Source organism: Glycine max, chromosome 5, assembly GCF_000004515.6.
Source record: "Glycine max cultivar Williams 82 chromosome 5, Glycine_max_v4.0, whole genome shotgun sequence".
NCBI lineage: Eukaryota > Viridiplantae > Streptophyta > Magnoliopsida > Fabales > Fabaceae > Glycine > Glycine max.
Window position 1 is genome coordinate 19,863,898 of NC_038241.2, and position 70,931 is coordinate 19,934,828.

The 70,931-nt window shown below is 36.4% G+C and overlaps 8 protein-coding genes across 11 annotated transcripts; 5 read left to right on the forward strand and 3 right to left on the reverse strand.

The window, feature by feature from the left end:
- Window positions 1-9,707: 9,707 nt before the first annotated feature.
- LOC121174934 (uncharacterized) lies at window positions 9,708-10,285 on the reverse strand. Its single transcript, XM_041015825.1, has 2 exons — window positions 9,997-10,285; window positions 9,708-9,920 (listed from the first exon to the last, which is right to left on the reverse strand). The coding sequence occupies exons 1-2, from the start codon at window positions 10,279-10,281 to the stop codon at window positions 9,720-9,722; spliced, it is 486 nt and encodes a 161-aa protein (XP_040871759.1). The 5' UTR covers window positions 10,282-10,285; the 3' UTR covers window positions 9,708-9,719.
- A 1,292-nt stretch (window positions 10,286-11,577) lies between these two features.
- On the reverse strand, window positions 11,578-15,741 carry LOC100786526 (probable inactive receptor kinase At5g67200). Of its 2 annotated transcripts, XM_014775548.3 has the most exons (4): window positions 14,793-15,689; window positions 14,232-14,348; window positions 13,635-14,120; window positions 11,578-12,377 (listed from the first exon to the last, which is right to left on the reverse strand). In XM_014775548.3, the coding sequence occupies exons 1-4, from the start codon at window positions 15,460-15,462 to the stop codon at window positions 11,827-11,829; spliced, it is 1,824 nt and encodes a 607-aa protein (XP_014631034.1). In that variant the 5' UTR covers window positions 15,463-15,689; the 3' UTR covers window positions 11,578-11,826. The 2 variants fall into 2 exon arrangements, with proteins under 2 accessions (XP_014631034.1, XP_003525765.2); XM_003525717.5 differs by having other exon boundaries at window positions 13,635-14,348; window positions 14,793-15,741.
- Window positions 15,742-22,714: 6,973 nt separating this feature from the next.
- LOC100786008 (uncharacterized) lies at window positions 22,715-23,716 on the forward strand. Its single transcript, XM_006580678.1, has 2 exons — window positions 22,715-23,158; window positions 23,393-23,716. The coding sequence occupies exons 1-2, from the start codon at window positions 22,715-22,717 to the stop codon at window positions 23,714-23,716; spliced, it is 768 nt and encodes a 255-aa protein (XP_006580741.1).
- Window positions 23,717-26,403: 2,687 nt separating this feature from the next.
- Window positions 26,404-27,005, forward strand: LOC102670198 (uncharacterized). Its single transcript, XM_006580677.1, has 2 exons — window positions 26,404-26,441; window positions 26,612-27,005. The coding sequence occupies exons 1-2, from the start codon at window positions 26,404-26,406 to the stop codon at window positions 27,003-27,005; spliced, it is 432 nt and encodes a 143-aa protein (XP_006580740.1).
- A 24,996-nt stretch (window positions 27,006-52,001) lies between these two features.
- On the reverse strand, window positions 52,002-55,103 carry LOC100785833 (cell division cycle protein 48 homolog). Of its 3 annotated transcripts, none has more exons than XR_005891444.1 (5): window positions 54,541-54,679; window positions 53,133-53,347; window positions 52,805-53,026; window positions 52,618-52,691; window positions 52,002-52,538 (listed from the first exon to the last, which is right to left on the reverse strand). XR_005891444.1 is itself a non-coding variant. In XM_041015355.1 (5 exons), exons 2-5 carry the CDS (start codon window positions 53,148-53,150, stop codon window positions 52,511-52,513), a joined length of 342 nt encoding a protein of 113 aa, XP_040871289.1. In that variant the 5' UTR covers window positions 53,151-53,347; window positions 54,410-55,091; the 3' UTR covers window positions 52,002-52,510. The 3 variants fall into 3 exon arrangements, 2 of the variants coding, with proteins under 2 accessions (XP_040871289.1, XP_040871288.1); XM_041015355.1 differs by having other exon boundaries at window positions 54,410-55,091; XM_041015354.1 differs by lacking the exons at window positions 52,002-52,538; window positions 52,618-52,691; window positions 52,805-53,026 and having other exon boundaries at window positions 53,127-53,347; window positions 54,410-55,103.
- Window positions 55,104-58,883: 3,780 nt separating this feature from the next.
- LOC121174843 (uncharacterized) lies at window positions 58,884-60,326 on the forward strand. The gene has a single exon (XM_041015269.1). It carries the CDS (start codon window positions 58,884-58,886, stop codon window positions 60,324-60,326), a length of 1,443 nt encoding a protein of 480 aa, XP_040871203.1.
- A 354-nt stretch (window positions 60,327-60,680) lies between these two features.
- LOC121174844 (uncharacterized) lies at window positions 60,681-62,419 on the forward strand. Its single transcript, XM_041015270.1, has one exon. The coding sequence runs from the start codon at window positions 60,681-60,683 to the stop codon at window positions 62,400-62,402; it is 1,722 nt and encodes a 573-aa protein (XP_040871204.1). The 3' UTR covers window positions 62,403-62,419.
- Window positions 62,420-62,429: 10 nt separating this feature from the next.
- On the forward strand, window positions 62,430-67,793 carry LOC121174845 (uncharacterized). The gene is made up of 2 exons (XM_041015271.1): window positions 62,430-63,979; window positions 64,268-67,793. Exons 1-2 carry the CDS (start codon window positions 62,430-62,432, stop codon window positions 67,731-67,733), a joined length of 5,016 nt encoding a protein of 1,671 aa, XP_040871205.1. The 3' UTR covers window positions 67,734-67,793.
- Window positions 67,794-70,931: the final 3,138 nt, after the last annotated feature.

Here is a 70,931-nt window from a genome sequence, read left to right on the forward strand (position 1 = left end):
CTTTCTCTCCCTCTTTCTTTTCCTCCATTGAAGCATCCTCTCCAAGCTTCTTATCCAAGGCTCATCTTGGTGGTGAAGCTCCTTCTTCCATGGCTTATTCCCTAGTGGATGGCGCCTCCTCTCACCTCTTCTCCTTTGTCTTCCGCTGCATCTCCATAGTGGAAAATCACCATTAAAGGAACTCATTGAAGCTCAAAGATCGAGTCTCCATAGAAGCCCCACAAGCAAGCTTCCTCAAGTGGTAATCAGAGCACAAGAGCTTCAAGTAGGTGTTCCTTAAACCTCCATATATTTTCTGCTTTACCTTCTCTTCTATTGTTGTTTCTTCATTTTTCTCCATGTATCTCCTCACATGTATTGTGCTAAATGTTTTTAACATGATTCTTTAGAGTTTCCACTGATTAAACTTGCTATAGAAGCTAGATTTGATTTTCTATGGTTCAAATTTCTTGTTCTTGTTCTTGAACCATGAATTGTGTTGAGTTTAGGTTCCTTTGAGTTTTGTCTTGTTATTTTTTGTGGCTGAAACCTAAACCATAAAATTCTTACAAAAATATTAAAGTAGAAGAAAACCTCAAAAATCTAGACTGACTTGTTCACCTATTGTAGTTTTGTCATAGAAGTCATGTCTAGTCATGAAACTTGTCACATAAGATTTCTTATGTTGTGCTGAATTTTATTTTCTTGTTTCTTTGTCTAACTCATTTGTTCATGAGTGTATGAAATTATTTTTTCCTATTATTTGATTTGAGTCAAATCTTTCATGTTAATTAGTCCTTAACATGTTCATGCAAAATTCTTAGAGAGTCTTTGATTGTGAACCTTTTCTTGAACTTTTAGGTTTCCTTATGATTGTGTCTATTGTGAATTTGAGTTTTGGTGATTGAATTTCTGGCTGAAATGTTGATCCTAAGTGAATATTGAACTCCTAAAACTTTGGTAAACAATCCTAGTGAGTTCAACATACATAGGAAGGTTGAAAGTAAGCCCAAGGCAATCAATATACCATGCTTAAAAAAAATTCGCTGGTGCTGGCAGCTTGGACATACAAACTTGTAAAAATTACTGAGAATTGGTTACTTCGAATTTTGAGCTGAACGTTTTACTGAAGTTTTTAGACATCTAGAAAAAAGTTATACAAAAAGAACCAAGTGATTTGGATAAAAGGAAAAAATACTAAAAATCACACAAGTTGGCAGAAAAATCAGTATCCAGGAAAAAAAGTGAAAGGGAAGTGTGCTTGTTCTTTTGGCTCAAAAGTGAAATTTCAATTGAAAACTACTGTGAAAACAAGTGCCAAAGCTAGAGGTTTGTTGAGTCTTTTTTTTATAGTTTTTTTTACTCTACTCTAGAGCCATTCTAAGTTTCTCTTTGAGTCCTAGCTTTCTTCTATGTCCTTTTCATTGCTTTAATTGTTGAGTAATCCTTGAAAAATTGTCTTGCTAAAACTCCATTGGTTTAGCTTTCATTTCATTTTTTTTTGTCTTTGATTATTGTTTGTCTCTTTGTTTCCTTGTTTGTGGGTTGCCATATAGGGAATTGGAAGGAGGATTGGTGCCATCCCTTGAAGAATTTGAGTTAAGAAGAAAGGGGTCAACCACCTTAAGAGCTATTGGACAAAGAAACACTCCAAATTGAGTGAATCACCAAAGAGAGAACAACCACCAAAATTGAGGACCGTTTTGTAATTTTGTAATTTGCAATTTACTTACCTTCATTGCTTTCAAGTTTTGCAACAAAAAGGCCTTTCATTGGAAGTGTGTTGGGAGCCTCCAATAGGTTACCAAACTTCCATTTGTGTGTAATAATTTTAGATAATTTTTCCTTAGGATAGTGAGTGTTTTGTTGGGAACCTTGAATGTGGTCATCCAAAAACTCTTAGGATTCGCCTAGCTTACATTTTTTGCTTACTTTCATAGCTTATTTCCTTTACCTTCCATTGTCAAACCGCCTAGATAGCTTTCCTTTTACCAATTAGTTTTTTCCCTTATCTTTCACACCTCTTTTAGTGTTTATTTTGGCTAGTTTCAACCATAGTTTCTTTTACCTTTTGTTTTCAAACCTCCAACAAGAAAGAACCACAACTTAGGAACCAACATGAGTCATCATTCATCTAGTGTTAATGGCGAGGGTACTAGTCATAAAGACCCTTTATCTAGAATCTTAGATGAGTTGAGTTCCCTCAAGTTATGGAAAGAAAAACAAGAGAGAAAAGAAAAAGGAAAAAAAAGAGTGGAAGAAATAAGTCAAGATGAAAGAAAGAAAATAAGAGAGGAAGAAAGAAGAAAAATAATGAAAGAAATGAAAAGAGAAAAACATGACTCCTATAGTAGTCATAATTCTTGCAAGAGCCTAAGTGAAGAACTTCGTGACTATTACGAAGGAAGGCATAGGTCACATCTTAGACCTCACTCTCATAGAAGAGAAAAGGAAAGAATGCCTCAAGAGGCTAACATTAACCTCCCATACTTCCATGGGAAGGACAATGTAGAGGCTAACTTAGTTTGGGAAATAAGGGTAGAGCAACAACTTAAAAAGAAGTCTACATCAAAATCTTATGGCTCTCACTGTTATCCAAAGAAAGACCAAGGTCGAGGCATCTTAGGGGTGACACCTTCTAAGCCCAAAGATGATAAGGGGGAGACAATAGAAAAGCAAGCCCCTAAGGCTAGTATGCAAGAGAAAACTAGCTCTATAAAGTGCTTTAAATGTCTTGGAAGAGGACACATTACTTCTCAATGCCCCACAACAAAAACCATGATTATGAGGGGCCAAGACATTTATAGTAGCCAAGATGAGGCTACTACTTCACCTTCCTCTAGTGAAAGTGAAGAAGCAAAAGGGGAAGAATCTAGTGAAGAAATCTACCCCCAAGAAGAAGGACAACCATTAGTGGTTAAAGAGAAGTGTAAGGAGGTAAGTGTCTCCTCCAAGAGTTTAGCTAAGAAGGAAACTCATTTTACAATAAAGACAAACATTAAAGAAACTTTCCCTCTTAGACAACCTCCACATTTTCTCTTTTGTAAAAAGACACTTGCTAGCATTGCCACACCTCTTGGGCTTGAGTTTATTCCTCAAGTAAAGAAGTTGTTGGATGAGGGTTTGGTTCGCAAAAACTTAAATTCTTGTGCTTTGTTGGAGCCCAAAATAGGTATTATTAGGCACCAAGTCCCTAAAATAGGTGGTATGATGAATGTTTTGAGTGGTGCAACCCTCTTTTGTAAAATCATTCGTACACCTAACATCTTCATGGTGTGTGTACATAGGGACCCATTAGGTAGGTTTGTTCTTATTTTTAGTTTCAATACAAACTTAGGTACTCATATGGGACACCTTAGGTTTGTCATACTTTTTGGTAGGAATAATCAATATGAAAATACAGAAAAAGGTATGTTTTATTGCGTTACTTTTCTTAATTTTTCAAATAGTGATCAAGAGGTTCCCATGAACCCTAAGAGAATAAAGGTCATTCCTGAGTGGCCCACTCCACCAAGTATAAGAAAAATTTGGGGCTTCCATGACTTAACAAAATTTTACAAAAGGTTTGTCCCATATTTTTCTATACTTGTAGCACCACTCATTGAGTTGGTGACGAACCATGTTCCTTCATGGGAAGATGCCCAGGAAATGGGTTTTCAGACCTTACCTTACTTCAACATACCAAACACTACTAATACATATGTTTTTTTTCTTTTTACAGGTGTCGAGGGAAGGAGCCCGAAGTATGAAGAACCTCGGGATTTGAGGTCAAATCCTTTCCAAGGTGGAGGGAATGATGCAATCCTACCCCGCAAGGTCATTGGATAGAAGACTCCAAGTAAATTGTGTCAAAGATCCAAGGGAAGGCCCTAGGGTTCTCATGAGCCTTAGGGTAGATTTCGAGCCCATGGGCTAAGTAGGAGCCCGCTTATCTTTGTAAATATTAGAATAGATTTTTCCTTCATCTGGGACTTGTATTTTGGTCATTCTAGTAGTATAGGGTTTTAGCCTTGTATTTCGAGGCATTTTGAGTAGTATTTTTAGTAGGGATTTTTTTTTTGTATTTTCATGTATTTTTTCATGGGGGTGACCTTAGCTATTATAGGGGTGTGTAGCTAAGCTCTAGCTTCTCATCTCAAGGAGGTGAGCTTAGCTATTAGAGAGGTGTGTGTAGCTCAGCTCTAGCTTCTTTAGGAATCTTCTTAAGGAAGCTTCTCAAGGAGGTGAGCTTAGTTATGAGAGGGGTGTGTGTAGCTAAGCTCTAGCTTCTCAAGGAAGTTTTCTCAAAGAAGCTTCTCAAGGAAGTTTTCTCAAGAAATCTTCTCAAAGAAGCTACCTAGTCTATAAATAGAAGCATGTGTAACACTTGTTGTAACTTTGATGAATGAGAGTCTTGTGAGACACAACTCAAAGTTCAACTTCTCTCCCTTTTTTTCCTTCAATTTCGTGCTCCCCCCTCTCTCTTTCTCTCCCTCTTTCTTTTCCTCCATTGAAGCATCCTCTCCAAGCTTCTTATCCAAGGCTCATCTTGGTGGTGAAGCTCCTTCTTCCATGGCTTATTCCCTAGTGGATGGCGCCTCTTCTCACCTCTTCTCCTTTGTCTTCCGCTGCATCTCCATGGTGGAAAATCACCATTAAAGGACCTCATTGAAGCTCAAAGATCCAGCCTCCATAGAAGCCCCACAAGCAAGCTTCCATCATGAGATATGATGTAGAACCACTCCATGTAGTCCAATACACACTGTCCAGGAGCAATACAAATCTGACCCACCGGTGCAAGGTATTTAGAAAACTAAATCTATCTATCATCAATATCCTCTATAGATAAAGATGGAGCAACAAGGTGTGGAGGAATGGTCTGCACATAACCAAATTGTCACAACCCTCTTTAGCAGTGTCGTCTCGAACATCTTCGGGGCCCGAAGCAAAAACTAAAAAAGGGACCCCTAAACAACGGAAACGTATTTCATAAATAATTCATTGACAAAAAATTTCATGAATTTATAAATTCAACCAACAAAAAATAAACACAAAACTCTTGTATATTAAAAAGTTCACCAAAATAAAGTTAATAATTTTTTTCCAGATTTTTTAAAAGTTGTAAAGCCCCTCAAAATAAGGGCCCTGAGTCGTCGATCACCTTGCGCATGTGTCCGAGACGGCACGGCTCTTTGATCGGTGTCTGACAATAGATGGACACCATCCGATATATCCAGAAAATAATGAGATCAACTCAACCATAAGAAATCTAGCACACAACTATCAAACGCCAATTTATCCAACCGTTAACGATATGTCGACACTGGTAATGCCTTCCCAGACTTCCAATGGCATACACGTGGTTTCCTCTCATGATAATCCTCATCAGCAATATAGGAAGCAAAAGTAAGGAAATGCTCGTAGGTCCAACACTACAGATATTTAAAAAACAAATCAAATTAAAAAAAAATACTCAATATAAACTACAAAACTAAAAATAAAATTTAAAATAAATTATAAATAATTGTAAAAGTGAGATATATCCTGCAAGTTCGCCGGGCGGTTCTCTTTGACGCATAATTCAAATTCTCATACATATGGACTAGTATAGTAACTCCCCATGAGTAGTTTCCAATTTGGCTGAGGTCACAAAATGCATCCAAGAATACCATATGCACGTGTGTGGCACTCTTGTTAGCAAAGAGTGTGCTGTTAGACAAATGGCCTCAGTTATCTTAAGAAGGGGTAAATTAATTTCTCACTAACAAACTTTTAACCCTCTTCTAAATGATAGGCTCAGAATGCAAAAGTAGAAGTAGCAATCAATTTAATAATGTTCTTTAAACATGAAAGACAAAATTGATTGCAATAATATAAATGAGATAAGGGAATAGAGAAATGCAAACTCAATTTATACTGGTTCGTGTAACATTCCATTTTCGTAAGTCAATTTAAAAAGAATTTTTATTTTTTAAATAAATAAAGTTTTAGAAAAATGATCAGGTTTTTATAAATAAATAAATAATGAGAAATAATGATTTGAAGAGAAAAAAAAAGACATTTGATTTATTCATTTGATAGAATAAAATAGAGTTCTTTTTTATAAAATATTAAAAACAAATAAATAGAGTAATAATAAGTTATGTGTATCCTAGGTATAAATAGCGATGTTAGGTCAGTTTTCAGATGGACGATGCCTCATTTTCCCCTCACTTTCGTTTTTCTCTCTTCTTCTCTCAAAACCCTCTCTTTTTCCCGCAGGCCACCAAACCTGTCTCATAAAAATGACGATCTCAGACTCATTCACCGTTGGATCGTCGCGAAATTTAAAAAACATGTTTGCAACCCAATTCCAAGAATTCTAACCGTTGGAAATTTTGGTATCATGTCTGAGCTAAGATAAATACCCTTTGCATTGTAGCCTTTTCCTTTCCCGTAGAAACCCAAAGCTGTCTCGGTAAAACTATGATCCCGGTTTTGTTAACCGTTGGATTGTCGTGAAATTTTGATATGGTGTTCAAAATTTAACTGCGCACGCCTTCACCGTTGGGATTTGCGAAAGAATATTCGTGAAGGGAGAAAAAGGAATCGCACCAAGACAGTACAAGTGGAGGCTTCAATCCCTTCTCTGTCTCTCTGACGTTTGGGAACTCTATCGGAGCAGTTAGAGGAAAAACTGGAGGAATCTCAGGAAATTGTTAGAGATGCTGCTATTGTTGTCTGAAGACACGTGAGCCCGCTTAGAGGTAAGTGATGAGTTATTCACAATTGGGAATTAGTGAGAACATGTGTAGGGATCCTTAGATATATCAATTGGAATGAGTTTTGGTGTGTTTTTGAAATTTTCATTTTATCCTTATAATTATTACAGTGAATTATATTTGTTTGATGAATCAGTTAATGTCCCAATGAGAAATTGCTATGAAATTGATGTGTTTTTGTGTTGAGTGTGAACCCCTTAGAAAAATTAAGCTCTTTTTATTAACGTAAATTATATTTTAAATAATATTTTTAAATGACTTATTTTATACAAATTATTATCTTGTTCTAATTTTTCTACGACGATGATCAACATGTTTTGTGTATATAATTATTATAATACTAGAATAATAAATTAAAGAAAATTGTAAGGTTGATGCCTAGTGGCAATTTCTTTTGATGTAATACTAAATTATTTGTTATAGAAATTCTTTGATTAAAAACAATGTAGTTTAATTTACTATATACATATACGTATATATGTTTTGTATCATGCAAATATTATTATTGTGTGATGTGTATATGAGTTATAAGGTGTAATAAGTTATTATAATGGTATTATAATATTATTGTGAAGATTGAGTAGTACAAAGTTAAATGTGTGAATTTGTGAGATACATGTAAAAATGATATGGTTGATGTGATATTATGAGATGTTAAATTGTGGGCATGATATTTGATTGTGAATAAGTGTGTGTGTGTTTGACACTTGATGTGACAATAATTATATTGTGAGCTATGAATTATACAGCAACCCGACCAGTGTTATCTTGAGAAAAGTGTAAATGCGTAGTGTTAAAGAGAAAGTGTAGGTTTCCTGTTTAGGAACCAGTGTTAAAGAGAAAGCGTAGGTTTCCTATTTAGGAACCAGTGTTAAATTGTAGCGCAATATGTTGTACGTGTTTAAAACACGAGTGTGAGGTCGTGGGTATTGTATAATTCACGAGCAGTGTCTGTGTGCTAAAATGATTTTAGGGGTTGGACCTGAATCAGGAGGGAGAGGCCCTGACGAACTCTTCGGAGTGTAGGCCTTGGGAGTCACCGAGTTTGAGTGCTCCTTTAAGCCTATGTTGATCTCATATGGTTGGAGCATTCTCGCAAAACATCGTGACCCTGACTGGTCTCCCTATGATCTTACTTAGTGAGAGTGACCTGACAAATCCATTGTGTGGTGTGTCTTGTTATGTACTCCTAAGCGCCCCAGGGTGGTTTTTCACTGACATGATACCACATTGCATATAGGCTTGAGTCTTAGCATAACTGTCTCATGCGCTTGCTAATTGTTTATTATGAAATCGATGTGTTAGTATGTTTTGATCAGAGCGTGTGATTCTTGTGTAATGTGATTGATGATTGAAAAATGTGATTGATGGATGAAAAGTGAACTTTGAATGACAAAGTGGTGGAATTACATGTAAGTTTTATTTGGTTATATATGATATGTATATCTAGTTGTCTTTTCTCTATTAGTTAGGAATGTGATAACTCACTCCCCGTGTGTTGTTTGTGTTTGGATCATGTAATGATCTTGAACTTTGTGTTCGGGGGAGCAGATGACTAGGTGAATTGCTTTAAGGAACCTTGTGCTGGACGTCGAGACACAATGTTCTGATAGGATGTGGCATTGGGGTATAGGGTTTTATATTAATTGTATAAAGTCTTAGACGATTTTGTTTGAACTGAGATGACTTTATTATTTATTTGGACAAGTTTGAATATGATGTAGAAGAAAGTGAATGTGAGCATTTTATCCCTTTGAAAGGCTTGTATTTTAAAAATGTAAAAAAAATACTTTTAATTAATACTTTTAAAGGGTGTCACAGTTCGGCCACTTCCCGTGCCTACATCCAGTCCTCAAGCAACCCGCTTGAGATTTTTCATTCTCTTTGTAAAATCCTTTTACAAAGTCTGAACCACACAGGGACAACCCATCCCTTGTGTTCAGGAATCCTTACAACTTAAGAGACTCTCGGTCCCTTAATCAATCTCTTTGATTTAGAAGAAGAAGAAGAAGAATTCTCTCTTTAAGAGAAGGATATTACAATTGAAGTTCCATGAACTCTTAATAGATTTGCAAGTGTTTGCCCAAGAGTTTTTGAGAGAGCATTTGGCAATGAAGTTCTCTTGGAAAATCTCTCTCTTGCTTTTTGAAGTCAGACACACACATATATATAGGCCCTTTGTGCCTTTTCAAAATGGTTTGAAGAGATGAGTCTTTTCAAAAAGATTTTTCTAAATTTCTTCACTAGTAATCGATTACAGGTTTCTGGTAATCGATTACACAGTTATATTTTGAAGGGTCATGACTTTTGAATTTGAATTTCAAGAGTTTCGTTGCTGGTAATCGATTACACACATCTAGTAATTGATTACAAGTTCAAATTTCAAATTCAAAACCCTTTTAAACAACTATTTTTCAAACTTGTCTTCTAGTAATCGATTACATTGCCTGGTAATCGATTACCAGAGCCTTGCATGTCTTGGAAACACTTTGTTTTGAGGCAAGACTTGATCTTTAGTGAATCTTGAAACAAGGCTTTGTTTGTTGAAGCAATCTTGTATTAATCTTGAAGCATTGCTTATCCTTTGAAGCAACCTTGTTTGATTCTTCTTTGGCATAATCAAAATCATGTATACATACATTCACATTCTCCCCCTTTTTGATGATGACACTCATTATCAAGCAAATTCTTTTTGACATCATCAAAACCTACATGATTTACATGTGCAACCTACTAGATGCAAAAGATATGCTCGAGCTGCTACAGTCCACTCTCTTGTGTCATATTTCCTACGATAAATATCTCACATCCAAGATAACCGAACATATGCCCCATGGCATTGAAATGTCTCATCTCTTGCTTCTTGTGAATTGACTTCAAACAACTCCACTAACAAGTCTATGACTTGGTCTACATGAAGAGCATCAAAGGTATGGAAGGCGCCTGTAATGGGCAGATGTAGCAACGATGCCACATCATCGAGGGTGATAGTGACATCTCCTATCGGAAGATGGAAACTACTAGTTTCCTTATGCCACCTCTCGTCAAAAGCAAATATAAGTCCCCTGTTACCGTGTCCATGGAACATGCAATTAGAGAACTTAATCCTCTGATAGCCACTATGCCTTCAATCTTTGAAGCAGACCTTCCAAATTTCTCTATCTTCCTTCCACGAGAGGACAACTTTAACTCAAGACATTCCTGAAAAAAAAATTAATAATTTCAACTTAAATTAACAATAGTTACAAAAATATTGCATATTTAAAAAAATAAATACCTCTCCATTCCAAACTGTGGTTGTCACATGATAAACATAATCAGTCAAAACTGATGTATCATGGGGTCTGCCTAGAAAATCTTGGGCATCAGCACGTACATCATCAATAACTAGCTCCTGAGGTTGCTCATGAACCCCACCAGCTGCTTGATCCAGATGCTCACCATCCGCAGCATTAGGTGCAGTTGCCTGTTGTCTACATGCAAATGTTGTCAGCCTTCGCCGCTGAGGTACTTCATCCACATCACCACTAACTTCTATCCCAAAGGTTCTTCCTATAACCATGCCTAAAGTTTGATGCAATCCCCTGGTTCTAACCATAATCTGCACATTTAACCAGTAATAACAATTAATGTCATCGTTTAAATAATAGTTGACTTTCATAAACTAACAAATAAAATGACTAATAAATAAATTTAATTTAAAATATTGAATAAATTACTATTTAATTATTCATAAATATATATTTAAGAATTTTTAATTAAATTTTTTAACATTTTTTTATATTCATAAATCAATATACAAATTCTTCTTAAATATTTATAGACTTCACATCGCTAAATCTAGTAAACTTAAATATATGATAAAAATCTAAGTACAATTTTTTTATTTCCAATAAATGAGTATTTTTTATAAACAGATGAAGAAATTTTAATTTTATACTTCCAAATACTATTTATATAAATATTTATTACTATTAGTGTAATAATATTCATATGACTATATCAATAAAAAAAATTGTCGTTTACAACTTTAAATTTTCTTGTTAAACTAATTTCTACAATATATACTTATAAAAATTTGGAATTAATAATATTTAAATATTTTGTAAATAACTATTTCAAATATTCAATATAATTAAATTGCTTAAACAAAATTTGAAAATAATTATTTATTGAATTAATTAATTATTAAAAACCAACTTTAAAAAAATATAATTAGTTAAATAAATACATATTAAAAATACACAACAATATTTATTTATTAAATAAATATTATAACAACAAAATTATTATTTTATTAAATAAATTCAATTATACGGATTTCCAATCCTTATAATGGTTGCGCAATCCCATAGACAGGAAAAGAAGAACTTACAACGAAGGCGAAGATGCTAACATTAATTGGCGGAAGGGCATGAACAATGGCACAAACGGTGACAAACAGTGAAGGAAAACGTCCAAAGATGGAGAGGGAGAGGTTTTAAAGTTTTAAGTGAATGATAATTTCACTACTTCACTTAAAATATTGGATACACAAGAAATTGTGTTGGTTACACCTAACAAATCCCAAGCACCTAGTTTTTTAGAACTGAGATTGACCAAAAAGGAAGGTACTAACTACTATGCTTGACTTTAAGGCCTAATTTCAATGTATCTTATCAATTTTTAATACGAAAATGAAGAAAAATATTGTTATTTTTAAAGTATAAGTAATTTTAAGTTTTTTCGAAAATTCAAACATGCACTTCATTGCCTTGTGCTTGTGTACATCTATACCTGCCAAAGTTTTCACCCCATTCACCCTTTTTTACTTTTTATCGCAAATACATCCCTTGCTTGTCAGAGAAATAGAGAAAAATTGAATAAGCTCAAATATATTCATATATATTCGATTTTTACTGTGTCTATTGAACTAATAATAAACCGCACTAACCAGCCAAAGCAGGTAATAATGTTCTACTGTATAATATTCGTGTTAACCTATTCAGTATTCACCCTCCAAGTTCCTGCTCAAGCAATTTGCTCTCCTTTTTAACAAGATGATTGAGGACTTAATAGTACTTGCTGTGATTATTTCTCAGCATACATAGTTCACAAACTATGTGAGTCAAGTAAGTGCAGTATCCTCCATTGTAGCACTGTCCTTAATTCCTTGTATCATCTTAAGCACTTGCCACATCACCGGCCTCTGCTCTGGCGAGGTTGCACTGCAAATACTGGCAACCTCCGTGAGCATCTCCAGCCGGTTGTCTTCGCTGCCGTCATCGTCCCTCATCGCTCTAACCCAATCTTGCAAATCCGCTGGCGCAAGAAAAGGGTGTTGGGAAGGGTGTTTGCCCGTCAAAAGCTCTATCAGAAGAACCCCAAAAGCATACACATCAGACTTAGCAGTGCACTTGTGGCTAGAGCTGCGAGCCTCCGGTGCTTTGTAAGCCGCTGAATCAGGGTCTTCGGAGAACGAAGAATCTGCAAACAAGGCCAAGCAATAGTCCGTGATACAAGCTTCAAAGTCCACCCCAAGAAGGACATTAGAGGATTTTAGGTTGCCATGGATTAAGGATGAAACTTGATGGATGTAAGCAAGTCCTTGTGCTACATCTTCTGCTATTTTCAAGCATGATGTCCAATGCAATGGTTTTGCCCTCGCTGATCTTGAACCTGGGCATAATAATCATCATCAAACATCAATTGGGCAATAACTGATAGCATGTTTGAGGTGGCCGTGAGGTGAGTCAAAATTAATTTTGATTTCATGGTAGATGTGAAACACATTATTTTGGAAAAATCATGGTGACAATGATTCTTTTTTATCAGATGATGCTGATTTTGAGGTAATCACCATGATTTTTAATGGTATCCAAACATGCTATGGAACTGATTGGTCCCCCCACACACCAAGAAGTTCAGGTCTTTTGACATAGAATTACTATAAAAATTGAAAATTTTGAAATAAAAACTGCATTTGCCTCAACTAAGGGTCAACCAAATGAAGCACGTTAGTCAACCTGGCATGAAAAATGGTCCAAACATATCACACAATCCAACCAAAATAGTCCAAACAGAGGACCAAAATCAAGCCAACCCCGTGCTTGTCGACATTGGATACCACCCAACCCGGAAAGCCAGTGCAGGTAAGGAAAAACACAAAGGAACAAACAATCAAAAAATAGGCAACACACAATGCACTGACCAATCTGACACATAATACCATTCCACATATCACACACTAACAACACACCATCCATCAAATAACGCTCTAATCGAAGTACCATGCCCCACAACATTTATCCTCAGTCGTGTTCGAACCTTCAACTACTCCAAACCCAAAAGGGCCAAAAACCCAATTTGACATGAGAATTAAGGTTTCAAAAAATGACACATGATCGCGATTTTGACTGAACGTCAATGCTTTTGGGTTCTTTGTGACTGTATCAAAATTGTAATTGTGGATGCATTGCATCAGTCATATTTATCAATAATTTCCCATAATATAAAAATTCACTACCTAATGATAGCCACAATTTAAAACCTTAATTACAGTGCAGAAAGAATGTGGCTGGCAAAAAATAACAAGAGTAAAAAAAAATTGAACTTTTTTCATAAATTAAAATCAAATATTATACATATAAACAAGAAAATTTCTAGTCTAGGAATTTTTTAATTCATTTTACTTTTTTTTCTTAAAGAGAAATTTATAAAAAAAATACAAATTAGGGACTTTTTTTTTTCTGGATCAGAAAGCTTAAGTTAATTTGGTACCAACATAACAAATTCGCGGCGAAATTCAAACTCATCCTCCCGAATACGAGTTTAATCCTTATCGACTAGATGAATATTTGTTGACACAAAAGAGACTTAAACCCTATTGAATTCTTAATTTTAGTTAAGAAATGCAAGAGTGAAAAGGTGAATTACCGTGAACGAGGTTGAAGAGGCTGCCATTGGGCTGATAATCATAAATAACAAGCCTCTCTCCCTTGGCCTGAAAATAAGCCCTCAAAGGCACCAAATTGGGGTGTCTCAGCCTCCCCACAACCTCCATATGCCTCTCAAACACTTCCCCGTCACTCCCCGCTGCCGCGCTTTTCTCTCCGTCCAACCTCTTCACCGTCACAATCAGCCGCGAATCCATCACCGCCTTGTAGGTGGTCCCCACGTTCCCCCTCCCCAGAAACTCCGCAGAAGCCCTCATCAGCATCTCCAGCGTGTAACTCTGCACCTCCCCGCAGCAGAACACCAGCTTCCCGCTCCTGTGCGCCTCCTCCATCTTCCTCATCTTCACCTCTCTCTCACCTTCCACCGCAACCACCACACCACCCCCTTCCACCTCAGGACTCTCCAAAACCACACCTTTCGCTCTAAAAGCTTTACCATTTTGTTTCTTTCTCACCAAAGAAACCACTGTGAGAGTGAAAGCAGTTACAAGAACAACCGCAACGACAAACCCAACAACAAGTCCTGTTTTTATATGATGCTTTGTTTTGGTGGAAGAAGAAGGAACAACCAAAATACCTTGAGACTGTTCACTCTGGCTCAAGGGGGTGGTAGAAGATGACGTGGCGGGGCCGAAGAAATGTGAACGAGGGTCGCACTCTTTGTGAACAATCTCCCCGCAGAGACCGGGGTTACCTGAAGCGAAAAAACAAAAACAATAAGACACCCAAAAGAGAGAATAAGTGAAATCTCGGTATCATGTAAATCCGAGTTATACAATCGGGTCTGGCCACTCCAAACGCATTCTACAATAGACAGTTTGTAAACTTAAGTTTAGACTAAACTTGAGTTTGCTAAAATATCACAGTAGTTGCTTATTTTAAACTGATTTTTTAGACTAAATTTTAGCCTCAAACGTATTTTTGCGAAGAAATCAAAGATGACGTCAAATTCATTTTTCCATCCACCTGAGTTTGGAGTTCCTCGCGGGTAAACCAAACATAATGCGTTTGGAGTGACTTAACCAGCTTGTATAACCCGGATTCGCATGATACCGAGATTCCACTTCCAAAACAAACAGCAAATATCGGTTGTTAATTGTTTGCAGAAGAGAATTCGAACCCACGAAATCTCCCATACCTGAAAACGATTGTGCATTTAATTTGGCGAGAGTCGGGGTGACGGGCACCGGGCCGGTGAGATTGTTGTAGGACAGGTCGAGGAGTTTCAAGGTGGTCTGGTTGAAGGAAGGAAGCGTGCCGGAGAAGTTGTTGGAGTTGAGACGGAGCGCGATGAGGCGGTGGAGGAGGGTGACGTTTCCGGGGAGGGGACCGGAGAAGCGGTTGTGGGAGAGGGAGAGAGTGAGGAGGCGGTGGAGGAGGAGGAGGGAGGGAGGGAAGGAGCCGGAGAAGCTGTTGTGGTCGAGGAAGAGGGACTTGAGGTTGACGAGTGGGCTTAGATCGGGGATGGGCCCGAAGAGGGAGTTGTTGCGGAGGCTGAGGACTCGGAGCTGGTCCAGACTTGTGAGAGTGTGCGGCGGGAATGGGCCTCGCAGGCCCATGGACTGGGCCACGAAGCTGACCACTCTGCCCTGCGCGCACTTCACGCCCTGCCACTCGCAGTAGTCGTACCGCTCGTTGAGGGAGTAGAGGAGCTTGTTGTCTTGGTCCGCTAGACGCTTAAACGACAACAACGAAACCGCGTCGGAGGGGAGCATTGGGGGCGCGGAAGAGGCGAGGGTCAAGAAGAAGCATAGGAACAGAGGGCGGAGTTTTGTTGCTGTTGTTGTCGTTTTGGGATGATGATGCATTTTGGGAATATACGGTGTGGATACTGTGTGTGTGTGTGTGTGTTTCGCTTCTTTTCTTTTGTTTTTTTCAGCGGTTGGAGGTGGAAAACTGAGACATGTTTAGAAAGCGGAAGATGAAAGAGGAGTGTAGAGGGAAATGTTGTGAAAAGTGACAGTAGAGAAACCAAGTAGCCAAGTCAGCGGTGCTCAAGTGGTGAAAGCTAACAGTAGTGCGGAGCAGCTGGACTTTTTAAGTCGGACTCACGTGAATGTGGGGAATGCTCGAAATTATTACCAAATGTTATGCTATCAATGCCAAGAGGGTTTTTTTTTTATGCTTTGTTTCTGTGTTTTTTTTTTTTTTAATTTATGAGAATAGAAGAGTGTTAATAAATTTATAATAATTTACCCACATTTACTTAATCAAATGATATAGATCGGTTCAGACTTTGTTTCTGTGTTTAATATGAAGTTGTGAATGATGATTTGTGTGGTCTTAATTTCATCTCCACTTCCACAGTTCCACTTTTTTTTTTCTTTCTTTTAACTTTTACTTCTACTCAAAGTAAGAGAATTGTAGAATAACGATTTCCAATCTGATCTCGGTTTGATCTTAATCCTGTTACTTTAAGTATCAGCAGAGTTTATTAAATGCTTCAACCTATTGTATACTATATTTCTCGTTTTGATATGCAGTAATTTCTATTTTTGAAATTTTGATTTATTTTATATTCTTGATTGCCTTACATTATTTGGTATTATTTTTTATATTTTTTTATAAATTATCTATTTTTTAAATTAAAATTATTAATTTTAATATTATAATTACTTTAAATGTGTATAATACTAATATGTTCTTCTATTGTTTATAGCAACATTATTAGTGCCTCCTTCATTTATTTTTACGTGTACATTAATACCATTGAGTGCAATGTAACTTATATATTATTGACATTTGTACTTCTTCATGAATTTAAATGAAATCTATCAATGTTTTTATTTACTTTTAATACTACAGTACATTTTAGAATAAAAACATTTTTAATTAAAATAATCAGACACTAGATTATGTCATTATATTTTGTAAAAGAACGTGAGTTGGAAATGAATAAATATAATTATAAAATAGAAAAAATAACGTTCACAAATTTGTGTCTAAATAACAAATTTAAGTTAATTCATAAATTAGCTTTTTATGTGTTTTATGAAAATTCGAAAGTCGGTCTCCCTTAAATTGACTTTCTAATGTCATGATTTTAGAAAGAAAAAAATGACATTGAGAAGTCGTTTTTGTAAACATTTTTAATTTGACAAACTGTGATTTATTTTATAGCATGTCTATTCTTTTTATCACACGTTTTTTCTTCTTATGAACCGTGAAGTGAGATTAAAGCAACATGAAAAATCTTGTGTTATTTCATGGGATGACTAGTCAATTTGATTGTTACATATAATTATAAAGCTCATTGTCTTGAGAGAGAAGGGCTTTTATTTTCTCTATTGTTTATTAAAAGTGGGTTTTGAAGCTTTTGGGTTATTTCTTAATAGTATTTATTAAAGTCATGTAGTTTTAAAACTAGTTATTTATTAGGGATTATTTTGTCACAAAGTATCCAGGAGATGTCATCCTAAATGTTGTCGTCTTATATTTTTGGTTTGCAAACTAGCAGGAGGTGTCGCTCTTGTTTGGCCTTTTCTCATTATTAGAAAATTTATTTTTAACATCGTTAGAATAATATCGGTTTTCTAACGAAAATGCGGTGACATAATCATAAATAATATAACTTCATTAACATTAATTTTTTGAAAAATCAATGTTAAAGTGAGTTGGTTAACATCGGTTTTTCAAAAACTGATGTTAACGTGACTTTGTTAATATCGATTTTTGAAGAAAACCGACGTTGTATTATCATATTTATTATATTTTTTGCGCTTCTGGCACTTCAATCGTCTCCCTCGCGCTTTCTGCAACTTTACTACCTTGAACCCTTTCTAGTTCTCACTCTCACTCTCGCGGTACTGAAACCATTGTCGACACTATCACTCTCGATCTCACTCTCGCTCACAGTCATCTAGGTCTTAGTCTTACTCTCGTTCTCGATCTCACTCGGCATTGAGCCCTTTCTAGTATGTTTTTCTCTCGAAGCTTTGTGGATTGTGTGTATCTTCCTCCTTCTACACTGTAGGAGAAACTTTTCAATTTTCTTTAGTCTGTGATTGTGGCTGTGTTGATTGTTGAACCTGATTAGTAGTAGGTGGTGATGGTTGAATAGTGTTGTAACCACCATCAGCATTGTCATTGTCACTACCATTACCAATGGTGATTAGTAATAGTAAATTTGTCTTTGATTTTTTTTCTACTTGCTACCGTGACAACCTATTTTGTTTGGTGAATGATGAAGATTTGGTGGGAGTTAAAAAGATTGATTAGTGATTGTTAGGGTCTAATTTTTTTTACAACAATATCCGTCAATGTTTTTAAAGGATAACTATTCTCAAATAAACATGACACGATATAACACATTTGCTTATATTAGTTTGTTTGTTAAATGTAGCCTTATGATGAATTTAGTAGGTCATTTATTGTAAGATGGAACGATGAAATAGACCATACTTGGCATCTACTAGACACTAATGACAACATGTACTCTGTTACATACAACCAAGATCTGGTGAGCCCAACTCTATTGGCTGGATGGACAGAACTTAGAGATTTCTATGGATTCAATAGAAATCATCAAGTAACCATGACCCATTTTGGACAGAGTGTTTTCTTCCTCACCATTTTCAAAAGCAACTCTAAACAAAAGATTATCCCAAATGGCACTCCTTGTACCACCAAGCTCCTAACTCAGTCACTTTTAAAGTCTTGCTGAGTGAGTACAAAGTGACTAGCAACAGTTTGGTAAGAAATTAAGCACTCCTTTGTCTGTCCAATTTTAAAATCATATACATATCTAATATGAATTTAATGTTAATTTCAAGATGTGTTGAGTACCATGTTGTTAGTTGTTATTCATGAGTTAGTTTGATATTGAATATATGCAAGGAATTAGTGCTTTACCTCCAATTTATGGTTCTTTTTGTAGGAATAGCACATCATTTTCTGTTTAGTGTGATTTTATAGAGTAAGAACTCCAATTTTGTGAATTGATGTTGAATCCAACTCAGTTTCAGGCCAAAGAACAGAAGGTCAAGTAGCTGATGACTCACTCAGTGAGGTAGATCCGCTCAGCGAGTGGCTTCCGCTTAGCGAGGCATACAGCTCGCTTAGCGGGTTAGGAAACCCTAGAAGAGGATAAGTCAGAGATGTGCTCGCCCAACACGCAACCAACCCGCCCAGTGAGGACGTTTTCTCTTCTCGCGCTCAGCGCGCCCAGTCTCGCTAAGCCAAAATTCACTTACTCTCGCTTAGCGAGCCAGTCTCGCTAAGCAAACCTTCGGAAGTTGAAAGGTCCAAGAGCCTTTATAACTCTGAGGTTGGCGAATTTTCTAAGGGAGCACATATTTTGAAGAACAGAAGACAGAAAGAGAGTAGAAGAGAGAGCTTAGGTTAGAAGGAGTGAAGTTTAGGGTTTGTAGGAGACATCCTCAACCATCTTTTGCCATTTTCTTTCACTCAAAACTATTCCTTCCTTGTATTGTGAGATTGCATTGCTTGTAATGGAAGGCTAAGCCTCTTTGTTGGGGAGTTCTACTGAAAACCTTGATGTAACATTCTTTCACTATCTATTTAATGTTATTTTTACGTGTTCATTGCTTCTATCTATGCTTATTTTACATGTTTGTGGCTTGATCACCCATTTGTATGTATAGTTAGGATTTTTAGCATTGGGAAATGCTTTAAAGCCTTAGAACTTGGTAGAGCAAGCTAGAAATCTGCATGTTTAGGAATGGAGTGCAGTGATCTAGTCCATATTATGTTGTAGGCTTAATGTAACTCTTTTAGACTAAATTTGTTGAGGGATCAAGGACGAAGTTTAAAGAGAGTTAGGCTCATTCACTAGAGGGATCTTGGTTTGAGTAGTTTCTCAGCATAAGAACACTAGGATAACGTTAAATAGAGAAAAATACATATTAAACATCAAGAGAAATTCAGTAGAACAACCCAACGCTTTTTACTTGATAGTTTTCACCTTCATAATTTAGATATTTAGTTTATGTTCAAATAAATTTTAGTCCAGAATCCAACTTGATATTTACTTTGCTTTTAATCCATACAAATGTTTGCACAATGAATGTACAATGTCTGAGTGAAACATATTGCCTGAGGAAACGATAGTCGGTCTTAACGTTTTATACTACTTGAGCGAATCGGTACACTTGCCGACCTCCGAACAAGTTTTTGGCGCCATTGCCGGGGAATTTCTTTCCACTTAGATAGTATAATTCAGTTTGGAAACATTTATTCTTTATTCTTTGATTGATTCAGTAAATAGATAGTTAGAATTCAAGTTTTTTTCTCTTGACTTAGTTAACTGCTGCTCTGTTTAGTACTTCTTGTATATGAGGTAATTCTTCAGTAGGGGATTTAGCTCCACTAGATTTGGAGATTGAAGCTACTTGCAGGAGAAACAACGCAAAAAAAAGGAGAAAAGCTTTACAAGAAAGGACAGCACAACCAAGTTCTGAGGGAACTCGTTCATCTGAATCATCTTCAGCATTTCCAGCAGACTTGAGGGAATCCGAAGTTGGTGTGTCTGAAGCACACATTATGGTGGAAGATCAACCACAGAAGGTTACTCTTAAGGACTATTGTAGCTCTATCGTGCCGCAATTTTTCACAAGCATTGCATGGCTGAAAGTTCAAGCTCATAACATCACATATCCTCATTCCTTGATCCAGCTGATTCAAGGAAATCTGTTTCATGGTTTGCCAAATGAAGACCCTTATGCACACCTTGCAACATACATAAAAATCTGCAATACAATGAAAATTGCAGGGGTGCCAGAAGATGTAGTGAGGCTCAGTTTGTTTTCAGTCTTTTTGGCTGGAGAAGCAAAGAGGTGGCTGCATTCTTTCAAAGGAAACAACTTAAAGACATGGGAAGAAGTAGTAGAGAAATTTCTGAAGAAATACTTCCCTGAATCAAAGATAGCTGAAATCAAGGCAGCTATTTCCTCATTCCATCAATTTCCAGATGAGTCCTTGAGTGAAGCGCTTGAAAGATTCCATAGCTTGCTGCGGAAGACACCTACTCATGGATTCTCCGAGCCCATTCAGCTGAACATTTTCATTGATGGTTTGAGATCGCAGTCCAAGCAATTATTAGACGCTTCTGTTGGATGAAAGATTAAATTGAAGACTCCTAAAGAAGCAATGGAACTTATTGAGAATATGGCTGCTAGTGATCATGCTATTTTGCATGATAGAACTCATGTTCCCACCAAAAGAAGCCTGTTAGAGCTTTCTTAACAAGATGCACTGTTGGCACAAAACAAGCTGCTAGCTAAGCAGCTGGAATCACTCACAGAGACACTCAGCAAGCTGCCAACACAGTTACAAGTGGCTCAACCTTCCCATTCAGCAGTTATGTAGGTTGGAGGTGTAGAAGCAAAGCTTCATGGTGAATCAAAGGTGATTCAAAGGTGTTTTGATGATAACAATGATGATAACAAAAGATGATGACAAAGGTGATGACAAAAATCTCAAAGATCAATCAAGAACAATTCAAGAGTTCAAGATAAGAATCAAGAAGAATTCAAGACTCAAGAAGAAAGTCTAGAGACAATAATCAAGATTCAAGGTTCAAGATCTCAAGAATCAAGATCAAGATTCAAGAATGAAGAGAAGACTCAATCAAGATAAGTATTAAAAAGTTTTTCAAAACTTTGAATAGCACATGAGTTTTTGACAAAACCTTTTACCAAAGAGTTTTTACTCTCTGGTAATCGATTACCAGATTGTTGTAATCGATTACCAGTAGCAAAATTGTTTTGAAAAAGTTTTCAAATTGAATTTACAACGTTCCAATTATTTTCAAAAAGCTGTAATCGATTACAATGTTTTGGTAATCGATTACCAGTGCCTTTGAATGTTGAAATTCAAATTCAAATGTGAAGAGTCACATCCTTTCACACAAAAGCTTTGTGTAATCGATTACACTAATTTGGTAATCGATTACCAGTGTTTGTTTCTGAATAAATCAAAAGATGTAACTCTTCAAAAGGTTTTTGACTTTTTCAAATTGGTTTTAAGTTTTTCTAAAAGTTATAACTCTTCTAAATGGCCTTCTTGACCAGACATGAAGAGTCTATAAAAACAAGGCTTTGTTATACACTTATTCATTCATTCAATACTTTTACACTTATTTCATACAATCCTTTACAAGCCTTGAATCTCTTTGAACTTCTTCTTCTTCTTTGCACCAAAAGCTTTCTGAAGTTTTCTGGTTTTCTAAACCTTGAAAACTTGTGCTATTCATCTTTTCATTCTCTTCTCCCTTTGCCAAAAAGAATTCGCCAAGGACTAACTGCCAGAATTCTTTTTGTGTCTCTCTTCTCCCTTTTCCAAAAGAACGAATGACTAACCGCCTGAATTCTTTTGTGTCTCCCTTCTCCCTTGTCAAAGAATTCAAAACGACACAGTCTGAGAATTCTTTTGATTCTTCTCATTCCCTAATACAAAAGTGTTCAAAGGACTAACCGCCTGAGAATTCTTTTGTATCCCCATTCACAAAGTATCAAAGGTTTAACAGCCTGAGATCTTTGTCTTAACACATTGGAGGGTACATCCTTTGTGGTACAAGTAGAGGGTACATCTACTTGGGTTTGACTGAGAACAAGAGAGGGTAAATCTCTTGTGGATCAGTTCTAGTGGAGGGTACATCCACTAGGTTCAAAGAGAACAAGGGAGGGTACATCCCTTGTGGATCTTTGCTTGTAAATGGATTTTTACAAGGTTGAAAGAAATCTCAAGGACCGCAGGTCGCTTGGGGACTGGATGTAGGCACGGGTTGTTGCCGAACCAGTATAAAAACTCTTGTGTGTTTGTCTCATTCTTCCCTACTCTTTTACTTTTCACTGTGCATTTAATTTCCGCTTTTACTTTCTGTTATGTTTCTCTTCTACTCCTCATTCTCTTAACAATTTAGTAAAAGCCTTAGAAGAGTAATTTTTTAATTAGTAAAGGTTTAGGAATAATTAATTCAACCCCCCCTTCTTAATTATTCTGAGGCCACTCGATCCAACAGGAGGTTGCAGCATATGTGGAGGAGCACATGAATCTGGCTATTGCTTACCCTTAGATGATGCTACAAAGGAAGTGAATTACATGGGGAATCAAAACAGACAAGGATTTCATGCAGGCGGTTTTTCAGGTTACCAGCAAGGAGGAAATTTCAATCAAAATCAGGGGCAAGGATGGAGGTCACATCCAGAGAATCAGTTCAATAAAGACCAAGGAGGACCATCCAACAGACCTCGGAATCAGGGGCCTAGCTTGTACGAGAGGACCACTAAGCTGGAAGAGACTTTGGCTCAGTTCATGCAAGTTTCAATGTCCAACCATAAGAGCACTGAGTCAGCCATCAAGAACCTGGAGATCCAAGTGGGACAGTTAGCTAAGCAAATAGCTAAGAATTCTTCTAGAGGTTTTGGAGCTAATACAGAGAAAAATCCCAAAGAAGAATTTAAGGTTGTCATAACTAGAAGCAAGAGGGAGACCATGATGGAGGATGAAAGTAGGACTGGTGAGGAGAAGGAGTTAGAAGCTGAGGCAGAAAAAGAAAATGAGGAAGATCAGATGAGGGAGAAAAAAATAAGTGAAGAAGAACAACAAAAGAATGAAAAAAAAAGAGAAAATGAGGAAGAGAAAAAGACAAAGAGTGAGTTGGCCAGAGAAAAGAAGAAGGAGGTTGTTCCATGTACAGGGAAAGAAGCACCATATCCATTGGTGCCATCTAAGAAGGACAAGGAATGACACTTCACTTGTTTCCTTGATATCTTCAAGAAATTGGAGATAGCTATCCCATTTGGAGAAGCCTTGCAACAAATGCCACTCTACTCCAAGTTTCTCAAGGATTTATTGACCAAGAAAGGCAAATATATCCACAGTGATAATATTATGTTGGAGGGAAATTGTAGTGTTGTTATTCAGAGGATCCTTCCACCAAAATACAAGGATGCAGAGAGTGTCACAATCCCTTGCTCAATTGGTGTTGTGTCAGTTGGAAAAACCCTTATTGACTTAGGGGCTAGCATTAATTTGATGCCTCTATCCATGTGCAGAAGGATTGGAGAGATGGAAATCATGCCAACAAGAATGACATTGTAGCTGGCAGATCGCTCAATTACAAGGCCATATGGCATAGTGGAAGACGTGTTGGTCAAAGTGCGTCAATTTACTTTCCCTATAGATTTTGTGATAATGGACATTGAAGAGGATGCTGAAATCCCACTAATTTTAGGTTGTCCCTTCATGTTAACAGCCAATTGTGTGGTTGATATGGGGAAAGGTAATCTTGAAATGAGTATGGATGACCAGAAGGTTACATTCAATTTGTTTGAAGCCATGAAGCACCCAAGTGACCATAAGGCCTATTTTAAGGTAGAAAAGGTTGAACATGAGGTAGACATGGTAGCTAGAGCCATGGTGCTGCAGTCCCCACTGGAAAAAGCACTGACTAATACTATGAAGTGTATGACAACGGAGGAAGAAAAAGAATTGCAGAACTGTTTGGAAGAATTAGAGGGTTTAGAAGAAAATCCTTCTGAAAAAGTTGTATTTGAAGAATTGAATAAGGACATTCCGGCAGAAAAGGCCAAAGTGGAGTTAAAAACTCTTCTAGAGCATTTGAAGTATGTGTTCTAGGGAGAAAATGAAGCAAGTCCAGTGATCATCATCAATTCTTTAAGAAAGGAGGAGGAATCTCAGCTAGTGGAAGTTTTGAAGAAACACAAGGCAACTATTGGATGGCACATTTTTTATCTCAAAGGAATCGACCCTTCTTACTGCATGCATAAGATCAACATGGAAGCTGATTATAAGTCTGTAAGACAGCCACAAAGAAGATTGAATCTAGTTATGAAGGAAGAAGTGCAGAAGGAAGTACTTAAACTGCTAGAAGCAGGTCTCATTTATCCTATTTCAGACAGTGTGCATGGTTTAGCCCTGTATAGATGGTTCCAAAAAAGGAGGCATGATGGTAATTCGAATTGTGAATAATGATTTGATCCCCACAAGAACCGTCATTGGGTGGAGGATGTGTATCGATTATAGAAAATTGAATGATGCCACCAGAAAGGATCACTACCCACTTCCCTTCATGGATCAAATGCTTGAAAGGTTGGTTGGACAATCATTTTATTGCTTTTTATATGGATACTTTAGCTACAATCAGATTGTTGTGGACCGAAATGATAAAAAAAAGACAGCATTCAGCTGTCATTTTGGTGTGTTTTCTTATAGACGAATGCCCTTCGGTCTTGACAACGCTCCAGCAACTTTTTAGAGATGCATGATGGCAATATTTGCTGACATGGTGGAGAAATGCATCAAAGTGTTTATGGATGACTTCTCTGTCTTTGGCTCATCTTTTGATTGTTGTCTAGCAAATCTAAAGCGAGTCTTGCAACGATGTGAAGAGACCAACTTAGTGTTTAATTGGGAAAAATGCCATTTTATGGTTCAAGAAGGAATTGTGTTGGGCCGCAAAATCTCTCTGAGGGAGATTGAAGTAGATAAAGCTAAAATTGATGTGATTGATATGCTACCTCCTCTAGTGAATGTCAAGGGAGTGAGAAGCTTTTTAGGGCATGTTGGGTTCTACAGGCAGTTTATAAAAGACTTTTCAAAGATTGTCAAACCACTCAGTAATTTTCTCAATAAGGACGCTGTGTTTTTATTCGATGAAGAGTGTTTGAAGGCATTCAACACTCTAAAGACCAATCTAGTGTCTGTTTCCGTCATTACAGCACCAGGTTGGGGCCAAGAGTTTGAGCTCATGTGTGATGCAAGTGATTATGTTGTAGGTGTTGTATTGGGCCAGAGAAAAGGTAGAGTCTTCCATGCTATTTATTATGCCAGCAAAGTTTTAAATGATGCCCAAATGAATTATGCCACCTCAGAGAAGGAAATGCTTGCAATTGTGTATGCTTTGGAAAAGTTCAAATCACACTTAGTGGGATCGAAAGTTATTGTTTACACTGATCATGCAGCCATTAAGTATTTATTGAATAAAGCTGACTCCAAGCTAGATAAATCAGGTGGATTTTTGTTGCTTCAGGAATTTGACCTAGTGATCCAAGACAAGAAAAGATTTGAAAATCTTATGGCGGACCACTTGTCAAGACTAGTCAATGAAGAGGTGACTTTGAAGGAGCTAGAGATAAGAGATGAATTCCCTGATGAATCGTTGTTCATGGTGAATGAAAGGCCATGGTTCGCTTATTTGGCCAACTTCAAGGCAGCTGGAATCATTCCAAAAGATTTGACTTGGTAGCAAAGGAAGAAATTCTTGCATGATGCCTGATTTTATGTTTGGGATGACCCACATTTGTTTAAAATTAGTGTTGACAACCTTTTGCAAAGGTGTGTAACAAAGGAAGAAGCAAGGAGCATATTGTGGCATTGCCACAATTCACCATGCGGAGGTCATTACAATGGAGACAAAACAACAACTGAAGTCCTGCAATTAGGATTCTTTTGGCCAACACTTTTCAAAGATGCTCATGAACATGCCACTCAATGTGATCAATGTCAACGAATGGGAGGAATCTCTAGAAGAAATGAAATGCCCTTGAAGAATATAATGGAGGTGGAAGTCTTTGACTCCTGGGGAATTGACTTTGTAGGTCCTCTTCCTCCATCTTTTGGCAATGAATATATCCTTGTGGTTGTGGATTATGTCTCCAAATGGGTTGAAGCAGTGGCTGCCCCAAAGAATGATGTCTAAACTATAGTGAAGTTCTTGAAGAAGAATATTTTTGCTCACTTTGGAATGCATAGGGTCCTAATCAGTGATGGGGGCTCTCACTTTTGCAACAGCCAACTGCAGAAGGTGCTAGGCCATTATCATGTCACACACAAAGTAGCCTCACTGTATCAGCCACAAACAAATGGTCAAGCTGAAGTTTCCAATAGGGAACTAAAGAAGATTCTGGAGAAAACTGTGGCCTCCACTTAGAAGGATTGGTCTAGCAAGCTGGATGATGCACTATGGGCTTACAGGACTGCCTTCAAAACCCCTATAGGCCTATCTCCATTTCAAATGGTTTATGGCAAAGCTTGCCATTTTCCATTAGAAATGGAACATAAAGCATACTGGGCTTTGAAGTTCTTAAATTTTGATGAGACTCTATCAGGGGAAAAGAGAAAGTTGCAACTCTTGGAGCTGAAAGAGATGAGGTTGAATACTTATGAGTCTTCAAGATTGTACAAAGAAAAAGTGAAGGCTTGTCATGACAAGAAGCTGATAAAGAAAGATTTTAGGCCAAGCCAACAAGTTCTGCTATTCAACTCAAGATTGAAGCTATTTCCAGGCAAGTTAAAGTCTAAATGGTCTGGACCATTCACCATCAAGGATGTCAAGCCTTATGGAGCAGTGGAATTATTTGACCCTTAGTCAGAAACTCTGAATATAACATGGATAGTGAATGGCCAGATATTGAAGCTATACCACGGTGGGAACATTGAGAAATTGACCACCATTTTGCAATTACAGGACCCTTAGAGGTAACATATGTCAAGCTAGTAACGTTAAATAAACACTTATTGGGAGGGAGCCTAGCTTTTTCTTTATTTTCTCAATCATTTTTTTTGTTCATCATTGCATGTAGTTAGTTTTTGACTTATTTGTGATTGCTAGAGTAAAATACTAAGCATGTTTTGTATGTTAAAGGGGTTGGCAAAAGCTTCTCTGAAGCATTGGATGAGGAAAGAACTTAGAAAAATTTTCAGTCATCTACTCGCTCAGCGCGCCTCATGCGCTAAGCGAGACATACCCTATGCGCTGAGTGAGTAGCATCGCTCGCTAAGCGCGCCAACCCCCATCCATTGGCTGAAGGGGTCTCGCTAAGCAAGACAGCCTAAAAACCTCTCTGGATTGCATTTAATGGAATTGGGCTAAGCGAGCCAGCTCGCTGAGTGCGACATAGTTTCTCACTAAGCACGTCTGTGTGCTAAGCACAGTAAGCTCTCTTCCTGGACCCCCATGTCAATTGGGCTAAACGGGTCATACTCGCTAAGCCCAAAACTCTCTCTGGAATGGCATAGCACTAAGCGAGACTATCTCGCTAAGCGTGACCCCACTACTGCGTCTTGAGGCATTTAATCCGCTAAGCTGGCCATGTCCCGCTTAGCGGAAGTTGCAGACCAATCAGAGCTACATAACTCGCTAAGCGTGCACCTGTGCGCTGAGCCCAAAAGCTTATCGGGTTTTCTAATTTTCGAATTGGGCTAAGCGAGCCTGTCCCGCTAAGCGAATGAATTTAAATCCTGAAAAATTTAAACATCACTGAGTGCTAGCTAAGCAAGTCACTCACGCTAAGCGAGTCAGTCGAAACTGCCAAAAATAAAACATAACTCCCTTTGGTAGTTACTTTTGCACAATCATATAACCTCCTTCCTCTCACTTCTTGCAATCATTGGCAATTCCTGCACTGTACTCATACTTCCTTTCTGCATCTTGCCTTCATTTTCCTCACTAATCTCTGCAATCCAAGTAAGTACTTCAGTTCCTTGTCATTTTGAATTTAAATTTTGAACCCTAGGGTAGAAGACATTTTAAGTTCTCTTTGTGATGTTGATTCTGTGTTGTTGTTGCTTATTTGTTAGTAGTTGTTTGATTGTATGTTTTTAGGGCTTTAGTGTTGTTGTTGCTTATTTGTTAGCAGTTGTTTGATTGTATGTTTTTAGGGCTTTAGTTTAGCGTATAATGTAGGTTGATTACAGGGGCTTTGCTTAGATTTCCTATGCTTGGAAGTGGCTAGGGAGTTAAGGCTTCAAAGCCCCAATTTTTTCTGGAAATTTCGATGTACTCGCTAAGCGAGTTCATTCATTTTGGATGAATTTCTGGGTTCTTTGATGAACATGCTAAGTGGGTCTGTCCCGCTAAGCGAGTTCATCATTTCTATTTAAATTTATGCATATATGTATGAACTCGCTAAGCCACTGCACTACGACTTTTCAAGCAGTTAAATTTCAAGTTTTAATTTCTGAGTTCGTATGAACTTGCTAAGCCGGCATGTCATGCTTAGCGAGTTAGTTTAGTTAGGTCTGAGTTATAGAGGCTTTTGGCATTCTAGTTGCGGCTAAGCGAGCCACGCTCGCTAAGCCACCATGCCTTTGAAGTCTGAATAAGCTTGAGCTAAGTGAGTATGTCTCGCTAAGCCCAAGGCAATTTAGTTTTGCTGAATTTTGTTCATGCGCTAAGTGAGTCATGCTCGCTAAGCGTAATTTCTTCTTTGTTTTAGAATTGGGCTTAGCGAGCAGGCTCGCTAAGCCATTTATGTTCCAGTAGTTAAGTCGCGCTAAGCGCCCACTGGCGTTAAGCCCATTTAGTGTGTCATGCTAAGCGAGTCTATCTCGCTAAGCGCAATTAGCTCTCTGTCAGAGAATAAGGCTTAGCGAGCCATGCTCGCTTAGCCATTGTGTTGTTTCAGCTAAGTGAGGGTGTCTTGCTTAGCCAGGGTCTTTATTTTTTAGTAGTTGCGCTAAGCGCGGCTTTCGCACTAAACGTATCATGTTATTTTCTAAAGGCACGCTAAGAGAGTCTGTCTCGCTAAGCGCCCAGTCCTTTTTTCTGGTTTATTTTTTGTTTTTAGTCTTCAATAAAACCTGTCTAATTTTCTTTCCTGTGATTCTTTTGATGCAGATGGCCTCCAGAAAGAGGAAATCATCCACATCCCGATCTCAGGAACCCTATGATACGACAAGATTCGTTTTTGAGGTCGCCTGGGAACATTATGAGCAAAATGTACATGCCAGAAACATCTTCCCAGAGAGGAATGTTGATTTATACTTGACCCAGTACGACGAGTTCCGAAAGGAGCTCGAGATGAGGAGGTGGCACAAGGCCTTGACCAGGCAGCCTGATGGCCGCACTGATGTGGCCCTGGTCAAGGAATTCTATGCTAATTTGTTCGATCCAGAGGATAAGTCCCCGAGGCAGGTCAGGGTGTGGGGCAAGTTAATCAAGTTTGATCCTGCGACCCTCAACACATTCCTGGAGACCCCCGTGGTTTTGGAGCCAGGGGAGAGGTACTCCACATATTCCAGGTTCTGTCATTCACATCCGGACCCACAGGAGCTTGCATCCAAGCTCTACATTCCAGGGCGAGGATTTGTTCTGAACACTAAGGGAGCGCCTTGGAAGCTTCTAAGGAAAGACCTCACCACTCTTGCCCAGACCTGGAGTGTTTTATCATACTCCAACCTTACCCCCACCTCTCATACTTCTAATCTGAACATGGATAGGGCGAGGTTGGTATACGGACTCGTCATGAAGATGGACATGGACGTGGGCTCGATCATCTCTGGTCAGATCTCGCAGATGGCCCAGTCCAACTCCTCTAGGCTCGGATTTCCCGCAATCATCACTGCTATGTGCATCGCCCGGGGAGTTATTCTTGATTCATTGACTTTTGAGTCTCTGGGCCCTGCCATTAATTTGACATATATCTGAAAGAACTGCTAGAACCCGGATTATCCCATGATCACCTTTTCGGGGACCCGCAAGACTAGGGCTCGGGGACCTTATGATACCACCACCTCTGCTCCAGCTTCTATCTCAGCACCAGCACCACCACCAGCTCCTGCTCCTGCCCCTCCAACACTCATAGCACCTTCCGGCCCTTCCGCTCAGAGCTCAGACATTTTGGTGCCAATGCTGCAGAGCCTTCACCATGGCTTATGCCTGGTGATGTAGAGCATTCACAATTTGGCTCACCATCGGCCCATCATTAGCATGGAGGATTTCATGGCCCAGGTGGCCTGGACAGGAGTCCACCCTTCTCCTGTGGGGGGAGGTGAGGCTCCTACAGCCCAGGAGCCACAACCAGAGGAAACGCTCGAGGACACTCCTGTCACCACGCCTTTGGAGGCCATTGAGGAGGAAGATGTCGTTGCAGATACAGATTACGTTGCAGACATGATAGCAGTGTAGGGCACCTAGGACCCCTGGCCCACACCAGCTCAGGACACTCCAATGCCAGCTCAGGATGCCCCTTCACCACCTTGTGATGACCCAGCTCCAGCTCAGGAGGAGTGAAGACAGGATCCATTTATTTTTCTTCCATTTAGACACAACTTTTAAATTTCAGTTTTAGTTTAATTTTACTTATTTACTTAGCACTTTTATAGTTTTTGGAATAGTTTACAGCTTTTAAACTTTATGCACAATGGTTTGGTTTTTGAAACGTGTCTTGGTTTAAATCTTTGGTGTTTATGGATTGGTTTGAAATTGGATTGATTGCATGAACTGAGTGAATTGCGATGTTAGATCACATGCCTTGAATAAGTATGTGGTTGTTAGAAGAGAAAGAACATGAATTAAGGGTGTGAGTGAAAATGTTAGTTTGTTTGACAGGTAAATAGTGAAGGAAATCATTGGCTATAACCCAATAAGTTGTGTGAACTTAAATTGTGAGACAACGACTAGCATCAAGTATCAATCTTTGCATGAATCTCTAAATACTGAATGAATGCATGATTTGGAAATGATGAAGGCCATGATTGATTGATTTAGCTACTTAGCCAAATAGCCTTATGTAGAAGCAAAGCTTCATGGTGAACCAAAGGTGATTCCAAGGTGTTTTGATGATAACAAAGATGATAACAAAAGATGATGACAAAGGTGATGACAAAAATCTCAAAGATCAATCAAAGAACAACTCAAGTGAATCAAGAACAATTCAAGAGTTCAAGATAAGAATCAAGAAGAATTCAAGACTCGAGAAGAAAGTCTAGAGACAAGAATCAAGATTCAAGGTTCAAGATCAAGATTCAAGACTCAAGATTCAAGAATGAAGAGAAGACTCAATCAAGATAAGTATTAAAAAGTTTTTTAAAACTTTGAATAGCACATGAGTTTTTGACAAAACCCTTTACCAAAGAGTTTTTACTCTCTGGTAATCGATTACCAGATTGTTGTAATCGATTATTGGTAGCAAAATTGTTTTGAAAAAGTTTTCAAATTGAATTTACAACGTTCCAATTATTTTCAAAAAGCTGTAATCGATTACAATGTTTTGGTAATCGATTACCAGTGCCTTGGAACGTTGAAATTCAAATTCAAATCTGAAGAGTCACATCCTTTCACACAAAAGCTTTGTGTAATCGATTACACTAATTTGGTAATCGATTACCAGTGACTGTTTCTGATAAATCAAAAGATGTAACTCTTCAAAAGGTTTTTGACTTTTTCAAATTGGTTTTAAGTTTTTCTAAAAGTTATAACACTTCTAAATGGTCTTCTTGGCCAAACATGAAGAGTCTATAAAAGCAAGGCTTTGATTTGCTTTTCAATACACATTTTAACATTCATTCGATTAATCCTTTACAAGCCTTGAATCTCTTTGAAATTCTTCTTTTTCTTTGTACCAAAAGCTTTCTGAAGTTTTCTGGTTTTCCAAACCTTGAAAACTTATGCTATTCATCTTTTCATTCTCTTCTCCCTTTGCCAAAAAGAATTCGCCAAGGACTAACCGCCTGAATTCTTTTTGTGTCTCTCTTCTCCCTTTTCCAAAAGAACGAAGGACTAACCGCCTGAATTCTTTTGTGTCTCCCTTCTCCCTTGTCAAATAATTCAAAACGACACAGTCTGAGAATTCTTTTGATTCTTCCCATTCCTTAATACAAAAGTGTTCAAAGGACTAACCGTCTGAGAATTCTTTTGTATCCCCATTCACAAAGTATCAAAGGTTTAACCGCCTGAGATCTTTGTCTCAACACATTGGAGGGTACATCTACTTGGGTTTGACTGAGAACAAGAGAGGGTACATCTCTTGTGGATCAGTTCTAGTGGAGGGTACATCCACTAGGTTCAAAGAGAACAAGGGAGGGTACATCCCTTGTGGATCTTTGCTTGTAAAAGGATTTTTACAAGGTTGAAAGAAATCTCAAGGACCGCAGGTCGCTTGGGGACTGGATGTAGGCACGGGTTGTTGCCGAACCAGTATAAAAACTCTTGTCTGTTTGTTTCCTTCTTCCCTACTCTTTTACTTTCCACTGTGCATTTAATTTCTGCTTTTACTTTCTGTTAAGTTTCTCTTCTACTCCTCGTTCTCTTAACAATTTAGTAAAAGCCTTAGAAGAGTAATTTTTTAATTGGTAAAAGTTTAGGAATAATTAATTCAACCCCCCTTCTTAATTATTCTGAGGCCACTCGATCCAACACCTTATCCTGTTCATGAATGATTAAACCCTTACACCCATTTTGAGCTTGAATTGGATTGAATGAGTTGAACCCTAAGCCTGATTGAAATTATAATCTCCGTCTACCTTTCCTTAGGTTATAGGAGAGCATTTTGGTTCAAGACAAAATTGTCCCAAATTTGGGGGAGTGTATTGGGTGATGTTGATTGCAAGTAAGGTAAGCAACAACCACAAAAAATTGTATAAAGAAGCAGTAATCATAAACTGCTAAAATAAAAAATAAAAAAGAGTTCAAGAATAAGTAAAGCTTTGTGTGTGTTGTTGCTTGAGCTAAGTATTTTCTATGATTGTGGCATATCAATAGAAACTAGGAATTAAAGAAAAAAGGTGATCTAAGGATGAATGCTCTCCTAGAATCTAAGTTTTGCATCCTAGAAAAACCATGAATTATTTGTAGTCCAGTCTCATTACAAGCCAAGAAAGTCCTTCAAATTCAATTTGTGTGTTTGTGATTGTATGGCATGAGATGAAATGCAAAGGTTGAGACTTGTGTTGGCTGTTGATTTGAAGAATTACCTTAAACACTTGTGCTTATGAGAGAAACAATAGCCGTGAGGATTAAGCTTGATGAACCTTCCTTGATACCTGTCTTGCTTGCTAGCTTATTTCATTTGTGCTGCTTAATGAACATGTTTATATCTTTGAAATAAAACATGACTTGTGAAGGGCTGTTGGTTGAAGTATTGCTAGTTATCTCTCTTCATGTGATTGAATATTTTCGAACAAACACACTTTTGGTTAACAACTGTGAATTCTGTCACTTGAGGACAAGTAAACTATTATTTCTTTGCTTGAGGACAAACAAAATTGTAAATTTGGGGAAGTTTATTAGTTGTTATTCATGAGTTAGTTTGATGTTGAATATATGTAAGGAATTAGTGTTTTACCTCCAATTTATGGTTCTTTTTGTAGGAATTGCACATATTTTTCTGTTTAGTGTGATTTTATAAAGTAAGAACTCCAATTTTGTGAATTGATGTTGAATCCAACTCAGTTTCAAGCCAAAGAAGAGAAGGTCAAGTAGCTGATGACTCGCTCAGTGAGGTAGATCCGCTCAGCGAGTAGCATCCGCTTAGCGAGGCATACAGCTCGCTTAGCGGGTTAGGAAACCCTAGAAGAGGATAAGTCAGAGATGTGCTTGCCCGGTGCACATCCAGCCCACCTAGTGAGGACGTTGTCTCTTCTCACGCTCAGCGCGCCCAGTCTTGCTAAGCCAAAATTCACTTACTCTCGCTTAGCGAGCCAGTCTCGCTAAGCGAACCTTCGAAAGCTGAAAGCTCTAAGAGCCTTTATAACTCTGAGGTTGGCGAATTTTCTAAGGGAGCACATATTTTGAAGAACAGAAGACAGAAAGAGAGCAACAGAGAGAGCTTAGGTTAGAAGGAGTGAAGTTTAGGGTTTGTAGGAGACATCCTCAACCATCTTTTGCCATTTTCTTTCACTCAAAACTATTCCTTCCTTGTATTGTGAGATTGCATTGCTTGTAATGGAAGGCTAAGCCTCTTTGTTGGGGAGTTCTGCTGAAAACCTTGATGTAACATTCTTTCACTATCTATTTAATGCTATTTTTACGTGTTCATTGCTTCTATCTATGCTTATTTTACATGTTTGTGGCTTGATCACCCATTTGTATGTATAGTTAGGATTTTTAGCATTGGAAAATGCTTTAAAGCCTTAGAACTTGGTAGAGCAAGCTAGAAATCTGCATGTTTAGGAATGAAGTGCAGTGATCTAGTCCATATTATATTGTAGGCTTAATGCAACTCTTTTAGACTAAATTTGTTGAGGGATCAAGGACAAAGTTTAAAGAGAGTTAGGTTCATTCACTAGAGGGATCTTGGTTTGAGTAGTTTCTCAGCATAAGAACATTAGGATAATGTTAAATAGAGAAAAATACATATTAAACATCAAGAGAAATTCAGTAGAACGACCCAACGCTTTTTACTTGATAGTTTTCACCTTCATAATTTAGATATTTAGTTTATGTTCAAATAGATTTTAGTCCAGAATCCAACTTGATATTTACTCTGCTTTTAATCCATACAAATGTTTGCACATTGAATGTACAATGTTTGAGTGAAATAAATTCCCTGAGGATACGATACTCGGTCTTACCGTTTTATACTACATGAACAAATCGGTACACTTGCCGACCTCCGAACACATGTACTCATTTATGAAAGTTGTAGGATTCACCCATCTGAACTTGGAAGGGATTACAGAAATGGATGGAGGACTTTTGCACAATCACAAAATGTGCAAGCTGGAACTTAAATTATAGTTGAGTTCCCATATGCAACTTTTAACTTTGTTTTATTTTGGATTTGTTTGTAATTAAAGTACATTATACAATACTATTATTGATCTGTAAATTTTTGTTTATAAGTCTTGGTGGCATATTTTGTGGGAATTGAAACATCCTTAACACATTTGTGGAAAATTTTTGTTTATAATTACTCTTAGTGCATGGTATATTTTCTTTAGAAATCTTAGTGATATATTAATTTGTGTAAATTTTTGTTTATAAGTCTTGGTGATATATTTTGAATGATAAGCTATCATATGAATAATTATAGGTTGATAATTAAAAAAATAGATATGATATTAAAAAAATCCAAAAAAATAACATTGGTTGTTAAAAAAACCGATGTTGTCAGTGAAAAATAACGTCGGTTTTTAGAAAAACCGATGTTATCAGTAAACAACAACATTATTTTTATAAAAATCGATGTTGTTATTTACAATTAACATCGATTTTTCTTAAAACCAATGTTGGTGATAAGAAAACAACATTAACGTTGATATTTTAACGTAGGTACTTTCAACATCTATTAATAACCGATGTTGAAAGTCCTTAATAATCGATGTAAAAAGTCTATTTTCTAGTAGTGTCATTTCAAGTGTTCTGTTAGTATAGGAGATGTCATCCTATCGGTAGTCAATAGGAGGTGTCACCCTGTGTGGTTCCTTTTGTGCATTGCATTGTGAGTGTCATGCGATATTGGACCTTCAATTTGATACCCTTGACCTTGATACTGTTGTTTGAGGCGAGGACTGGTGCATGTGCAATGTTTCAATTTATACTATTTTTAAAGTTTCAATTTATAAATAAAAAATTATACTATTTTTTTTTCATATTTTTACTATGTTAAGTAAACTTTATTACATTATTCAAAAACTTCATATAAGGTTTTTAATTATTTTAGTTACGTATTACATATTGTGTTGTGAACATTGTTTTATATTTTGCATGTAAAAGTAGCGCGAATGTGGCCATTTTGTATTGTATTTTCATATTTTTTATTGAAATCATGGCATTTAATATATGTTTCATTATATAAATTTTTGCTAATATTAGGCTCATTTTTTAAGGTCTTATTTAGAATAGTTATTTTATAATTTACATATATATTTTTCTAAATAGATATGTAATATATAGTGTTGTTTATGAAATCCCTGTAAAGTATTAGTTTTAAATAGTTTTTAATGGACCTTTTTAAAGACCTTAGGAAGTTTTTGAATAATGTAATTAAGTTTACTTAACATAGTATATAAGAAAAATAGTATAAATTTTTTATTGAATTGAAGGAAACCTTCAACAAAACACAGTCAGGTAACATGGAGCTTCACTCCAACCTCACACAATAGGTTCACTATTGTGTGACACTGACCAAACATGAAGCTCTGCTCCAATCTCGAAGAGCAAGTTCACTATTGTGTGACACTAACAAAACATGGAGTGAAAGCCTCACTCCAATCTCGCACAACACGATGATACCTCCTTACAGAATACCTAAAAAGAAGAAGTCAAACAGGGTAGCGTCTTCTGTTAATGGATAAACAAAAAATACAAGGTGCTACTTAAGATGGTACCTCCTACATCTTATGTGACAAAAATCACCCTTGACAAATAAATAATTTTAAAACTAAACCACTTTGATAAATACTTTAAAGAAATAACCCTCTTTAGTTTTTTAAAAAAAAAGTCTCCTAAAAAGTTTAAAACCTCAAATATAGTAAAATATAAAAAAAAATAGATAATAAAATGAAAATGGATTAGTAGATATAAAAAACCATATTTAAGTGTGTAAATTATTATGGTTAGTCGTTATCGATCACAATTAATTTAAAAAAAAAAAAAAACTTTAGATCAATTATGATGTTGCGGGTTAAATTATATTATTTAGAGCATGTTCACTTTTATGATAAGGAAAAAAGAATGAAAAATAAATAAGTTTTTCCCATAAGCTCAAATTCTTATGTTGCAAAAGCTCTTTTCACTTAGCTTTTCAAAAGGTGATTTTTAACTTATTTATCAATTAATTTTAGCTTATAGGAGAAATTAATTCATTTATGATTATTATTTTTTTTTCCTAAAAATACTTATAAAGTTTATCCAAAAGAACCCTCAATCTAGAGTCAAATGTGTGCTTTACAAGAAATTTTCTGGAGCAGCAAAATATCATGGGCTAATCCGCACTCATTTTAATGACTAATTAATCCTTCCATGTCATTAACATTTAAGTCATTAGAAGAAAAAAAACACAATTAATTAAATAGCATTTCCTAATTTGACAAGATTGGTTTTTATTTCATTCCAAGAGCATTCAAAATTTGAGTAAATATGTAAAGGCTTAAATATGAATTTAATCTTGTAAGTTTATATTTTTTTTAATTTTGATCTATGTAGAATGTTTTGTTTAATTTTAATCTATGTAAATTTGTATTTTTTCAAGTTTAGTCTTTATAAAAAAAATTAGTTCTTATAAGTTTATATTTTTTTTTTCAATTTTAAATCTTTTAAGATTCAATTTTTTTATATTTTTAATTCATGTAAGTTTGCACTTTAGGAAATAAAATTAGAAAACATAAATTTATAGAGATTAAAAATGAACAAAAAAAACTTATAGGAGATAAAATTGAAAAAATGTAAACTTACAAGAACTAAAATAAATAAATAAAAACTTAGTGGGGATGAAAATTGATTTGCCAAAAAAAGTTTTTAAAGAACTAAATCAATTTACACTTTTCTTGAGTAAATTGGAGAAGAATGCACTAATTATTTATTATTATTTGAATCAATAACTGAACCTTATTATTATTTTCTTTATTGAATTTAGTACTAATGTTATATAGTTTATCATTATTTGAATCATTTCTAAGGCTATTCCTAATTCAATACTTATCAGATAAAAAAAAATCAATATACTTATATCCTCTCAAATTGATTTGCGATTTTTTTTTAAAGAACTAAATCAATTTACTCTTTTCTTGAGTTTGATTGACTATTGACAATTTTTATCACAAAGGTATTTATTATTATTTTGATGTCTTTGTTGATAAGAAAAACTCACATTAATCTTTCTCTAGTTTTAATCATTTTCATTAGTTCTATAATTATTCTCATTTTCATTTAAGCATAAAAATTGAGATAATTTATTAAATTTTTATTTCAGAAATTTCAACACTATCATAATTATCCATACCATCTTGTTGTATAATTTTTCTTTTTTATTTACTTTTATTCACACTACAATCTTCAAAATGATTCATTTTATCTTAATTATAATTATTTATATTCATACTTGTTCTTATATCTAAATAAAATTGAAAGTAAATTTAGATCGAATTCTAATTCTACTTACAAATTATTTTCACAACCACAATATAATATTTATGATTTTGAACTGATAAATCAATTACATCTATGATAGAATTAAAATTACAATTAAAAATATCAAACATAATTTTAACCTTTCATCCAACCATAACCTACATTTCTCAACACTATGTTATCATAGGATTAATCACCATTAGAATTAGAATTGCAATTAAAAATATCAAACATAACTCTAACCTATCATCAGAAACCTAAATTTCTCAATACTAGTGTGTTGTCACAAGATTAATCACCATTAACAATTATCATATCACGCATTGCATTTTTGGTATGGACCCTAAATTTTAAATTAGATGAATGTAGTGAGCTTCAAGTTAAAACAATGTGCATGCGGTATTCATTTAAGTAAGGAAATATGCTTAGTCAAACCCAAGGTCGGCCTTGGTGTTGATTTCCAGTGTGATCGCCCATGGCTCATGACTGAAGGGGGCCAAAAAAATAAAAATAAAAAGTTATAGTATAAGGAGAAAATATAATTCAAACCCTTTTAGTAATAACTTTATCTTGCTAGCTTTTAAAAACTCATTTAATTCTTAAATTTTAACTTTTTCAAGTATTAAGCGTAACAAAATTACAATTTCTATTTAAAAAAGATTAAATATTTATTTACATGTAATATTTTATATTTGTATGTACTTGTGAATAGGGAAAATATTTTGCATGTAATAAAATATATCATTTTTAATGAAATTGTGTGTCTATTTATATGAAATATATTTATTATACTTATACACAAATAGTCCTTGTCTGTAATTTCTTGAGAAAGACGTGAGTTGTTATAACATTCCAAATACATGTTTTTAATTTCTACAAATAAAAAAAAGGACCCAGGCCATTATTTTGCTATAGGTTCATAAAATATCAAGACCAACCTATGTCAAACCATTGAAAGTTTGAAACATTACATCAAAAACAATTAAAAGAAATTAAGCAACATATGTCAAGATGCATAAAAATTACTATCTAGTGATGATCCTCCTCTTGATGTTGGTCCATCTTGTTCACTTCTTTCATCTATGAAATAAAAATCATATCATGTTAAGTTTTAATAACATAATTAAATTTAACACAAGAATAAGTGAAGTACTTACAAAGTGTGAAATAATAAGAGTAAAATTTGATCAAGAATGTTAAAAGATACAAAATAAGATGAACAAAAAGTAGGCTAAATGACCCCTATAGTCTTCTATGTTTTTTTTTCAGTTTAACTTTTTATCATTTAAAAAGTTTATTTCAGTCCTTCATTTTTAATTGTTCCTTCATTCCATTGAAAATTAAAATCGTTAATAATTTAAAAATATTGACAGTAGAAATCACCACAAAATGTGTTTCTTAGTTTTCTCCTTCACCTGAAAACCCAAAACCCAAAATCTGCCCCCAAATTCTTTGCCTCTAAACCCTAACTTCGTTAACTTTCTTTATACCATCCTCACCCTCTCCGGCTGCCTCACCCCTTCTGTCACCCTGTCGTTGCTACCATTGCCGACTCCATCAAGCATCGCCTCACATCCTTTGTAGTATCGAACTGAATGACACCCTTAACGATATCTTCTAGCAAGTAGAACGCATCGTAGGAGGAGTCACACGACCTGATGTGACCGTCATCAACTGTTTCGACGAGGGAGTCATAGGCAAGGGAGAATAAGTCTTTGTTGCGGACCTTGAAGATGAGAGACAAGGAGATGTCAAAAATGGGTCTGGTGTTGGTTCAAATTTTCGGGGTTTCCACTTTTGCTTTTGAATTATCACTTCCGAAGCTTGGAGATTTAAGAGAAAGAGGAAATACTAGGTTCTAGATTTGCAGAGGGAGAAGAAGATAAAAACTAAGAAACATATTTTGTGACTGTTTTTAGTTTTTTTTTAAAAAATTATTAATAGTATTAGTCATCTACCATGATACAAACAAGGCTGCTAGCCTTCCTAATTCCCGCCCAAAAACGTCTTTTCACAGTGCATTTATTGTTTTCGTCATTTTGTGTGCACAGTGCACTTATCAATGCATTTTTTCGTTTCCACCAACACTGAACTTATTGTTTTGTCTTTTCGAGTTGGGCTTGGCTCTGCAGTGTTCATGCCTTTGCATTTTTCCGATTTCCATTTCCATTGTGGCCTCTGAATTCTCTCCCGCTTGGATTTCCTCTCCATGGTTTCCATTTTCTATTGTCTTTCTTCCTCATTTTTGTTTTTCGTTTTCGGCTTGGCTCTGCAGTGTTCATGCCTTTGCATTTTTCCGATTTCCATTTCCATTGTGGCCTCTGAATTCTCTCCCGTTTGGATTTCCTCTCCATGGTTTCCATTTTCCATTATCTTTCTTCCTCGTTTTTGTTTTTCGTTTTTGGCTTGGCTCGGCCTGTACGATGGTATTTCAAGCCAAAAGGTCTGACCTTTTTGTATTTTATCATGAGTTTGTTGTTTTGTATACGAAGCTTTTCAATTTTTCAAGCCAAAAGGTTTGATCTTTTTGTATTTTATCATGAGTTTGTTGTTTTGTATACGAACCTTTTCGATTTTTCTTGGGTGGTTTGTTGTTATATAGCAGCACAAAAACAAAGCAAAAGCTTCTACCTTTTTGTTCATAAATGTTGTTTGTTGTTCGTTTTCGGCTTGGCTCGGCATGTATGATGGCATTTCAAGCCAAAAGGTCTGACCTTTTTGTATTTTATCATGAGTTTGTTGTTTTGTATACAAAGCTTTTTGATTTTTCAAGCCAAAAGGTTCGACCATTTTGTATTTTATCATGAGTTTATTATTTTGTATACGAACCTTTTCAATTTTTCTTGGGTGGTTTGTTGTTATATAGCAGCACAAAAACAAAGCAAAAGCTTCTACCTTTTTATTCATAAACGTTGTTTGTTGCTCGTTTTCGGCTTGGTTTGGCATGTATGATGGTATTTCAAGCCAAAAGGTTCGACCTTTTTGTATTTTATCATGAGTTTGTTGTGTTGTATACGAAGCTTTTTGATTTTTCTTGGGTGGTTTGTTGTTATATACCATTTTGGTCGGGGTTTGTTGGGTTTTGATGTTGCATGGGCATCAGTTACTAGCTTTTTTTTTTATTCATCGCAATAACAAAGCTTATAGCTTTGTTCATTTTTTATGATTAGTACAAAAGGTTGGACCTTTTTTTGTTCTATAATGAGTTTATCGTTTTGTTTCATGATAGATGATTTTGGGTGGGGTTTGTTGTTCGGCTTTGTCGTGGTTGAGTTACATTTTAAAATTTTATCTTATAATTATGTTTATGATGTATGCATTTGATTTTTCAGGTTGTAAACTTCCTTCTCTACCTGTAATTTGCTCCACTTCTTCCCCTTAATTTGCTGGACTTCATCTTTGATTGATTTCTTTCCTCTTCCGACTTATGGCCATTCAAATTGAAGGTGAGCAAGTTGAAATTTATAAATAGGAATACACATATTATTTGCAATGTTACATAAACCGATTTTTTACGGGTTATGAATAGCTGAACCTAAAAATTACATGTTTACATGCTGTTGTTATTGTTGTAAGTTGAAACTTTGTTGCCTGAAACTGCGACTTTGGGAACTTGCCCTTTGAGATGTTGACTCAATATTGACAATGTGTCTGAATTTGGACCCTAATTTGGAATTGTTTCATAATGTTCTGTTGATACTGTGCGGCATTTTATTGTATTTTTTAAGGGTATCCATTTGGGATTTTCATTTGGATTTATTGTGTCCTGAATACATATATATTTCTTTTTTTAATACAATTTTTTCCTATAGCTGAAACATAGTTGTCTATATCAGAAAATGGTGCAAATTGCCTGAAATTGTGACTTTGTGAACTTACTGTTTGAGATGTTAACTCAATATTGAGAATGTGTCTGAATTCAGACCCTAATTTGGGAATTGTTTCATAATGTTCTGTTGATATTGTGCGGCATTTCATAATGTTCCTCAATACATATATATTTTCGTTTTCAGGTTGGTTTTGTATCTATGAGTTGGTAATGAGTATTGAAAATTTATTTTCTCATTCCAACATTGTAATACAAGTTTTTTTATGTCAATCTTTGCTTTGTTTACATTTGTGTCAATGAATCCGGTTTTTTGCATTTCCATGTTGGTCATTGTTTTCTATCTGCTTCAGTTCATACATTAGTCAAACTGATTGTCAATCCTTTTTTATTATTGATTTCCTTACATTATTCATTTTATAAATTCTTATATGTTTTTTATTTGCACCCTGATTTGTTTTTTTATAGAATCCTATCTTTCATACACCCTGTTCATGTTTTGTATTTGCTTGCATGTTGACCGAGAATGACAAAGAAGTCGAGAATCATAACTACAAAGAACGGCAGTAAATGGTATGTTTTCGTATACCCAACTTTTCTATCTTTCGTCATTGGATTGTTGTGATGATCAATTTTTGTGGGCTTTTGTTGTGTTTTGATCTTGCGTGGTTTGCAATGTTTTTCTTCTGAATGAGTTGCGAGAAAAAACACGTACATAACTTCTTTTTTATTTCCATGATGTCCATTGGTTTGAAGTGTTTCATTTGGTTATATATGTTTATATATTTATATATCATCATCTATCATCTATCATGATACAAACAAGGCCCTCACAATGCCAATGTGGTTTGACCTTTTTGTTCACAAACGTTGTTTGTTGTTCATTTCGCATCTGCATCATTTACTACTTTGTTCAGATCTGAGTCAATGAAACCATTTTTTGTTATGGTATTTGTCTTTCTGCAAGCCAACAAGAAATGTCTTTTCACTGTGCATTAATTGTTTTCATCATTTTTTGCGTACCCGCTCAGTTACCAATGCGCGTTTTCTAATTTTTCACTCTTTTCAATGTTTCACGCTTTCCATTGCTACACGCCTTTCCGGTTTTCCATTTTCCATTTCCGTTGTGCCTTTTGGATTGTGGGTTTTGAATTCTCTCCCGTTTCGATTTGCTCTCATGCTTTTCATTAAGCCTGGAATTCATTTTCAGCTTGGTTTGGCATGTATCATGAGGTTTGAATATCGGTGTATGTGTTTTTGTTATGGTATATGAGTTTTCGCAGGCCAACAAGACAAAAGGTTGGACCTTTGTTGATTTTATCATTAGTTTATCTTTTCCTATACCTTGCTTTTCGATTTTTGGTGGGTTAATTTTGCCTGTCATCCATTTTTGTCGTTGCATGTGCATCCTTTATAAGCTTTTCCATTTTCCAGTTTGCATTGGTTAATTTCGTTTTCTGATATATATCGGTGTATGCATTTTTCTTAGGGTATATGAGTTAATTTACCTTTTCATGTCGCATTTGCATCATGAACAACCTTCTTAGCAACTCATTACATACACATTTTTATTTGGTTGCATGTTGGTCGAGAACAACAAAGACAAAAACGATAAGTGAAGCACAATAAAGGCCGTTAACGTTGTCCCATAAACCTAACTACAGGTTTGTTTTTGGATTCTCTTTTAATTGCTTAAATGTTCATGTTTGTTCTGCAAAGATGTCCTAGAAAGAAGGCCTTCACAATGCTTTGTTGATGATTGTTCTGCATGTTTCCCAACATGTTTTGTTCATTTTATTGTTATATTGTGACCACATTATTGTTTTCTTCATGTTTTAGCAAATTGTTACCTTTTTCATGTTTTGATGTATTACAAGTCAAACGGTTTCAATTGTATTCCATCTTGGTTTTCTGATGTATCGCAAGACACAAACTTACATTTTTAAAAACCTTCGATCTCCATGTTTGCAATGTTTGCGTTCTGAACGACTTGCGAGGCAAACCTTCATAACTTTATTTTCATTTCCATGTTGGCGATTGTGCAGATCCGTTTGACTGGATACATCACACAACCTTAGACCTTAGCATATTTTATCCTTATTTTATCTTTTGGTACACCATGTATATCATGTACTTACTTTTTTTGGTCTTCTGATTTGCCGCTCGCATAGGCTTACATTTTTATTGTCAATCCTGTGTTGTAGATCGATTTGGTTAAATTATTGTTTGAAGTCTCAATTATATTTTTGCTTAAATTTTGCAGTCCATGTTAGTGTTCATGTCAGTTCTTCATCTTAAAGTCACGTGTGCATTAATTTGTACTCATATCTTGCAAAGAAATCCTCATTTGGAGACTGTCATGTTTCACTTTTGAATGAGTTGCTAAGAGGGACAACTTGGTTATTTTTATTATTATTACTTTGTCATTTCTTATACCCATATTTCTTGCGTTTTGATTTTCAATTTTGCTCCTATACCTGACGACTTTGCTATCATACTTTTTATTTGTAATTCATTTGTAATTACTATTAAATTCATTTTCATTTTATTGTATTATCATTCAATTTTTGGATTATCATTCAATTTCGTCACAACATTTATGTGTTTTATTTTCGAAAACAGTCATTAAGTATTATTTTAATAACTTTTTTGAATATGGAAGGTCATACTTTGATGTGCTTGTAGGTTGGCAAGTAGTACAGTCACGTCCAATTTAAAGCTTCGTATCAATGCTGACTTAGTTTTCAAGGTACCATGTAAAATGTTCAATATCCCCACAATAGATCCTATTGGAATTCGTGTTTATACGTGTACGCTCCACTCCATCATATAGTATATGTTAGAACCGTCTCTACAAAGTTTTACACGTCTAATCATATTTCACAAGTCATTCACAAGTCAAAAAGGTAATAATTGTTTTCACCATTATGAAGGAAAACTAGTACGGGAATTGTTAAAGCCTCCCAATTAATATATATATATATATATATATATATATATATATATATATATATATTCACCATTATCAAAGGTAATAATTGTTTTCACCATTATGAAGGAAAATCAGTACGGGAATTGTTAAAGCCTTCTAATTAATTAATATATTAATATATTTTCACCATTATCAAAGAAACCGAGTACGAGAATTGTTAAAGCCTCCTAATTATTAATTAGGATTTTCAAAATTCAAAAAATGGGTACGGGAATTGTAAAAGACTCCTAATTATTAATTAGGATTTTCAAAATTCATAAAACTGGGAATTGTAAAAGACTCCCAAATTAAAAGCGGTTTCCAATGTATAGGAAGAGACGTAACTAAAAGCGGTTTCCAATGTGTAATAACTTATTCCACAACTACGTTATGTATTTACTAAAGCCCATTCAATACAAATTACAAAATCTCAGGTATATCAAATCATAACCAACAGTTGCTCTCATTTCTTTTCTCATTCCTCCAACAACACCACTCAACCCTTAACAGTATGAGTACACAATCATCAATCTTCTCTAATGCGGTAAGTTCTTTAACATTCTAATTCTTCCTCTTTTCTTTCTTATTTATGTTTAACTTCTGACATTTGTTTCATCAAACATCCTTACAATGATGATACTCTATTTTACACTATGTTCTTCATTTCATGGTTATTATATCTATATTATATGTTTATGCTGATTATAGACTACATATCCACGGTGATGTTTGTAACACGTTTTCATTATGTCTTTAACATTCTAATCATTCCTCTTTTCTTTCTTATTTATGTTTAACTTCTGACATTTCTTTCATCACACATCTTATAATGATGATACTCTATTTTACACTCCGTTCTTCATTTCATGGTTATTATATTTATATTATATGTTTATGCTGATTATAGACTACATATTCACGGTGATGTTTGTAACACGTTTTCATTATGTCTTTAACATTCTAATCCTTCCTCTTTTCTTTCTTATTTATGTTTAACTTCTGACAGTTGTTTAATCACACATCCTTACAATGATGATACTCTATTTTACACTCTGTTCTTCATTTTATGGTTATTATATCTATATTATATGTTTATGCTGATTATAGACTACATATTCACGGTGATGTTTGTAATTCTGTCGACTAGGATATTCATCATGTTATCATGCCTATTTTTGTATATTGTATGTCATTTGTCTGTTGCTTCTTATATGTGTTTGTTCCTTATAAATTGGTTATTGACTTCATGTTGTATGCCTAATATGGACGGTTTTCACGTTTTTCATCATTACCTTCCATGGTTTTTGTTATGTTTTTTTTATCTATCTTTATGTATATTTATGTATAACTTCATTATAGGTTGTTTGCATTTTGGAATCGATTTTTGTGCTTTCTATATGTTGCTTTCTTATTTTGTTCTGTAACTAATTACATTCAATGTTGTGCTATAGGGCCCATCAAATTTGATGGCAAGAACACGATTTACAGCAGCATTTCGTGTTCACAAGGTCAACACTAACAATCCCAACCACTTTTCCTTTTCTCTTATTCCAAATAAAAAAAATAGTGATTGCCTAATGTTTTCATGTTTCCCTGCAAAACATCATTGAAGTTCCGTTGACTTACCATAGACAATGGAGGCCATATTACCCAACTTATGTTTTATTTGACTACAATGGAACCAAGCATTTTGTTAGGGTGTGCAAATATGGCACACGATGCTTTTTTGCTGATGGGCTGAAAGAGTTTAGAAGAATCCACGACAGTGTCATTATCCGGTTTTTTGCAACCTCAAAAGATACTTCTTTCGAAGTTGACATCATGGAACCTATCCTTAGACAAACATGTCGAAGGCCGGTTGTTACAACCAGAAGGCACATCTTTACCGCCGATGTCATGCAAGACATGATCGAACATACCAACCCTTTGGTAGGAGTTTGTTACCCACTCAATGATGTTTTTATTTTTTGGTTCCCATCTTCTCTTAGTTCAAATAACATTTTCAAATTACATTGACTGTTGATCATTTTCCAGCAGCAGCTTTAAATTTTTTGTTTGGATCAAAAAAATATGTTCTTGCTTACCGTTCAAATGGCAGACGTAACCAATGGCAGATCACCGTGCACAACGATCTGCCATCTGTTGCAGATCCATGATTCCAATACCTCTCTGAAAATAATTTAATGGCAGGAGATGAAGTTATGTTCTTCTTTAGGTTTGACGAACATGTATGGGAGGTCTTATTTAGGAAACAAGTTATATGGGATGAAGACCTCCCGGTTTGAAAGACGATGCCTAAAGTTGATGACTTTTTTTGTTTTAATTTTATTTATATTTTGATTAATGTTGTTAATCCAATACCTTAGGGTATATATTAAACAATTTCTTTGAATTTCTACTGTACAGTTAATGGTTATCAACTTATTATGTTCAATGCATATATGTATATGTTTGTTGTTTCTTCCGTAATGGTAGCCAAAATTAAAGTATGAGTCCGTGCATCGGCACGGGCTTCTCGCTAGTTTTCAATAGATAGAAGAATCAATTTGAATCAATTTTTTTAAAAATGAAAAAATTAAAATAATTTTTTTAAAAAATAAAAGATTAAACTAAAAAAAATAAAACATGACTTAAAAAAATATTTAGGCTTGTAAAATTCGGCGTCTGAGCCCCATTTTGTTTTTGACAGATGCCTGAGCCACATATTTATATTAAAACTTGTAATTCAATTTGTTAAAAATATACTATAATTAATTTTAAACATAACTTAAATTATAATTCCAAAAATGAACTACAGGGCAAGTCCGTGAGCTGCATGCGCAAGTGCACATTCTCATATTTTATTTTCAATGCCCTAGTCTAAGTCTAAATCTAGCATGTCAAAGAATATGTCGCATCAACCAAAGTTCAGAATATAAAAATAAAACTAACTATTTAAGAGTTTTAGCCTGGTGTATTATAAAAAAATACTAACAATTTAAGATGTGAATTGTCACTTTCTTAATAATTTTATCAATAAAAAATATATAAATAATAAGGAATCTTTTACGAGAAGCGTTTGGGTTTTGGAGAAAGACAGTCTAATACGATATATGAACCTTTTGAACATGGCACAGTTAGAAGCTAGAACTTAGAAGTAATTAATTTAAATGTATTTTCCGCTATTTTTTATTCTTAATTTTGTTCTATCATCAGTTTATCACCATATGATATGACACACTACAATTTTAAAAAAATTATACCACTAATTAATGTTAAAAAAACAATAAATAATAAGGCCTAAATATCTGTTTTTCTCCCTTTTGTGAATATCTACGGATAGCCCGCATATTAAAACGATAATATTGTTATACAAGTTATTGATGTTTTCTCCTTCTTGTAATAACTAGCATGTAACCCGTGCGTAACGCACGGGTCGTATCTTAAGCCATTCCACAATTTTCTAAATGTTAACTATCATCCACAATTTTCAGAATATGCAACTTTCTAAATGTTAACTAACATCCACAATTTTTTTCCCTATACATAAACTAATTAAGTCTCATTTGTGGAACAACAACTATATATATATCTTGCTGTCGTAAGAAATGCTAAATCTATAAATTCTTTTCGGAGAGTGATAAGGGCCAAGGGATCGAGTTTAACTGCCAACACTTTCCTTACATCTACTATGATTTGCATGTTACATTAGTATATCTTATCTTTTTCATCATTTTAAAAGCATATTCTCTTTCAAGTCGTATTCACATGGTGTTAAGTTGCGTATGGAAATTCGAACAATAGCAGTGGCCCCATTTCTTCACACAAGCAGTTTAACTTTATATATCATTTACGTTGAATTATCTATGTAGCCTTATGCTCGTAATTCGATCTATGTAGCCTTATGCTCGTAATTCGAACAATAGTAGTGACCCCATTTCTTCACACAAGCAGTTTAACTTTATGTATATCATTTACGTTGAATTATCTATGTAGTCTTATGCTCGTAATTCGATCTATGTAGCCTTATGCTCGTAATTCGAACAATAGTAGTGGCCCCATTTCTTCACACAAGCAGTTTAACTTTTCCCAAATCAGTAATTCAAACCTTATTTTGTAATCATCAAAGCTCAGGAGAACATAAATATTTAATTTTATATATATCATTTACGTTGAATTATCTATGTAGTCTTATGCTCGTAATTTTTTAATTTGCAAATGCTTTGGCCAGTTATTTTGTGGCATGAAGTTTTGTAATATGGAAGATGATATAACCAACAAAGTTTTATTTCAAGCAGGCAAAACCAGAGACACTGAAGAAGGTGTGTGACATAGTCAAGAAGCAATTGGCACTGTCAGAGGAATCAACTGTTATTGGCCAGCCTAAATTTTAAGCATAAGTACATCAGTAATTCAATATTAATATATAGTGATAAATAATAAAAATAATTAGTAAAATAAATATATTGAAAAAATCATTCTGCACAAAAAAAAATCTTCTAAATATATTTTTTTATGAAAAGATTAATTGCTACATTTGATTCCAAGTTTTAAGTATTTATTACATTTCACGTACATGTTTTTTTTCCTTTATAGACAACTAATCTCATCTGAAATTAGAATGATTAAAATAAATAAATTTAGACTATTAAATAAGAGCTTCAAATTGAATTGGCAAATCTACGTTAAAGATACCTATCTAGTATAATAGGTAGCTTCCCTATGGCCACATTTTTCACATTTCTTGCTGACCTGTCAAAAAACAATAACATTTAAACATACAAAAATCTGCTAAAAAAACTACTAAGTATTGCAGGATGCATCACCTTAGAATATTCCATCACCGTATGTTCCTCAATTATTTCCATTCCAAGCTCTCTTCTGATATCCTGTCAAGCACAGGATAACATAAGGAACAATTACCAATACTCAACATAAAATGAAATATGTTCGTGGTTACGATGAAAAAGTCATAATACTTAAATCCAATTTGGTAGTGTGTGGATCCAAAATCACTGCCATAAGAAAGCTTTTCTATAATATCAAAGTAATGGTATGATGAACTTAAGAGTCTCTTTCCTCCACTGAGTCCAATAACTGCAGCAATAGCCATTATATCCCTTTCTAGCCACTATGTACTATCACCATCAATTTTGCCTATTATAACAATGATCCTAAACCGTATCCACTACTCCTTCCCATAAACCAAAGAATATAAAAAATATTAATTATTGTAATAATATAAATAATGAATTATTCAAGATTTCCTTTATAAAGAAGATTAATAATATACCTAATTTCTGTATTTACATTCAATCATTTTTTTTTGTTGTTTTGGGGATTTGACAAAATATATCGTAATATAGAAGGAAGCAAAGATGCAAGAGGGACACATTATTTTTAATTCAGGTGCAGAGAGAAAAGTAAATGTAAGAAATTAGATATCATTCAAACAACCACTTGTCCGACATAAATATATATATATATATATATATATATATATATATTATCTGCTATACTTTCCATCCCTTACACCCCTGATTATTCTATCCAAATATAAACGTGTATAATTTTTTTGAAATAATCAGACCAATTCAAATTAAGCTTTCATAATTTTCCTTCATTATCATTATTTATATCTTATTTAATCTTAAAATATTCCTTTCTCTTTTTTTTTTTTTTTATCTTTTCAGTTAACAAATGATAAGAAGGATAATTCTATTATCCATTAAATTGAAATACATGTCGACGTATATATCTCCAAATTAAATGATTAATTGATTGAAACCAATTTTTTATAATTGTAATTATAATTAAAGTAATTAATTTTTATAAATCCTATTTTATAATTAATGAATGTAAATCATTTTTTTTATTTTATCTTCTAATTTAAAAAAAATTCACAATCATATTTATATTCAGTATCAGTATTTAATTAAAAAAATTAGTATGGAAAATATTTTTGTAAATAATTTAATTGAAATTAAAATAATTATATTGAAATAAAATATCAAATTAACTATTTAATGGTCAATTGATAAATTAAATTATTGAATACATAAATTAAATATTGAATTATTGAAATTGAACGGTCAATTATTAATGCATAAAATATAATAATTTGAAAAAAATAATTTTAATTATTAATTGATATAAGTTCAATATATTTCAAATACTATTATTGCTCAATTTCAATCACACAATATAAAATTATTACATTTCCTTAAATACTAACCTAATGAATGATGATGATAATAACACATTACTAAATATTGATTTAGATTAATTGAAAAATTTAATTATTAATTTATATTACTAAATATTCAAATTATTAAGATAATTCGTAATATTCTTGATTTTAACATTCAAATCATTCCATTTTCAAAATATTCAATTTATATTTTAAAATATTCAATTGTTGTTATAAATACATAGAGTAAACAACCAATTTCTTCTTCACATGAGAAGTTTGAATTTGATTGTTTAATTTTTATCATTCCATTTTTTAATTTTTAATTTTGACTTCATAGCAAAGTTTAAGAGTGTCATTATTTATGTAATCTTTAAAATTTTACGACTTTTCTTTTCATTTTTTCTCTCATGTAATATGTTCACCATAGAGTTTAAGAGTGTAATTTGAAACTTTTGAGATTTTTTTTTCATTTTACTTTCCTCATCCTTTTTTCCTCATCCTTTTATTGTATCTATAACTTTTAATTTAGTTTGTATTTTAACATTATTTTATATTATTTGCCATTTCAATTATTAAGGTGAATTAAAGACTTGAAAAAAAGAAGGAAATGGTGGTGCACTATTCTCTTGAGATACAATGTTTTGATGAGTTTGTCTCAGCCTCCCAGGTGCACGCAACATGCGTTGATGATACTTTAGAACATTTCTAGGAAAAACCAACTTAGACATAGGAAAAACATCGTGTAACATCAACTCCTTAAATCATCTACAGATTTGACAACAAAATCATACAATTCCTTTCAACCCAGCCACATAATTTAATTCAACCTGGCCTGCATGGATGCGAAGTACAAAAATAGACCTGAGTAGCAATGGAATCAAGCTCATCAAAGAGGACACATGGAGCTGATTGTCTGGCCTTGTCAAAAATTTCTCGAACATTGGCTTCACTTTCACCAAACCACATAGTGAGCAATTCTGGGCCCCTCACACTGATGAAATTAGCTTGACATTCATTAGCAATTGCTTTGGCCAACAAAGTTTTTCCACATCCTGGAGGACCATAGAAGAGAACCCCTTTTAATGGTGACATACCAAACTTCTCAAATTTTTCTAGGTGCTCCACAGGATATTGAACAGTCTACATACATAAATGCAAAATCATTTCAGATTAAATTGATATAAAACTAAGTAAAAATGTTTAACCAAGAATAGCAGACCTCTTGCAGCTCACGCTTGACATTTTCAAGGCCTCCAATATCCTCCCACAGCTGACATTAGGCACCTCAACAACCTATCAACAAAGATTGCTAATTAGGGGAAATAACAACAAAGACAGAAAGCCTCACCAGCTAAATAATAATTTAAATTTAAAAGAATTAAAAAGAATAAAAAAAAACTACTAACAGTTTCTCGTAAAGCAAATGGATTGCTTGTTCCCAGAGCAGTATGGAAATGCTCATTTGAAACTGCCATAGAATTCAGTACTTCAGCATCAATACTCTCATCTTCCAAATCAATGACATCCATCTTCTCCCTGATGCATTGAAGAGCAGCTTCAGTGCAAAGGGCAGTAAGGTCAGCATCAACATATCCATGAGTATCTTTTGCAATTCTCTCTAGATCAACCTACAGTAGGAGAACCAGTACAGTAAGTTAGACATACCAAAAATTGATAAAGAAAAAATCACAAAAATCCACCAACAGAAATGGAAGTTAAGAATGCTGAATTTACAGCATCTGAAAGCTTCATGTTTTTGGTATGTACGCGAAGGACTTCAAGTCTTCCAACTTCATCAGGAACACCAATATCAATTTCACTATCAAATCTACCAGACCTTTTCAATGCAGGGTCAATGCTATTTGGTCGATTTGTAGGCAGTGGCAATGAAATTAACCTCAACTATATATCAAAGGATATCCACCTCATATGCCGCTTGGGGCTATAATCTACACATAAAGGAACAACTAAAAATCTATTGAGGAACAGGTAGAGAAACTAAAGCCACCAATAAGTGTAAAATGCTCAGATCAAAGATAGCCCACCAATAAAAATGAGATTTTTATTATATATGTATGCAAAATTATGAAAGGAAAGGTATGTTTGTTTGATAATCCTAGCTGTCAAGGAATTACTTTTTATAACCATTAGATTAAAAAAATAAGAGGTGATATAAGGAGTAACAAATTTGTCTAGATATAAAAATATAAAATCAGTGAAATAAAAAGTAACAAATTTGTTTAGATGCCTGCAAGAATATTAATAAATTTATAGATTCCTGTAATATAAATATGTCTAGATATAAAAATATAAAATAAGTGAAATATTATTAAACTATATACTGATTTGGGAGAATAAGTTTTCCAGCATTTCCTCTTAGCCCTCCAAGCTATTCCTCATAGGACTGAAGCAAAATACATAGGGACAAATAATTAAAGAAACATGTAATGAAAGTGTTAATGTTACTACAAAAGAATGCATGGGAAAAGATGGGAATGAAGTGCCAAATTTTTTTAACAATGAAATGGGAACCATTCTTCAAAACTTTCAGTCTAAGACTCAAAATATGTTCCCAACGGGGGCTTAAGATCTTCCTTTCCAAGCATTTTGAAGCAACATGTGCAATGAAAGTGAGCCAAAAGTTTACAACTACCAAACCAAAGTCAAAACAGAATCATCTGAAGATGATTGAATGAAGGTAGTAGTTGAACAAAGGTCATATTGATTTTTCCAAATGATCAAATCCAACAAATACAGTATATAAGTTGCATCTGAAGTATTGAAGTAGATGATGCGAGACTCTCCAACATAATAAAAAATTTCAGTTGTGGAAGATATTTTAGAAAAATAGTTACAGATATACTATGTTCCCTTAACAAAAATTTCAATGTAATGATATCATCTCACCACAAATTAGATATTGTCCCAAGAAATTAGTTATCCACCATTATTAAGTCCTAACATGTGCAAGTGCTGATAATAATAAAAGTAGTATTACTATTATCACAAACCTACAAACTGCAGGAAATTCTTCAGCTTCGGGTGGATGAGGTGCCAAGGAAAATGCAAGTGTATCCCTCCAATCAGCAGAAGGGTCTTCAAAAAGAGTATAATAGGAAAGATAAGCAACTTTTCGGCTTACTTTGCGAGTGTAGTACTCTTTCCTCGCCTTTGCATCTTGGTGGTGAAACCTGCAAGTTCCTTTGATCATCTCATCCAAAACATGAGTTGGAATTCCATGATTTATAACCTGAAAGAAGCCCCACTTCTCACATGCATATCTAACTTTTCCCACAACATGATCTCTCAAAATAGGATCATCATGGATGCCTGTGAGGTCAATTATGGGGATGCTGATCTTTGAATTTGATGCACTGGTTACGCCATCATTGAGATTAGAGTTTTCACAATAGAACATAAGTGGAACTTTTGTTACACCATTTTCTACCAGTCCTTGGACACCAGTCTTTGAATCATCAAATGCCTTGATTTCACTTTTCCTGTCATAACTTGAAACCGTTCCTGCCTCCAACTTATCCGTGCTTGTGGCTGCCATATTTAGAGGCTTTCTATGCACCAAATCATTGTAATGGAAGTAAGTATGAAGTGTTCAAAACACAAGCATTGAAGAGTGAGTATATCAAACAGAGAATGAAGAATTTTTTCCCTGGAGTTTTCCTAGACAGTGAATAGATTGGAGGCATGCTTGTTTATTTCTCAGGATGCCCTGCATATAATTATAGGGAAACTAAATCATTGAAACTACTATTCAATAAAGTGACTTGATAAGGATCATTTTTTTTTATTTAGTTGAAGCATATCTCACTTTTTCCTAAAAAGAAAAATTCTATAGCTCACACATAAAGCTAAAACATGGTTCCTTACCTGTCACTGGTGTATTTTAAAAACTGAGGAACATAGAACTACAAATAACTATGTCATACCCCATTTTTGACCCGTCTTATTTCTTTTTTCTCGTCTTTTAAGCCGGAAATTTCCATCATTTCAGATGAAATTTCGGCAGGGAGGTATTTTAAAATACCTCATTTTTGTTTTGAAGACGCCCCTTTTTTTATTTATTTATTTACCTTTTTTTATTATTATTATTATTATTATTCTTAGTTATTATTTTCTTCTTTTTTTTTTTTTTTCTTTTATTAAGTGTTTTTATTATTTCCGTTTTTTATTAATATCTTTATTAGTATCTTCTTTTCGTTTTTTATTTTATTTTTATTTTATTTTATTTTATTTTATTTTTGCTGTTTTATATTTTGTTTTTTTTCCTTTCCTTTTTTTTCCTTTTTCTTCTTTTCGGTCTTTTTGGTCCAGGCCCAGAGGGGCTCTTCGTTTTTACCCTAATTATGTCCTTTAAATACTGCATTAATTACTGTGCATGTCAGAGAGAGAGGTGAATACAAACAGTCAGAGTGCCGGAACAGCTCAAGCCACCGCAAACCACCAACACAGCCTCCCTCAAGCCACCGCAAACCACCAACACAGCCTCCCTCAAGCCACCGAAAACCACCAACACAGCCTCCCTCAGGCCACCACCCACCACCGTTTTCACAAATCCGTACAAATCAACCACAAAAAAAAAACCAACAGAAACGAAATCCGAAACACATTCAACACCACAGATTCGTATTCCATAACCACAAATCACACGATTCGTACCCCAATCATCACACAGACCACGGAAGCCGAACCGGCATAAACCAAGATAATACGAACCCAGAACCATACACTACGCGGTCCTAACTCACCGGTTACCAGCCCAAAACCGTTTCAACCCAACCAAACACGAAAGAAAAGGGTAGGATTCTACCCGCTTTAAGTTTAGATCTAGGCTTGCTGTGTCGCGTTTTTTGAAAACGAACCTCAGATTCATAACGAGTGAGTGAAGAGGGTTCGAGAGGTAAAAAAAAGGGGGGACTTGAGCTACTCCGGCACGGTGGCGCCGCCAGCGGCCGCCGCGCCGGAGGGTGTTCTTGGCCGCTGAGAACCTCGGAGAGGAGGAGAGAGAAGAGAGAAAAAGAGAAGAGAGAAAAAGAGAAGAGAGAGAAAAAGCTTTTGAAAAATGAAAAAACCGGCCCCCTAGCCCTTATATAGAGGCTGGACCGGTTTGGTTTTTTTCCTTGAACCGAACCGGTCCGGTTCTCCCCTCTGGCCCGTTGGACTCGTCTCTGGCCCAGTTTCTTTTTTCTCTTTTTCTTCTTTTCTGATTCCTACTCTCACCCCCCCCTTTTCCTTACTGCACCCCTTTTCTTTTTTTTTTTTTTTTTTTTTACGCACCATATTTATTTTATGTCTTGCATTTTTTATTTTATGCATCATATTTAATTTTATGCCTCGCATTTTTATTTTCTTTATTCATTTTCCAGCACCATATCTATTTTACGTCTTGCATTTTATTTTCCAGTATCATATTTATTTTTTGTCTTGCACTTTTATTTTCTTTATTTTATGTACCCTATTTATTTTTGCCTTGCATTTTTATTTTTATGTCTCGCATTCTTTTTTAGCATCATATTTATTTTCTGTATTGCATTTTTATTTTCGTTTTATTTTATTTTCAGCATCATACTTATTTTGTGTCTTGCATTTTTTTTATTTTATTTTGTTTATTTTTTATTTTATGCATCATATTTACTTTATGTCTTGCATTTTTTATTTATTTTTAGCATCATGTTTATTTCATGTCTTGCATTTTTATTTTCATTTTTTTATTATTTTTTATTTATTTCCAGCATTATATTTATTTTTATGTCTTGCACTTTATTTTCTTTATTTATTTTATGCACCATATGTATTTATTGTTTTGTATTTCATGCATTTTATTATTTCTTCTAGCATATTTATTTTAATGCATTTGCAATTTTTATTTATTATTGCCAATTAGAATGTATCTAGGTCCAATGTAAATAAAAATAAAAAAAAAAATGAGAATCTGCACCGACACTCACATTTATTTTTATGTTTTCCGCCGAGGACGATCATGTGATTTGAACCATATCCGAGGAAAAGGACCCTCACTTGATCCAACGTCATTTTAAGGGATCCGGCGCGTTTAGACTTATCTCCGTATAACTAAAAAAAAAAAAAAAAAAAAAAAAAAAAAAGAAAGTCAAAAACCAAAAACTTTCCATAATCAAAATTTCAAAAAAAGGGGTCAATCTTTATCCTTTCTTTCTTAATCAAATCTTTAATCAATCTTTAATCAATCAAACTTTTTTTCAATTTAAAATCAATCGAACTCACTTCTTTTATTTCTTCTATGCCTTTTCGGCCTCTTACCTTGCCTAAACTCTTCTTTTTTTTTTTTTTTTTTTTTTTTCGAACTTTAAAATCAATCAAAACCAACCACTCGACTTTCTACCCCGAACTACATGATTTTGATCCCATTCGGGTATGTAGGCAAAAGACTTTGTCTTTCCAAATCAATAAAAAATAAACAAAAACTTTTTCCTTCTCCTTTCTTTTGAACCCATCTCTTTAATCTTTCCACACTTGAGCATTTATTTCCAAATAAATAATCAATTTAGCATAAAGATAAAATAAGCAAGAGGTTCCTATAGAGTACTATAGACGTTTAGGGTGCTAGTACCTTCCCTTTGCGTAACCAACCCCCGGACCTTTTGATCTCTTAAAAAATAGGGTTTTTTCGAGCTTTCTCCCTTTTCTTCGGAAAAATAAAAGATCGGTGGTGATCTTAGAAAATGCGAGTCAATGCTAATCAATAGCTTGATATCCAAAAATCACCGCGACAGAAAAATGGCGACTCCACTGGGGATCACATTCCTAAGTGGGTTAAACCTATCTTGTTTTTCTTCATCTTTATGCTTTATTATTATTTGAAACTGTAAATACGTGCTTAAGTGTTTATCTCTTACGTGAGTGGTGAGATAAGTCCTACACCCGGACTTGAGGGAAACATAAGATAGGATGGTGGTATAATCATAGTGTCTTTCCGAGAGTGAGTTTCGGATGTGGCACATGTGATAACCCCGCTTAATGGAGGGATCTTGGGAATATTACTATGTTGGCATGAGTAGTCGTGTTCAGCATTGATATTTCCAAGCGACCTATGAAGTTGAGGACCTTTAGTTACCTTTAACCCATCTTAGCCTTTTAGGACGTAGTGCGGTGACTAATCAAGAGTAGTCTTGAATTAGTTGATACGCGATACTACACTCAAACGAGGCTTTCCTATGGACGTTGTTAGACCGGGAGTAGTCCCGTAATCCGACAATATCCGGAAGTGGTCAATGACTTTGGGAACTTGGTAGAACCCGTGATACAGGTACATATGAAACCATAGTCCTTACCAAACGGCGTGTTTACCCTTAACTCCTACATTTTGGACTTAACTTCACCATGTTTTCTCCGTACTTTGGCATAATCATGCATACATGCATCCATGCATAAACTCTTTTTTCATCCAAATTATCGAAGGACTTAGACAAGCTTTTTGTAAACTTTGTAGATATGGACATCCCACTGAGAAGCACTAGGAAGTACCTTTTCAAAAAAACAGACCTGTTGAGATTAAGGGAGCTAGCATCTTTAGTAAGTGATCCAGTTGATTTTCAAGCTCATCATGGGAAGTTGCTTAGAATTCTTAGAGTAGATGTTGAGGAAGGATGCCTAGAGACCCTGATTCAGTTCTATGACCCGCTCTACCATTGCTTCACATTTCCCGATTACCAGCTTGTCCCCACACTTGAAGAGTACTCCTACCTAGTTGGCTTACCTGTGCCAGACAAGATACCTTTCCATGGTTTTGAGCCTACCCCTAAACCCTCTGACATCGCAGCCGCCCTCCATCTTAAAACCTCCATCATCCAAGCAAACCTTACCTCTAAAGGAGGTCTCCAAGGTCTTCCCACCCACTTCCTCTACCAACAAGCCTCCATATTTGCTGAAGCAGCAAGTATACTTGCCTTCCATTCTATCCTAGCCCTCCTTATATATGGCCTTTTACTCTTCCCAAATGTTGACAACTTCATCGATATCAATGCCATTAAAATCTTTCTTACAAAGAACCCCGTACCCACTCTACTCGCCGATACCTACCATTCTATCCATGACCGTACCCAGGCTGGCCGGGGAACCATTTCTTGTTGTGCACCTTTACTCTATCAGTGGTTTACCTTCCACTTACCTCAATCCCGTGCCTTCAAGACCAATGATGACAAGCTTTCCTGGCCTCGCCGAATCATGACTCTTGACCCATCTGACATTGTTTGGTACCAAGCAGCTAGTGATGTTGGAGAGATTATTGTGAGTTGTGGTGAATATCCCAACGTACCTCTTTTGGGTATGCGTGGCGGAATTAGCTACAACCCACTCCTCGCTCGACGACAATTCGGGTACCCTATAAAGACAAAACCAAACAACCTTGCCTTGACTAATGAATTCTATCTTAACCATGGTGATCACTCGAACAAAAGGGAAAGATTCGCACAAGCTTGGAGCGCTATCCGCAGACTCAGCAGAAGTCAGTTGGGAAAGAAATCAGACTATGTGCACGAATCTTATACCCAGTGGGTTATTGATAGGACCAAGAGCTTTGGCCTACCCTACCGCTTACCTAGATACCTATCGTCCACCATCCCACCATCATCCTTGCCTATCCCCTTCGACACCAAGGAAGAGTTTCATGAACAATTAACCAAAGAAAGGCAAGAAAAAGAAACTTGGAAGAGGAGATGCCAGGAACTCGAGCAAGAGAATGAGACTTTGAAAGGGAAGATAGCCCAACAGAGCCGTGAGCTTTTTATCCAGAACCAGAGGATGATTGAGAAGGACGACTTGCTTCGTCGGAAAGACGCTTTGCTCCACCAAGATGCTAGAAGGAAGAGGAGGTTTATGGACTTGTTCTCCCGTGCACATTCAGATTCCGAGGACCCATCTACTCCGGGAGTTTGAGTCTGAAGTTCTTAGGACCTTATGTTTAGATTTTAGCTCCCGAAATCTCTGGACTTGAAAAAAAAAAAAAAAAAAAAAAAAAATCTTTGTAATATTCCAATGCTTAAGTGAAGTGTTTCAGTTTATGATGTTTACAATTTCTCTAACAAGTTCTTCGATAATAATTTGTTCCCTTTCTTTTTGCATAAGCATAAGCATGCATCATGTTGCATTCATAGTTTCTAAATCGAGTCTCACACTGTGTTCACTACTTCAAAAGGGGGGGAGTCAATCAGCCACCGCCCAAGGAAAGTGGCCCGGCGAATTCTCCACAAACCAACTCGCATTTACAACACCAGGGCCAATCGGAAGAGGATGGATATAGTTGAACAAGAAAATCAGAGTCTCAGGGAGGAGGTTGCCACTTTACGAGAGGGAATGGATAGGTTGACGACCATGATGAGTGCACTCCTGTCAGCCCAGAACTCTCAAGCTGCCGCCGCTGCTGTAGAGCAGCCTTTGGTGAGCACAACCTCGCTATCTACAGTGACTTCTCCACCCCTCTTTTTGCCTCCAGGTTGTACATGGGGAATGCCACCTCCAGCCTGTGGAGGCCCCCAGCCCGCTGTATCTGAAGTTCCACCTCCTTTTGCTCAGCAGTCAGCACCGGTTCCGCAACCCAGTACCTCTTTCCCTCAAGCTGCAATGACTTATTCAGCTCCACTGATTCACACTATTCAACAAGAGGTTGAACCAATTTTCCAAGCTGAAAATGTTGTAGCCTTCGACAAGATGGAAGAACTCCAAGAAAGATTTGATGGTATGCAAAGGGAAGTCGAAGCCCTCCGAGGAAGAGATCTGTTCGGGAAGGACGCCTGTGAATTATGCTTGGTCCCAAATGTTACTATCCCTCACAAGTTCAAGGTGCCAGACTTCGAGAAGTATAAAGGGAACTCTTGTCCCCGCAGTCACTTGGTGATGTACGCGCGGAAAATGTCCATGTATACTGACAATCATAAGCTACTTATTCATTTCTTTCAGGACAGCCTGACTGGGGCCGCTCTGAAGTGGTATATGAATTTGGACAGCGCGAGCATTCGTACTTTCAATGACCTGGGTGAAGCGTTCATCCGGCAGTATAAGTACAATCTGGACATGGCCCCAGATCGTGATCAACTCCGTGCGATGACACAAAAAGAGAAGGAAACATTCAAGGAGTATGCCCAGCGTTGGAGGGAAGTGGCTGCCCAGATTGTCCCGCCGTTGGAAGAAAGGGAAATGACCAAAATATTTCTGAAGACCCTGAGCCAGTTTTATTACGAGAAAATGGTTGCAAGTGCACCAACAGACTTCACCGAAATGGTCAACATGGGGGTGCGATTAGAGGAAGGTGTCCGAGAGGGACATTTGACTGGGGAAAGTGCCCCTGCCGCAAGTAATGCCAAGAAGTTTGGAGGCCACTTTGCGAAGAAGAAAGATCAAGAGGTGGGAATGGTAGCTCATGGTAAGCCTCAGCAGAATTTCACCCCATATCGTCAGGTTGCGAATGTTGCATCCACTATCCCAAACCCATCATATCACCAACAAAGGCCACATTACCCCTACCCATACCCTCCACAACAATACCCTCCACAACAATACCCTCCACAACAATACCCTCCACAGCAATATCATCAGCCACAATACCCTCAAAAACAACAAAATCGCCCGCAGGCCCCCCAACAACCATATCACTCACAAAACCGCCAGAAAACAACCTTTGATCCAATCCCGATGAAATATGCTGACTTACTCCCCGCCCTGCTCGCCAAAAACCTTGTCCAGGTCAGAACACCCCCTCGTACACCAGATGTTTTACCTCCCTGGTTTCGTCATGATTTAACCTGCGCTTTCCACCAAGGGGCCCCAGGTCATGACGTTGAAAACTGCTATGTCCTGAAGAATGAAGTGCAAAAACTAGTCCGGGCCAACTTGCTATCCTTCAAAGATCAGAATCCCAATGTTCAGGCGAACCCTCTGCCGAACCATGGGCCTGCTGTCAACATGATACGAGATGGTGATGAAGACGGTGTCATCCTGAACGTCCAGCACGTTTGAACTCCCCTGGTCCCAATACATATCAAGATGTGCGAGGCAGCTCTGTTTGACCATGATCATGCAGCGTGTGAAATATGTCCTGTGAATGTAAAAGGATGCCCGAAGGTACAAGAGGACGTACAAGGGCTGATAGACAGCAGAGAACTTATCATCACGAGGAAGGACAAAGAAGTGTGCGTCATCACCCCCGAGTTTCAGCGGTTGGAAATAAGCTATAACAGTGGGGAATCAACTACTACTCCACTGGTGATTAGCTTGCCAGGACCTATGCCGTATGCTTCTCTAAAAGCGGTCCCTTACAAGTATAGTGCCACGATGTTGGAAGGTGGGCAGGAGGTGCCTTTGCCCTCTCTAACTCCTGCGATTTCTGTGGACAACATTGCTAGTGACGGTAAAGTTCTAAGGAATGGACGTGTTATCCCCACATTGTTTGCAAAGAAAGTGAATGATCCGGCAGTTAAACAGGCGACAGTGAATGGCCCCGGTACAAAGAATTCTGATCATGACGAAATTCTGAAACTGATCCAGAAGAGTGAGTATAAAGTAGTAGACCAGCTGTTGCAAACTCCCTCTAAGATATCCATTTTGTCTCTGCTATTGAACTCAGAAGCACACCGTGAGGCTCTAATGAAGGTGTTGGACCAAGCTTTTGTGGAGAGGGACGTGACTGTTAATCAATTGGACAGTATAGTAGGAAACATTACTGCCTGCAATAATTTAAGTTTTAGTGATGAAGAGCTTCCTGAGGAGGGGAGGAACCACAATCTGGCGTTACATATATCGGTGAACTGCAAGTCAGATGCTCTGTCGAATGTACTTGTGGACACTGGTTCCTCATTGAATGTAATGGCCAAATCCACATTAGATCAACTTTCCTACCAGGGGCCCCCCATGAGAAGAAGCGGGGTGGTTGTCAAAGCGTTTGATGGATCAAGAAAGTCCGTTATCGGGGAGGTCGATTTGCCCATTACAATTGGGCCGTTTGTTTTCCAAATTACATTCCAGGTGATGGATATCCAAGCCGCATACAGTTGCCTTTTGGGTAGGCCGTGGATCCATGAAGCGGGGGCCGTGACATCCACCTTGCATCAAAAGCTGAAGTTTGTCAGAAATGGGAGATTGATCACTGTGAGTGGAGAGGAAGCCTTGTTGGTTAGTCATTTGTCAGCTTTTTCCTTTATTGGTGCTGATGAAACAGAAGGAACCTCTTTCCAAGGACTGACTGTAGAAGGTAAAAAGCCAGAGAAGAATGAAGTGTCTTTTGCTACTTGGAAGAGCGCACAGAAAGTGGTGCAGGAGGGAACAGGTGTAGGATGGGGAAAAGTTGTGCAGTTAATAGAGAGTAAAAACCGTGAAGGACTAGGTTTTGCTTCCTCTGCAGGATCCGCAATGAACAGTGTTGGATCAAGCTCCATTACTAGCACCTTTTGTAGCGCCGGGTTCATCAACAACTCGCCAGAAGCCAATGCTGTCTTGGAAGATGTTCCTGAAAAGATAGTGCTTACATTTGTCACACCTGGAAAACTTGTCCGCAACTGGGACGCGGTTGACATCCCTTCAGTAGTTCATGCATCAAAGTAATGTGTCTTTGTTTTCTCTGTTTGTTTGTTTTTCAAAAAGATCCTTTCGTCTTGCCCAGGACGAAGGCGCAATCATGTAGGGCTGTTTTGTTTCAAGCACTACTCTTATTAATGGAAAATGTGGTTTATCCCGATATCTATGCTTATTGCTCTTTCTGGAAAATGGTAACACAAAAAACCCAAAATTATTTTATTTTTGCTTTCTGATTTCAAGTAATTATAAAAAAAAAAAAAAAGTCTGCATTGTTCACTCATTTTCTAAAGTCAATCATCAATCATATGCAGACTAGGCATTTATGAGCCCGTTGAACATAATAACCCTGCACTCTCTCCCAACTTCGAATCTCCTGTCTACGAGGCTGAAGAGGAGGAGGATGATGAAATCCCGGAGGAACTTGCTCGGTTATTGGAATATGAAAAGAAAACCATTCGGCCTCATGAGGAGGTAGTAGAGGTGATTAACTTGGGAACCGAGGAAGATAAGAAGGAAGTCAAGATTGGGGCATCGCTTGAGGCAACTGTCAAACGAAGGGTGATTGAATTACTCAAAGAATATGCCGATGTGTTCGCATGGTCGTACCAGGATATGCCCGGCTTGGATCCCCGTATTGTGGAGCACCGTTTGCCTTTGAAGCCCGAATGCCCACCGGTCAAGCAGAAATTGAGAAGAACTCGCCCTGACATGGCTCTCAAGATCAAAGAGGAAGTACAGAAGCAGATCGATGCAGGTTTTCTTGTCACATCAGAGTATCCTCAATGGTTAGCCAACATAGTGCCTGTTCCAAAGAGGGACGGCAAGGTCAGGATGTGCGTTGACTACCGGGATTTGAACAAGGCTAGTCCAAAAGATGACTTTCCTCTACCTCACGTCGACGTATTGGTTGACAGCGCTGCAAAGTCCAAGGTTTTCTCCTTCATGGACGGTTTCTCTGGGTACAATCAGATCAAGATGGCAGTTGAAGACAGAGAAAAGACATCTTTCATCACGCCTTGGGGCACCTTTTGTTACAGGGTAATGCCTTTTGGGTTGATAAATGCAGGTGCCACTTACCAAAGAGGCATGACCACTCTCTTTCATGACATGATGCACAAAGAGATAGAAGTGTACGTGGATGATATGATTGTCAAGTCAGGCACTGAAGAAGAACATGTCGAGTACTTGCTGAAGATGTTTCAACGGCTGAGAAAGTACCAACTTCGACTGAATCCCAACAAATGTACCTTTGGTGTTAGATCTGGAAAACTCTTGGGCTTCATTGTCAGTCAGAAAGGTATTGAAGTAGATCCTGACAAAGTCAAGGCCATTAGAGAAATGCCGATTCCACAAACAGAGAAACAAGTGAGAGGTTTTCTTGGGCGTCTAAATTACATTTCTCGTTTCATCTCGCACATGACAGCCACGTGCGGACCTATATTCAAGTTGCTTCGAAAAAATCAAGGGGTTGTTTGGACCGAAGATTGTCAAAAGGCTTTTGATAGTATCAAGAATTATCTGCTAGAACCTCCAATCCTTATACCGCCAGTTGAAGGAAGGCCTCTGATTATGTACTTGACTGTGTTAGAAGATTCTATGGGCTGTGTGCTCGGACAACAGGATGAGACCGGAAGGAAAGAGCATGCCATCTACTACTTGAGCAAGAAGTTTACAGATTGTGAGTCCAGGTACTCCCTACTTGAGAAAACTTGTTGTGCACTAGCCTGGGCTGCCAAGCGTCTTCGCCACTACATGATTAACCACACCACCTGGCTAATATCCAAAATGGACCCGATCAAGTATATCTTTGAGAAACCCGCTCTGACAGGAAGAATTGCTCGTTGGCAGATGTTGTTATCCGAGTATGATATCGAATACCGCACCCGGAAAGCAATTAAGGGAAGTGTCCTTGCTGATCATTTGGCTCACCAACCAATTGAGGACTATCAACCCATCAAGTTTGACTTTCCTGATGAAGAGATTATGCACTTGAAGATGAAGGATTGTGATGAACCATTGCTTGGAGAAGGTCCAGATCCCGAGTCTAGATGGGGTTTGATTTTTGATGGAGCCGTGAATGTCTTTGGTAATGGAATTGGGGCAGTTATTATCACTCCGGAAGGTAATCATCTCCCTTTCGCTGCAAGGTTACAGTTCGATTGCACCAACAATATGGCAGAATATGAAGCATGTATCCTGGGCATTGGGAAAGCCATCGACTTGAGAATCAAGAACCTTGACATTTACGGGGATTCAGCTCTCGTAATCAACCAAATCAAAGGAGAATGGGAAACTCGCCACCCCGGCTTGATTCCATACAAAGATTATGCAAAGCGTTTGCTAACCTTCTTCAACGAAGTGGAGCTTCACCACATCCCTCGTGATGAGAACCAGATGGCAGATGCATTGGCAACTTTATCCTCCATGTACGAAGTGAGTCACCGGAACAATTTGCCAACAATCAGAATTCAGCGCCTCGAGAGGCCCGCTCACGTATTTGCAGTCGAAGAGGTTGTTGATGATAAAACCTGGTTCCATGATATCAAGTGTTTCCTCCAAAGTCAGGAATATCCATCTGGAGCATCCAACAAAGACAGGAGAACTTTGAGAAGATTGTCTGGTAATTTCTTCCTAAATGGGGACGTTTTGTACAAAAGAAACTTTGACATGGTACTACTCAGGTGTGTAGATAAGCAAGAAGCAGAACTTTTGATGCATGAGGTACATGAAGGCTCCTTTGGAACTCACTCCAATGGACATGCAATGGCTAGGAAGTTGTTGAGAGCAGGTTACTACTGGATGTCGATGGAAACAGATTGTTGCAAGCATGCTAGGAAGTGCCACAAATGCCAGATTTATGCTGACAGAATTCACGTACCACCAACTACACTTAATGTTCTTTCTTCTCCGTGGCCCTTCTCTATGTGGGGCATTGATATGATTGGTAGAATCGAACCGAAAGCTTCAAACGGACATCGTTTCATTCTAGTGGCTATTGATTACTTCACCAAGTGGGTTGAAGCAGCATCTTATGCAAATGTGACTAAGCAAGTTGTGGTCCGCTTTATCAAGAATCAGATCATCTGCCGTTATGGTGTGCCCAACAGAATCATCACAGATAATGGAACGAACTTGAATAACAAGATGATGAAAGATTTGTGCGAAGAGTTCAAGATTGAGCATCACAATTCTTCTCCTTACAGACCTCAGATGAATGGCGCAGTTGAAGCTGCAAACAAGAATATCAAGAAGATAATGCAGAAGATGGTGGTCACATACAAAGACTGGCATGAGATGCTACCGTATGCTTTGCATGGGTATCGCACTTCAGTGCGTACTTCAACAGGGGCAACCCCCTTCTCTTTGGTGTATGGTATGGAAGCAGTACTCCCTGTGGAGGTTGAGATTCCATCAATGAGAGTTCTAATGGAGGCCCAGTTATCAGAAGCTGAATGGTGCCAAAGCAGATATGATCAGTTGAATCTAATTGAAGAAAAACGCATGAAAGCCTTGTGCCACGGACAACTTTATCAACAGAGGATGAAGCAAGCTTTCGACAAGAAGGTTCGTCCTCGTGTGTTTCAAGAAGGAGATCTTGTGCTCAAGAAGGTTTTATCTTTCCAACCCGATTCTAGGGGCAAGTGGACGCCTAATTACGAAGGCCCATATGTCGTCAAGAGAACTTTCTCTGGTGGTGCGCTGATTCTTACGACTATGGATGGGGATGAGCTCCCTCGTCCCGTGAATGCGGATGCAGTCAAGAAATACTTTGTCTAAAAGTAAAAGAACAGCTCGGTAAGTCAAAAACCCGAAAGGGCGGCTTAGGCAAAAATGAGCGTCTCGGTGGGTCGAAAACCCGAAAGGGCGGCCCAGGCAAAAATTAGAGACATCAAACAGAAAAATAATTAGCCTGATAGGTCGAAAACCCGAAAGGGCGATCTATGCAAAAGTTAAGGACCAAAAGACAAAGTAACTGCATCGAGCTGATCTTCGTTCATTTGAGGCACAATGGAATGTCAGGGAGACCCTGAATCTGAAGCATCCAAACAGTAGAATTCAAGGTTGTCAGAGGGAACAACGGTTATTGTGTTCAATGAACCTTCGATTGATATTTACCATTTTCCAAACTTTGTAAGATCAGTGGAGCCATGCCATTGGCAGGTCACCACTCTTTCAAATAAATTTGAGCCTGTTGCCTTTCATTTGGAATTCTCATTTATTCAGCTTATAAAGCCTTTCCTTTTTTATGGTAGCATTTGAAACAAAATATTTCTCAAAATCATAAATTTTCTTTCATGTCTTTTTTGAGAAGCACAAACAACAAAACACTTTTTCTTTGAACTCGTGAATAGGTGAAGGGTGCGTCAACAGCTACCCTGAGAATGGATAAACCTTGCAGGTTGCACGTGGTCAATTGCTTTTTTTTTTTTCAAAAAAAAAAAAATAATAATAATAATAATAATAATAATAAATAAATAAATATAATAAGCATGACCACAGAAGCACCAGCTCTTCTACCATGTTTTTTGGATTGGCACGTTCTCCCCAAGAAATGTTTATTCCCCATCAGTTGCTGCGGGCTTTACCCCGTCACTATTTTGATACACCCTAGTGGCATCATCCCCATTGAAGATTGCCGAGTGTTTGTGATGCGACGTCGGGTCACTTTCAATCTTACTTGTCCAATCTTGTTCCACCAAATTTATCATTCATACAATCATACAAGTCAATCCTCCATACGGTCAAACAAGTCGTGTCGTTATTCAGGCATTCATACATTCATGCATATACACATTCATGCATATACAATAAAGACAATATCATGCATACATGGCTGCATTAACCATCATGAGTCTTGCTTCAATCATCTGTTCATTTCAATCAATCATGAATAATTTGTAACCCTCTATTTCCCCCCAAGTGTCATCCCCAGTGTGTCTGATCCGAAGATGTCACCCTCTCTCCGCCAAGTGGCAATTTCTTTAATGAACAGCTTGTGCATCATTTGCCTCTGTTTCATGTCATCAGTTGACTAGTTCGGCAATAACCCGGACAGTTGACATTTATCTTTGTTTCTTATCAGTTGATTAGTTCGGCAATAACCCGAACAGTTGACATTTATCTTTGTTTCTTGTCAGTTGACTAGTTCGGCAATAACCTGAACAGTTGACATTTATCTTTGTTTCTTGTCAGTTGACTAGTTCGGCAATAACCTGAACAGTTGACATTTATCTTTGTTTCTTGTCAGTTGACTAGTTCGGCAATAACCTGAACAGTTGACATTTATCTTTGTTTCTTATCAGTTGGCTAGTTCGGCAATAACCCGGACAGTTGACATTTATCTTTGTTTCTTGTCAGTTGACTAGTTCGGCAATAACCCGGACAGTTGATATTTATCTTTGTTTCTTATCAGTTGGCTAGTTCGGCAATAACCCGGACAGTTGATATTTATCTTTGTTTCTTATCAGTTGGCTAGTTCGGCAATAACCCGGACAGTTGATATTTATCTTTGTTTTTTGTCAGATTGGCTAGTTCGGCAATAACCCGGACAGTTGATATTTACCTTTGTTTTTTGTCAAATTGGCTAGTTCGGCAATAACCCGGACAGTTGATATTTACCTTTGTTTTTTGTCAGTTGGCTAGTTCGGCAATAACCCGAACAATTGACATTTATCTTCAATTCTGGTCAGTTGGCTAGTTCGGCAATAACCCGAACATCTGACATTTATCTTTGTTCCTTTGTCGTCAGTGGCAGTTCGTCGTCAACCCGAACAGCTGACATTTACCCCCAATAAAACCATGTGATCCCCAGTCGGACCCCTTTTCTTTAACAAAATCGGGTACCATTTGGTTTTGTTATTCCCAGTCGAGCCATTTACCTCGTCTTGCATTCATACTTGCATCGCAAGCATTCGCAACATTACGTGCATAACAGTGCATTCATAGCATTTTGTAATTGAAATTGGTCAAAAATGGTGTACTCTGTATTTAAATCTCTTCGACCCGTCGCTTTAAAAGTTTCACTTTTAAATCTCCGTAACGAAGAGACTTAAATAGGGGCATCTGTCATACCCCATTTTTGACCCGTCTTATTTCTTTTTTCTCGTCTTTTAAGCCGGAAATTTCCATCATTTCAGATGAAATTTCGGCAGGGAGGTATTTTAAAATACCTCATTTTTGTTTTGAAGACGCCCCTTTTTTTATTTATTTATTTACCTTTTTTTATTATTATTATTATTATTATTCTTAGTTATTATTTTCTTCTTTTTTTTTTTTTTTCTTTTATTAAGTGTTTTTATTATTTCCGTTTTTTATTAATATCTTTATTAGTATCTTCTTTTCGTTTTTTATTTTATTTTTATTTTATTTTATTTTATTTTATTTTTGCTGTTTTATATTTTGTTTTTTTTCCTTTCCTTTTTTTTCCTTTTTCTTCTTTTCGGTCTTTTTGGTCCAGGCCCAGAGGGGCTCTTCGTTTTTACCCTAATTATGTCCTTTAAATACTGCATTAATTACTGTGCATGTCAGAGAGAGAGGTGAATACAAACAGTCAGAGTGCCGGAACAGCTCAAGCCACCGCAAACCACCAACACAGCCTCCCTCAAGCCACCGCAAACCACCAACACAGCCTCCCTCAAGCCACCGAAAACCACCAACACAGCCTCCCTCAGGCCACCACCCACCACCGTTTTCACAAATCCGTACAAATCAACCACAAAAAAAAAACCAACAGAAACGAAATCCGAAACACATTCAACACCACAGATTCGTATTCCATAACCACAAATCACACGATTCGTACCCCAATCATCACACAGACCACGGAAGCCGAACCGGCATAAACCAAGATAATACGAACCCAGAACCATACACTACGCGGTCCTAACTCACCGGTTACCAGCCCAAAACCGTTTCAACCCAACCAAACACGAAAGAAAAGGGTAGGATTCTACCCGCTTTAAGTTTAGATCTAGG

Coding starts and splice junctions, on each gene's coding strand:
- LOC121174934 (XM_041015825.1), bottom strand. CDS start 10,281: ATGGTTATAGGAAGAACCTTTGGGATAGAAGTTAGTGGTGATGTGGAT. Junction 9,921..9,996: donor CCACAGTTTGGAATGGAGAG/GTATTTATTTTT, acceptor TTTTTTTTTCAG/GAATGTCTTGAGTTAAAGTT.
- LOC100786526 (XM_003525717.5), bottom strand. CDS start 15,462: ATGCATCATCATCCCAAAACGACAACAACAGCAACAAAACTCCGCCCT. Junction 14,349..14,792: donor AAATGCACAATCGTTTTCAG/GTATGGGAGATT, acceptor TTTTCGCTTCAG/GTAACCCCGGTCTCTGCGGG. Junction 12,378..13,634: donor CCTCTTCAACCTCGTTCACG/GTAATTCACCTT, acceptor TATTATGCCCAG/GTTCAAGATCAGCGAGGGCA.
- LOC121174843 (XM_041015269.1), top strand. CDS start 58,884: ATGGACATCCCACTGAGAAGCACTAGGAAGTACCTTTTCAAAAAAACA.
- LOC121174845 (XM_041015271.1), top strand. CDS start 62,430: ATGTGCGAGGCAGCTCTGTTTGACCATGATCATGCAGCGTGTGAAATA. Junction 63,980..64,267: donor TCAGTAGTTCATGCATCAAA/GTAATGTGTCTT, acceptor AATCATATGCAG/ACTAGGCATTTATGAGCCCG.
- LOC102670198 (XM_006580677.1), top strand. CDS start 26,404: ATGGGGGCTCTCACTTTTGCAACAGCCAACTGCAGAAG. Junction 26,442..26,611: donor GCAACAGCCAACTGCAGAAG/GTGCTAGGCCAT, acceptor ATGGGCTTACAG/GACTGCCTTCAAAACCCCTA.
- LOC100786008 (XM_006580678.1), top strand. CDS start 22,715: ATGGGGAATCAAAACAGACAAGGATTTCATGCAGGCGGTTTTTCAGGT. Junction 23,159..23,392: donor AGAAGGAGTTAGAAGCTGAG/GCAGAAAAAGAA, acceptor GATATCTTCAAG/AAATTGGAGATAGCTATCCC.
- LOC100785833 (XM_041015354.1), bottom strand. CDS start 54,954: ATGGCAGCCACAAGCACGGATAAGTTGGAGGCAGGAACGGTTTCAAGT.
- LOC121174844 (XM_041015270.1), top strand. CDS start 60,681: ATGGATATAGTTGAACAAGAAAATCAGAGTCTCAGGGAGGAGGTTGCC.